Source organism: Silene latifolia, chromosome 6 (assembly GCF_048544455.1).
Source record: "Silene latifolia isolate original U9 population chromosome 6, ASM4854445v1, whole genome shotgun sequence".
NCBI lineage: Eukaryota > Viridiplantae > Streptophyta > Magnoliopsida > Caryophyllales > Caryophyllaceae > Silene > Silene latifolia.
Window position 1 is genome coordinate 140,357,184 of NC_133531.1, and position 70,315 is coordinate 140,427,498.

The 70,315-nt window shown below is 36.4% G+C and overlaps 7 protein-coding genes and 1 non-coding gene across 10 annotated transcripts; 7 read left to right on the forward strand and 1 right to left on the reverse strand.

Moving 5' to 3' along the window:
* Window positions 1-1,158: 1,158 nt before the first annotated feature.
* LOC141587421 (protein KINESIN LIGHT CHAIN-RELATED 1) lies at window positions 1,159-4,946 on the forward strand. The gene is made up of 3 exons (XM_074408906.1): window positions 1,159-2,126; window positions 2,924-3,832; window positions 4,463-4,946. The coding sequence occupies exons 1-3, from the start codon at window positions 1,489-1,491 to the stop codon at window positions 4,686-4,688; spliced, it is 1,773 nt and encodes a 590-aa protein (XP_074265007.1). The 5' UTR covers window positions 1,159-1,488; the 3' UTR covers window positions 4,689-4,946.
* Window positions 4,947-5,619: 673 nt separating this feature from the next.
* Window positions 5,620-16,091, forward strand: LOC141587420 (aminodeoxychorismate synthase, chloroplastic). The gene is made up of 14 exons (XM_074408905.1): window positions 5,620-5,927; window positions 6,172-6,554; window positions 6,698-6,829; window positions 7,276-7,343; window positions 10,531-10,595; window positions 11,052-11,118; window positions 11,775-12,056; window positions 12,160-12,277; window positions 12,512-12,774; window positions 13,268-13,347; window positions 13,630-13,717; window positions 14,066-14,148; window positions 14,242-14,859; window positions 15,110-16,091. The coding sequence occupies exons 2-14, from the start codon at window positions 6,209-6,211 to the stop codon at window positions 15,642-15,644; spliced, it is 2,745 nt and encodes a 914-aa protein (XP_074265006.1). The 5' UTR covers window positions 5,620-5,927; window positions 6,172-6,208; the 3' UTR covers window positions 15,645-16,091.
* Window positions 16,092-21,198: 5,107 nt separating this feature from the next.
* On the forward strand, window positions 21,199-21,742 carry LOC141587419 (histone H4). Its single transcript, XM_074408904.1, has one exon. It carries the CDS (start codon window positions 21,241-21,243, stop codon window positions 21,550-21,552), a length of 312 nt encoding a protein of 103 aa, XP_074265005.1. The 5' UTR covers window positions 21,199-21,240; the 3' UTR covers window positions 21,553-21,742.
* Window positions 21,743-23,335: 1,593 nt separating this feature from the next.
* On the forward strand, window positions 23,336-25,994 carry LOC141587422 (small ribosomal subunit protein bS6c alpha). Its single transcript, XM_074408907.1, has 2 exons — window positions 23,336-23,756; window positions 25,614-25,994. The coding sequence occupies exons 1-2, from the start codon at window positions 23,403-23,405 to the stop codon at window positions 25,851-25,853; spliced, it is 594 nt and encodes a 197-aa protein (XP_074265008.1). The 5' UTR covers window positions 23,336-23,402; the 3' UTR covers window positions 25,854-25,994.
* On the forward strand, window positions 23,933-24,004 carry TRNAT-UGU (transfer RNA threonine (anticodon UGU)). Its single transcript has one exon. It is a non-coding gene; the product is annotated as a tRNA-Thr (tRNA).
* A 16,938-nt stretch (window positions 25,995-42,932) lies between the features above and the next one.
* LOC141587423 (uncharacterized) lies at window positions 42,933-52,480 on the forward strand. Of its 2 annotated transcripts, XM_074408909.1 has the most exons (4): window positions 44,363-44,434; window positions 44,579-44,768; window positions 50,613-50,739; window positions 52,154-52,480. In XM_074408909.1, exons 1-4 carry the CDS (start codon window positions 44,416-44,418, stop codon window positions 52,259-52,261), a joined length of 444 nt encoding a protein of 147 aa, XP_074265010.1. In that variant the 5' UTR covers window positions 44,363-44,415; the 3' UTR covers window positions 52,262-52,480. The 2 variants fall into 2 exon arrangements, with proteins under 2 accessions (XP_074265009.1, XP_074265010.1); XM_074408908.1 differs by lacking the exons at window positions 44,363-44,434; window positions 44,579-44,768; window positions 50,613-50,739 and adding an exon at window positions 42,933-43,703 and having other exon boundaries at window positions 52,154-52,470.
* Window positions 52,481-55,144: 2,664 nt separating this feature from the next.
* On the forward strand, window positions 55,145-56,299 carry LOC141587425 (putative E3 ubiquitin-protein ligase RHA4A). Its single transcript, XM_074408912.1, has 3 exons — window positions 55,145-55,609; window positions 55,685-55,779; window positions 55,860-56,299. Exons 1-3 carry the CDS (start codon window positions 55,379-55,381, stop codon window positions 56,227-56,229), a joined length of 696 nt encoding a protein of 231 aa, XP_074265013.1. The 5' UTR covers window positions 55,145-55,378; the 3' UTR covers window positions 56,230-56,299.
* A 563-nt stretch (window positions 56,300-56,862) lies between these two features.
* LOC141587424 (auxin response factor 9-like) lies at window positions 56,863-61,118 on the reverse strand. 2 transcript variants are annotated; one of them, XM_074408910.1, is made up of 15 exons: window positions 60,666-61,118; window positions 60,459-60,574; window positions 60,266-60,361; window positions 60,096-60,152; window positions 59,754-59,906; window positions 59,570-59,654; window positions 59,312-59,402; window positions 59,056-59,220; window positions 58,809-58,922; window positions 58,642-58,714; window positions 58,372-58,522; window positions 58,226-58,284; window positions 57,783-58,133; window positions 57,439-57,626; window positions 56,863-57,349 (listed from the first exon to the last, which is right to left on the reverse strand). In XM_074408910.1, exons 1-15 carry the CDS (start codon window positions 60,688-60,690, stop codon window positions 57,211-57,213), a joined length of 1,863 nt encoding a protein of 620 aa, XP_074265011.1. In that variant the 5' UTR covers window positions 60,691-61,118; the 3' UTR covers window positions 56,863-57,210. The 2 variants fall into 2 exon arrangements, with proteins under 2 accessions (XP_074265011.1, XP_074265012.1); XM_074408911.1 differs by having other exon boundaries at window positions 58,226-58,281; window positions 60,666-61,116.
* Between the last annotated feature and the right edge of the window lie 9,197 nt (window positions 61,119-70,315).

Sequence of the window (70,315 nt, forward strand, 5' to 3'; positions counted from 1 at the left end):
TCGCACCAAAAAAAAGTAAATAATTAATCGATGCCAGTTAAACGACCGTCATATAACAATCAAAATTAATACAAATATCAAAAATAGAAAATGAATTAACGCAAGTTATTAACTTTTTCTTGTGACAGCATAATAGTATTGATTCATCTCCTGCAAAAAAACTCCATAACAAAGCAGTTAGTTAGTGAGCATATATAGAAAGATGACAATATAATAACTAATTAAGATCATAAAAAAACACAATTATATGGAAACAATAGCAAAATCGTTGAATGAGAAAGCTACAATTGAATAATTATGGTGTTAACCTATCTCTAATTCTCTATATATAGCATTAGATGTAGGCGAGATTAGATTGTTTAGAATTTATGCGTTTGACTTACAAAAGACTTCTCTATGGCAATTCTCCTAATTATCCTCAATTTTCATGTTTACGGTTAGCTAAAAACTCTATCACCTATTTTTAATTATTTTAATTTGTTTATCTATTTTTAATGATTAATTTAATTTAATTTGTGTAGGGTAGTTTGCAATAACTGGACTCTCTATAATCACTCGAAAAAAGCTTCCTTTATAGATAGATAGATAGATAGATAGATAGATATATAGATTATTATTATTATTATTATTATTATTATTATTATTATTATTATTGCTATTACTATATTTATTATTATATTACTATTTTAATTTTATATATCTTATTAGATTATATTAATATATTTCTATTATTATTGAATAATATTATTATAATATTTATTATTATTATTGGTATTAATTTTATTATTATTATTATAATCTTTTTATTTTTATTTCAGTTCAGTTCAATTCAGTTCAGCTCAGCTCTATTAAGTTTAGTTCAGTTCAGCTCTATTAGGTTCAAGTTCAGTTCAGTTCAGTTCAGACGATTTCAGTCCAAAAGAACAGGGTCGTTATAGTAGTTGTATTAATATTAATATTAATATTATTTCAGTTCAATTCAAGTGCGATTAGCTTAGTTCTGTCCAGCTCTATTCAGTTCAGTTCAGTTCAAGTCAGCTCTATTCACTTCAGTTCAGTTTAGCTCAGATTCATTTATTTTAGTTCAGCTCTAAAAATTAGAAAAAACATGGCCTTGTTGATGAAAATTGAAAAGTAGAGCAAGTCCGAAGCCAACGCAGGAAATTGAAGCAAAATCGGAATCAATTACAAATCTGAAATTTCTGCAACAAACAGCAGACACCACACCACCACAGCAGTGATTGTGTTGTATGTTTCTGCTCCATTTCTCCTACGTCCAACCACCCCTTTCCTTCCTATTCCTAACTCACTCACATTACCAACTGCCTGCTTAATCAAATCATCATCAAACCAAACCAAACCCAATCATCATCATCATTTTCTTGTCCCTTATCTAGTAGTTATCTCCCTCTTTTTATTCTCTCCCTTCCTTTCTTCTTTCCTTTGATTTTTTTTAATTAATTAAAAAGTAGAACCAACCCAAACAAAATGCCAGGTATAGTCTCAGCCAAAACACCCCCACCAACAGTGACACTCCCCGATCAGATCCGACCCGCATCCTCTTCTTCCCGACTAAACTCCCCAGCCCAACCACCTAAACGAACCCCATCCCCATCCCGAGCCAAACCCTCCCCGGATCGGACCTCCGCTTCCAAGAAGAAAGCCTCCCCCGATCCCGTCACCATCAACATCGACGAGTCCGCTCTCGACAACCCGGATCTAGGCCCATTTCTCTTGAAGGTAGCCAGGGACACCATCGCCTCGGGAGATGGGCCCAACAAGGCACTTGATTACGCCATCAGGGCCTCCAAGTCATTCGAGAGGTGTGCCGTCGAGGGTGAACCCAGTTTGGATCTTGTCATGAGCTTCCACGTCGTCGCCGCCATTTACTGCAGTTTGGGTCGCTTTGAGGAGGCTGTCCCAGTGCTAGACCGTGCTGTCACTGTCCCAGATATCTCCCGTGGACCAGACCATGCCCTCGCCGCATTTTCCGGGTATATGCAGCTCGGTGATACCCACTCTATGCTTGGTCAGCTAGAGCGCTCTATTGATTCTTATAAAGAGGGTTTGAAGATCCAGATTCAGGCTCTTGGGGACTCTGATCCTAGAGTTGCTGAAACCTGCAGGTACCTCTCTTTCTTTCTTGTTTTCTCTTCAATTATTTACTGCTTTCAATTATTTATATATTGGGCTAATTTTGTCGGCTGATTGAGTTTATATCACCAAAATTGATGCTGTTGTCATTTATTCGATTTTGTATATGTAATTGCAAGGATGTTATTTGTCGATGCTACCCAGTATTAAAAAGATGTTCATGAATTGCTGCTTTTGTCTTCGTCTGTAATTGATGCACAAATTTTTCAATATTAGATCGAAATAGAAAAGACAATATTGACATGAAAGGAGACAACTTTGGCCTTAATTCTGTTATTTATGATGTCATGTCTCTATTTTAGATTTATTCTAGGATTATAGGAAGGACATCACACATATTCGTCTTTTCTTTGGTTCCACTTCCCACGTCAACCAGCTAGTATTTGAGGTTTATGCGAGGAATTTAATGGATTCATTTTGATGCTGCTTTTATTTTTAAGAAAGCTTGAGGTTAAATTGTATTGTTACTTGTTCACGAGAAGGAAACACAGTATTAAGCACTCAGTTTTCACTGTCATGGTTCTTTGACAGGCTTTGCTAGTGTCTTTTGCCTTGAGCCTAAACTTACTCAACATGCGTTTACATTTGTGCATCTTTCGTATTTGAATTGTTTGTTGCCTCAGCGTCAGTGCATCAGAATTAAGAGCTCAGCCTTTTTCCACTTATCTTTCCTTTCACACGAACCGCCTTGTCATATTCCCATGCAGTTTCACACCTTGCTTAGTTGCTTTGACATGTCCGCGGTAGTAACTTTGATTTATGTTATTAGGTACCTAGCAGAGGCCCATGTCCAGGCAATGCAATTCGATGAAGCTGAAAAGTTGTGTAAGCAAACTCTAGAAATTCATCGTGTACATAGTGCCCCTGCATCTCTTGAGGAGGCTGCTGACCGCCGCCTGATGGCTCTTATATTGGAGGCCAAGGGTGACTATGAGTCAGCACTGGAACACCTTGTTCTTGCCAGCATGGCGATGATTGCTAATGGACAAGAAAACGAGGTTGCTTCTATTGATGTCGGCATTGGCAATGTATATCAGTCCCTTTGTCGTTTCGATGAAGCTGTCTTCTCCTATCAGAAGGCACTAACTGTCTTCAAAGCATCCAAGGGCGAAAACCACCCTTCTGTTGCATCTGTATTTATTCGTCTTGCTGACCTGTACTACAAGACGGGAAAGCTTAGAGAGTCCAAATCTTATTGTGAGAATGCCCTAAGAATATACAACAAGCCGGTACCTGGAACTGCACAGGAAGAAATTGCTGGTGGACTGAGTGAAATTGCAGCTATATATGAGTCTGTTAATGAGCCTGAGGAGTCTTTAAGGCTCTTGCAGAAGGCAATGAAGCTATTGGAGGACAAGCCGGGTCAGCAAAATACGGTTGCAGGATTAGAAGCACGAATGGGTGTGATGTACTATATATTAGAAAAATACGGTGAAGCTTTGAGCTCTTTCGAAAATGCAGTTACAAAACTCAGGTCCAGTGGGGAAAGGAAGTCGGCTTTCTTTGGTGTGTTGTTGAATCAGATGGGTTTGGCATGTGTGCAGTTGTTCAAGATTGACCAGGCCGCTGAATTGTTTGAAGAAGCGAGGGCAGTCTTGGAACAAGAATGCGGTCCCTGTCACCAAGACACTCTTGGGGTATATAGCAATCTTGCAGCGACTTACGATGCTATGGGCAGGTATGGATTTTACTTTTTTCCCCAACTGGCCAAGTCTGTAAAGTCTCGGTCATTTATGAGTGCTTGTCTGTCTCTTTATTGTTTCTATGATTCAAGCTTTGGTCCCCTGTGTCTTTATCTGTCTATTGATTAATTAAAATTCTTAGGGCAATGATATTCTTTCTATAGTAGACTTTAATGGAGATTTATCTCTACTTATTGCTGGTCATGATTCAGTTTTGCAGGCCTACCTACAGCGATCCTCTGTCTTTGTTTCTGTTTGTGTGTTATTTTCCTTTTATTAAGGAGAGTTGAATTTATCATTCAATGTCAAAGTGTACACGAACTGATTCTTTTACTTCTAGTCCAAGCAATAGTTATCAAGCGTCGCTGTTTGACAGTTATGTCTGTCTTTATCCTTTTTTTTCTTCTCTCTTTGAACTGGTCCCTGAGAGAAAATAATTGATAAACTCTCGGAAAGTTTCAATGCTTGAAGTTATCTACTGTATGACGATCAACACCATCCATTTTAAATTGAGCAAGAGGGTCTATACTGATTTAGACCAAGTATATGCTAGGCTGTATATGAACATGTATACTTTTGGGGTGTCAGAGAAGATTAATAATGATATATTGATGTTGGCCTTACAGAATAGAAGATTCCATCGAGATCCTGGAGTATGTCGTAAAATTGAGGGAAGAGAAGTTAGGTACTGCAAATCCGGAGTTTGACGACGAGAAGAAGAGGCTTGCAGAGCTGTTGAAAGAAGCAGGGAAGAGCAGAAATAAAAAGGCAAAATCTCTTGAAAACCTAATTGACCCGAATTCAAAGAGGACAAAGAAAGAGACGACTAAAAGATGGGGGTTTAGAATTTGAGAAAGCAGGTTCAACAAGGGATTGCTGCTCATTTGTATAACATAGAAGAATGTTGTGTATAGATTAAAAGATGTAACTGAGTGTGCGATTTTATTTGTCCGATGTTCCAAATTCAACACATTTGGTTTGATTTATTGTTTTGAGTGATTCATTTGTTCTCATGCTGCTGTTGATAGAAAGAGAATGCTGTTTTCATATCGGCACCTCAAGTTGATTTATTCATCGAGTGGGAAAGTGTATATGTGGTTTTATGGAGTATCTGTTTTGTTGTTGTTGTTGTTGTTGGTCTACAAATGGAGTTATATTTATTAGTTAATTGTCGAGTGTGAGTGGAAAGAACAAGGGAGGTGTTGTGGATTGTGTGAAGAGTGTTTATTATTGTCAAGCACTTAATTCGGAATGATGCTTTAATCGTGTGTTTGTAGTTGAGGCGTGAAATGCTCTAGTTTAGGAGGTGTAACTGTGAATACTGAATAGAGTAGAGTAGGAGTAAATAAGGAAGAATATGGTTTAATTGGGTGAGTTTGTAAACCTTAAAAAAAGGAGTATTATGTGGAGTAAAAGATGAGTTATATGTCGAGAGTATGAGGTACATAATCCTTGAATTAATAGTCAGCACGATTTTTCCGTCGATCGCATAACCAGTTAGTCAATTTAAAAAGAAAGTTAGAAAGAATGGTATGGGAAAATGGTAAAATTGTAATAATTGATTGATATACTCGGTTGGAGTGGAATGTAAATGCGGGTTGGGCGAAAGGAAGATGAAGATGATGGCCTGGGTGATGATTAGTAGTTGGTAGTCACAAATGAAGGTAAATTCGAAAAAGATGGGGATGGGGGTAGATGTAGTATGTAGATGGTGGAAAAGAGGGTGGTAAAAGGGGTAGTTGGTGGGCGGTAAAAGAGAGAAGCGTAAAAGGAAAGCAATAACAACTAATCCGGAGGAATGGGTACCACAGAAAGAAAGAAAGAAAAAGAGAGATTTTGCGTATGTATTGTAGAGACAGGGATGAATGAATGAATGAATGAATATGACCCGAGTGTTAACCACTAGACCACTAACTTTGCATGCTGCCTTCCCAGTTCCCACACAAAGATACAAGATTTGTTTTGTTCGTTATTACATTCCATTGTAAACGCAATTAATTGAAGCCGCCATTCCTCTGCACCTTCTTTCTCTCCTCTTCATATATTTCTGCACGCTCTCCTTCTCCTCCTCCATCTCTCTCCTCTTCCCCGGTAACCTCTCTCACTCTATCTCTATCTTTTAATATAAATATCTTTTTATCTTTTTTATTTTATTATACTATTCATTGGATCATTTGTATGCGAATGATCAAATATCTTCCCGATTCAAATCCATATCCATCATCATTGGATCAATTATTACTCATTTCTTCCTTTTTATCACTTTTATTTATATCATTTCCAGCTTAAACCAGATTCTATAGTGTTTCCTTCTTCATTCTTTCTGTCTTTGCAGGGGTTGCATACTCAAATTCAAATTCAAAGCTACAACAATGAGCTGCTTTAGTAGTTTGTTGTGTATGTCTTCCTCTTTGGAGGCAACCACTCCTTTCCCCGACGGTTCCTTTCCCAATACAAAACCACCTCCTTTACCCAAGGCTTTTGTAAGGCCTCTTAGACACGAGGATGACATTCGTAATCATGCTGCTCACAACCCACCCATCCTCCTCTCATCAAACCATTTGGTGTCTCAAGGATTCCGCGACATGCCCATAACTGATAACAACTGGACCCCCGATACAAATCATAATAAACTCAAATATGTGAGGACTTTGTTGATTGATAATTATGATAGCTACACTTACAACATCTACCAGGAGTTGTCCGTCATCAACAACGGTATTCTCCTTCTACCCTCTTCCATCCCATTCTTTTCTTTCTTCTGCCCCTCTTCCTTTTATGTCCTTCCTCGCTTTTGCTTCTCTATGTTTCAATCTACTTTACTACTCACTGCTTTCTCTGTGGGTCAATCTTATTATCAGTGCCTCCAGTTGTTGTGCGCAATGACGAATGGACGTGGGAAGAAGCGTGTTACTATATATACCAGCAGAGAGCATTCGATAACATTGTCATTTCTCCTGGACCAGGTTCCCCAATGCTTCATTCTGACATAGGTGAACCTACTTACCTACTTAACTCGTTTCTCTAAGGATTCCATTCATTTTCTCTTTTATTTCAATACCCTCATACATATGCTACATCACTTATACATAGCACCCAGATTTTGTATGAACCATCGTTTCCTCTCATTATTTAAATCTTGACTTCCTCACTTATTGTTGAAATGAAAACTACTGTATATTACTCCCTCCCCATTCACTACATTTCTTAAAAATATGTAAAGAGGACTACAAATAATGTAATGAAATCGCTTGCACAAAGCGAGTGGTAATTAGAATCTATCGATATATCTGAATGCTTCTAGTCGCATCAAATGTATCAGCAAATTTCTTTCTAGGCTTCCATATTGGGGCCATATGTTTTGAAGCACGCTATTCCATAACATGTACTTTTAGGATTGCCAGCTGAAAACTTATTTCCTGTACTCCTGATATTTCAGGATTGTGTCTCCAGCTGCTGCATAACTGCACCGACATACCAATTTTAGGTGTTTGCCTTGGCCATCAGGTATGTCTTACAACCTTTTCATATCAATGTTTAGCAGAAGTCCTCATTCTGGCCTTCATGTGGACTATGAAATAACATGTACTATGAAATAATGCACGTTTTACTACTGTCTCCAGCTGCTGCATAAGTGCACCGAGATTGTCTTTTCATACTCTATATCTTTTGAGTGTCTACTTGAGGGCTGCTTATTTGGTGTCTTAAACTTATGCCAAGTATGACACTAGAGTTTAATACTCCCTCTGTCCCGGTCATTTGTTGTCTTTTTCCATTTTTGGGTGTCTCGGTCATTTGTTGTCCTTTCTATTTTAAGAATGAACTTGATGAGTAATTTGATCATTCTCATTCACTTTGTTCCACTTGTCATTTGGTTATTGGCCCTCTCCACTTTCCTTGGTCTTTGTGCCAAAACCAAAGGACAACAATTGACCGGGACGGAGGGAGTATATCCAAGACCATAAAACATCCACTCTCAGGAATATGTAAAAAGAATGACAATCTCGTTTATAATATCAGGCAAAGGGTCATACCTGGCATTTGCTTCCCGTATCCTGATTAGCCTCGCATTTCTGCTCTCTTTGCCATGTCATATTCCTGTAGGAAATAGGACGTTCCCTGCTTTGTCTGACAGGAAGCTCTCAGCATATTGTGTCCACCTACCGTTGTTTCAACCAACCACAAGGTAACCTAATGGCAGACTAAATGGGCGACAACTGTGAAGTCAGTTAGTCAAACCTAAATACGGTTAACTTGTCTCTAGAAAATACTCTGGAGGTGTTTGGTTTGGGTTTTCAGGGAAGGAAATGGAATTGAATTTTCCCATTCCCTTGATGTCTGTTTGGTATCCTTTTTCATGCCTTTACCCATTTTTCAGATTACGTTTCACACTTTTACCCCTCATTACCCACCCCAACCCATAAAAATCGATGGGGAAGGGGGAGGCGTCGCTTAGGGGTGGTAAGGATGGCTGCTGATTGTGGTGGTTTTGGGTTATGGACTTATGGGCCGAGGCGGGATTTTGTTGGATTTGGGGTGGTTGTGGGTTTGGGTGGTTTTTTAGCATTCCCTTAGATGTTCCAAAGCAAAAAAAAACTAGGGTGTAATAAAAGGGCATCTCTTTCCTTTACCCTTATACCTTTTTCTTGATTTCTTTCCCTTACCCCTGCGCGAACCAAATGTCCCCTCAAGGCCTCAATATTGAATTTATTAATAGACTAAACCACAACACAATAGTTATTTTTTACGTTGTCATATATACATTGGGATTAAATGCCTTGGTAAAACTTGATTACCACACTAAAGATGAAACTCCGTAGTATATTGCTAAATTTGTGGAAACACTGATATCAATAGTTTCAGAACCTTATTTTACCACCAAGTGACAGAATGACGCTAAAATCTAAATCAACTAAAATTGGATCCTTGTCATGTATGTCTGAATGATGCTCTTCAATTTAGCGCTTACCTATAACGACAACATTACCCAGTGCAATGGGGCTCCCGTGACTCGCAGAGTGGGGGGCATAAGTACCTAGCTTCATCCCTGTATTAGCAACAAAAGGGCTGACTCAAAATAAAAATTGCGTCCATAATTGCATTGCTTACCTTCTTCTCAATTAAAAGAATCGCAACTACTTTAGTGAGCTGTTTTTCTTTATTCCATCACAATCTTGAACCAAGGAGTGACGAGTCTTTGGCTCAATTGGAAAGGGAAATATATTGTTTTAGTGCATGCTTAGCGCTTAAAAATATTCTCAGATATTTTCGATTTTGGTAGTGATGTCCAGCTGCAAAATGGCCATATCTGAAACGAATTAGTTACCAAGTTATCAATCTGGGTTAACTACTTCTGGCATATTTTCTTACCACCATTTTTGCTTCAATTTTGCCTTTTTGCCTTAGGGAGTAGCAATATCTTTTTTTGAGGAAAGAGAGGAGTAGCAATACTTTACTGAGAGTGGTAAGGAGAAAGCAGGTTTATCTTCCACTTCTGTCTTGAACTCCTAAAAATTTTCTGTTGTGGGAGGGAGTGGACTCCCTGGACGGTAAGACAAATAGCGCATTGTAGAACTCCACTAATATGCTGCTGATGTTCATCTCGCTCATTTTAGCATTTAATAGAGAGCATTCATCTAGAAAGACCAAGATGAATAAGTAGGGGTCTTGCACATGTATAGGACCATGAAAGCATTTGGTGGAGGAAGAATTTAGACATCAGTCAACTTTACCTGCATTTTATTATATAAGCTGCTGAGCATCCATCCCAATGATAACTGCGTTTGAAGGGCTTCATTTACTCTTACATCTCATAAGCCTGCAAGTTGGAAGGCTTTGTGTTCTCAAGTAGCAGCAATGGGATGCTTGTCCAGATTATTAATTTTAGTTGGATTGCAAGGAACACTGAGAAAAGGCAAATGTAGCAAAATGTCATCTCCATTGCCTAACATTTTTACTCTGTTTCGAACCCTATGACTGAGATAATGCCAAAAGAAGGGTACCCTACTGAACACTTGGCTGTCTGCATTGGTTAGATCTTGACGTTACAATTTACCATGTCAACTCACCCTTCCATTATTATCATTAATATATCTGAGCTGCTTAGCCTGCATATCTTTTCCCCTAGAGAATCTTTATCTCCTTCAGATGCAATCTTGTTGTATATTTGGTTGTTTTTTTTTCGCTAGCACCTTTTTGTCTTTGTTTGTGAAGATAAAATCATATATCACAATTCTGTCAATTTTGACACTGGAATTTTGGTTCTGCTTATTCTTTCATTCTTTGTAATGGGAAAGACCCATATTAGTCATACATGGCTTCTCAAATAATAGAATACCAATATGTTGATGGACCAATACAAACCCTGGAGGGTAGGACTATCCATTTACATTATGCTCCTTGTTTAAGTGTGTTTTTACTCTCAAGAAAAATTCGAGATGGTATGACTAACCCGTTCTGGTCTAAAAATGAGACCCTTGATTAAAAAGGTTCACTGTCTGGCTGTTGTTGTGGGACATTAGGTTTCACATGTCCTATATGCACAAGGGTCTGGCAGTGCTAATATGCTATTGAACCTTATTATTTAGAAGGGGATTACTTCCTGCTACCGATAATTGACTATAGGATAGTGATACCCAGTTTCTTTCACTTATCTTGTAAGCTCGTAATATAGAATTTCGTCATGCTCTGGCAGGCTCTTGGCTACGCACACGGTGCTCAAATAGTGCATGCTGTAGAACCAATACATGGACGCTTGAGGTATTTATTAGAAAACTTGGCTTGTTTATTGTTTATGATAAATTGGTTATCTTCAACCCTAGAACATGACTTCAGGAAACTTATAGTTCCCTCATTCGATCTAACTGGAAATCTGAAAGTGTTTTTGATTAACTATTTGTGTTGTTTGGCAACGTGCCAAAACTGTTACTAGATGAACGCTCAAAATGTGTCCTTGTCTGTCACTGCTGTATTTTCTTGGCCTTATATATTGTCTGTTCTATTCTATTCATCATACAAACTTATTTAGCTCTAAACTTATTTCTGGAATTTGATGATTACTCTTCAGTTATCTCATTTGCAATTTGTCACTGAGACCTTGATTATTTACATTGTAATTGGACAACAGGCAACATTGTATCTCATCAAAGGGATGTAACTTATCTCCTGTTTAATAGATACTACGTAACTCAGTATTGTTTTTGTTTGGATTTGCAGTGAAATTGAGCATGATGGAAGTAGGATATTTCTCAATATTCCTTCAGGAACAAATTCTGGTTTCAAGGTATGTTGATTGTCAACAGTGATATAAGTTTCAAGAACTGGAGCTGATGTTTTTCATGATTTCTCAAGTCAGCTTTCAACGTAATCTCGAAAAAGAAGTTGCTTTTCAAGCTTCTGGAGTTAAATTGAAGTCAAATGAACTGTTTTAGAAACCAATAATATTGTTATGTTTCTTTTGCGTAAGGTTAATCCATGACTGCAGCAAAATTCTGTATGGCTGTTCGACTGAGACCTCCCAACTTTCAACCAACAACTATAAATATTTTGTACCATGTCCATACTATGTGACTGAGACGTCTCCAGCTTTTGTCAACTAAAATAGATCTGTAGACGTAATTTTGTCTACAGTTCATCGGTTTCATATATAGCCCGAGACTTTTCATAGAAGTACTCATCACCATAAATGTTACTGGAGATTATTTTTCTTATAGACTTGCAGTAGATGAAGATCTTAGTCTTGTAAAGGTTATTTGAGAAGTTTATGTCTTAGGGGGTATTCTTTCTTTTTTTTTCTGCCTTTTGTATTAGTTATCTAACCTATTCTATAGTTCTTTTATTTATATTAATCCTGCTTTTACTCGTCAAAATTCATGTTTATAAGTTAGAGTAGTTTGAACATCTTTTTTTTCCTAATGCTCTTAGCTGTGATTGGTGCAGGTTGTTCGTTATCATTCACTTGTGATAGATGAGGACACACTGCCGGAAGAGCTTATTCCCATAGCGTGGACCTCATCACATGATACACTCTCTTTTCTCGAGACTTCTTGCCCGACCCCTGATTCCTATTCAAGTATGGGAACTCACCAAATCGGCGCGAAGTCTCTGCCAGCTTATCAGGGAAATGGAAGTTCGTTGGTCTCTCTTCTGAATAGTTCTTTGCATAGTAAAAGAGTTATTATGGGGATTAGACATGTCAGCAGACCTCATTATGGTTTACAGGTGTTCGTAGCTACATTACAATTTATGCATCTACCTTTCTTCCCTGGTAATGATTTTTGGCTGTGTTTGGGACATGCTGACAAGGGACTGTCTTTGTTTTCAGTTTCATCCAGAGAGTGTTGCAACTAGTTATGGAAGGCAGATTTTTAAGAATTTTCGGGAAATAACTGTAGATTATTGGCAGGGAATTACAGCAGCATCTTCTATCAGAAATTTTAAAGGTATAGTGGAGCTCTGCTTCTTTGTTTTAAAAAAAAAAAAAAAAACATGTTTTCAAATGTCTTACAAACAGTATACTAGGATAGCTTTTTTGGAATATGGATGGTGGTTTTATTTTTATTGCTTAAAGGAGACATTTAAAACTTGAGGGTTAGAGTCGTGAATCACTTATAGTGTCTGTAGTCTGTACGTCTTGACTATTTTTTCCTTTTGTCTGAGCAGTAAACTTTATTTAGCACGCATGCAGGTACCTCACTCAGTTCAGCCCTTCTCTAGGTCATTTGCAAGTGTCAAAGAGACTGCTAACGGGCACTGTAGTATCAGCAATCTGCTAGATGGTTCTCAGCCAAGCATAGAAACTCAGCATCTGAAATTAAGGTGGAAGAAGCTCGATTCTCTTGCTAAAAAAATTGGTGGGGCAAAGAATATATTTTGCCAATTGTTTGGAAATCGCAAAGCCGAAGAAACCTTTTGGCTAGACAGTTCATCTGTAGAGAAGGTTAGTTGCTGTAAAGATATATAAGTTTGTTTTGCCAAAAAAATTTAAGCTCTCAGTCCTCCTCCCCATTTCCTTCAACCAGCCTCCAATACAATAGCCTTCTTTCAGAAAGAAGGCAAGTAAATAGTTAGGACATGTAAAATTGGGAACTTGGAAGATTCTCTCCACAAGCTAGGTTTTCTTTTCCCAGTTTATATGCCACCTTGAGACCCCAATTTATGCACTAATCTCTACTTGCCATATCTGCTGCCTGAAGTTCAGGTAATCAGTTGCATGTCCTTACCATTCTATGTGCTTGAGTTACTCATTCTTCGTTCCCTTGATTCTAGAGAGAACTTATCTTCCCTGATAATGCTTGATTTCCGTATATCTTCAGTATTTGTGCAAAATTAAGTGTCTCTTGTATTTTTGCCGAAGCTGTTTAATTTATCTGAGTGATGAATTGATTTTTGTTGCCGTTTTTTTTTTCAACGTTTTGCCGTGTATATGTCAGGGAAGGGCTCGCTTTTCATTTATGGGGTCGAAAGGTGGATCTCTATCGAAACAACTTACTTTCAAGCTATCAAATAAAAGGTTGTTTTATGTCATTTCTTGTATTCTTGAGTTGCTATCAACATACTGAAAGTGCCCCATTGGAACCTTGAAAAACAAGATAGTAAAATCCTACTTTGTGCAATGATCTGCACATCACTCTAATTGCCTTCGCAATTTCAAAACTGAGATTCGGAGATAAGAGCTAGTTCCAGATATGTTGTGCAGTGGCAGAAATTAGTTGACACTTGCTCTGCTTTTCTTTTCTGAACGATCTGGAGCATTATAAGTTAATAACACTTCATTCTATGATTCTACTTCCAGAAATGGAGGTCATCTATCCATTTCAGATGCTCAAGGCAATTCGAGAAGCGTGTATCTGGAACATGGCTTTCTTGATTTCTTAAACAAGGTATCTTTTATAACACTTCCTCTTTGGTGGTACTAAGTTGTTTGGTATTAAGTTAAAATTGGTTTGCAAGTTGTTCTTAAACTTCGTGTGAGCAGAAACAGACGCCAGTGCTTTGCCTAGTCTCGGAAGCTTATATCTGATATGTATATGTCAACAAGGTTCTCTTTTGTTTGCATTAATTTCTTACGATGCGCATTGATGCAGCCATACTCTATAGTTCACTATAAGGTTACTAGTCGGATGCTGTGCTTGCGTTCGTTGTTTGATTTCAGATGGTCTTGCCCCAAATTGAACTTGTATCATTTTGATTGTTGGTTATGTTAAGTAATAGTTCTGTTTATGCATCAGGAACTCCTGGCAATCTCTTGCTCCAGTGAAGATTACGATGGATTGCCATTTGACTTTTGTGGTGGATATGTTGGGTACATCGGGTATGTTAAATATTTCAAAATTTTCATCAGAAATTGGCATATTATGCTTTCACTTATGGTATTTATGTGTCCGAAATGTCGCCAACTTTGCAGGTATAATCTGAAAGTTGAATGTGGTGCGGCATTTAATACCCACGAATCTTGTTTTCCAGATGCCTGCCTCTTATTCGTGGATAATTTTCTGGCCATTGATCATCTAAATGGGGATATTTACATTATGTCAATACATGATGAAACTAAAACTCAGTCCTCTTGGTTAGACGATATACAGCAGAAGCTTCTCAATCTGAAAGCTCCTGCTTCTGAAGTTTGCCAGGACCGTGGGTTGTGGCCTCTTGTATCGTCCCCTTTTGAGGCTGGTTTTGTCACTGAGAAGTCTAGAGATCAATACTTAGAAGATGTTGAAAAGTGTCTCAGATATATTAAAGATGGAGAGAGCTACGAGTTATGTTTTACAACTCAAATGAGAAAGAATATTGCAGAGCTGGATCCTCTAAGTCTGTACCTTAAACTTCGTGAACAGAATCCTGCACCATATTCTGCTTGGCTGAACTTTCCAAATGAGAATCTATCTATCTGCAGTTCTTCTCCCGAAAGGTTCCTGCGATTGGACAGAGATGGAGTTCTGGAAGCAAAACCTATCAAAGGTACCATATCTCGGAGTTCAACACCAGAAAAAGATGAACAGCTAAAGTTGCAGCTTCGTTACAGGTAAGATCAGAAGCTTCTTGCAATAATTCTAATCCCCTTTGCTAATCCAATGGGATTTGAAGTTAGTAGCATGTTCATATCTACTAAATGACTGTCAAAATTAAAAGAACATCCAAGATACATAAAACATGAGATTAAAAGGATAAGTGCTTTGTTGATAGGCTATGACTGTTTTCGGTATCGTACTGAAATGTAGATTTGCTTGTCCCCTACTTTTGTGCATCCCTAACATATTTAAACACGATGGCAGTGAGAAGGATCAAGCTGAAAACTTGATGATAGTTGATCTGCTCAGAAATGACCTTGGTCAAGTTTGTGATCCGGGTTCTGTTCATGTGCCCAATCTAATGGATGTCGAGACATACGCTACCGTCCACACCATGGTGAGCACAATAAGAGGCACAAAACGTGAAGATGTAAGCCCCATTGATTGTGTAAGAGCTGCATTTCCTGGGGGATCCATGACAGGTGCTCCAAAGTTGAGATCCATGGAGATTCTTGATTCTCTTGAAAGCTGTTCCCGGGGTATTTACTCGGGTTCCATTGGATATTTCTCTATCAACAGGACATTTGACTTGAACATTGTGATAAGAACTGTTGTTGTACACGAGGGTGAAGCATCAATTGGTGCCGGTGGTGCAATCATTGCATTATCAAAGCCTGAAGATGAGTTTGAAGAAATGATCCTTAAAACACGTGCTCCATCAACGGCCATAGCAACATGTCTAATGGAGTCTCAATCCCGCAAACCAGCCAACCAAGGAACTGCTTTGAGAGAAATTTGAGGATGAGTTTGTGACCTCCATATTTACATTATATCCCTTTGTTCTCTAGATACGGGTCAAATTTTTAGACGAAATGAAAGGAAGAAGGAAGGGAAATATTCGAGTTTCTCACACTGCCACACGGTATTAACACAGACAATAACGGCCATCTTTATGTACAGAAGATTAGTAGTCGATATTTAAGCCGAAAGATCGTGACTGAAAATCGCCTGTTTTCTATTTTCTTATTCCAAATTGGAATGTTTCTTTTCTTCCTACTCTTCCATAGAATTATCAACATAGGATCTAGGGCGGGCCTATGCTTGCATAAAATTATTAATTACTCGTATGTTATATCCATCTATTTGGTTATGTGCAATGTTTCTCAATGTATTGGATAGACGTGAGTCACAAGAATGGTGTGATTTGCGACGTTAAATTTTGTGTGAAGCGGCCAAATATTCTAAATTGGTGATGTAATGTGTGCCTGATTACCAAACTCCGTTGCTACTTGTGATGACTGGCGTGCTATTAAGCATGCTTCAAAGGGTGCATGTTCAACAAAAAGCCCTACTTAAATAATGTTGTGCTTAACGAGAAGCTCCGACTATGGTGGTCTTTGAGGGTGACGATGTACCCCCAAGCGAAGACTTATTGATTGGAAAAATGGCCTAGAATCAAGAGGAGAGTGGTGAAGGAGTGGTAGCAGAGGGAGGACTAAAGATGGATGATGGCTCCACATAGTGGTGAATGTGATGAGATTTACGTAACTAGTATGTAGAGTGATGAAGAGTAGGGACGTGTGGAAGTACGGTCTAAGGGAGGAAATTATATGGTGGAACCAAAAGTGGCCAATTGCACAGGTTGCCCAACGAAAAGAGGGCTCGATTGACCCGCTCATGACCCGATGCGACTCGTCTAACCTATGGTTCGGGATCCAAGATCCTCGGCCCGCAGCTTAACTCGTTCAAAAAATGATAATTGGACCAAACTCGCGGCCCGCCCTGCCCAAATGGCCGGTTCAGGGTTGAGGCCGAGCAGGCCGGCATGCGGTCACCTTTAGAAGGAACTATTGGTGCAACAATATATATTGGCTTAGGATTGTTATTTACATCTATTTTAGGAGTAATATGGTGGTTTTTGTAGGTAATTAGTGAATATGTTCCGATTTAGATTAATTGCGGGGAGGTGGCAAATAAGCCCCATACGTTTAGTCCTACGTGCTAATCACCCCCACAACTTTCAATACGTGCAAATTAACCTCATAACTTTATATTTTGGTGCAATTCAATTCTATTATTAAACTTTATAAATTAAAAACATAAAAATTGAATTAACTTGATTATCTATAAAATACTATTAAAAGCCTAAACTAAAATGGCTCTTAAAGTCCACGTCAACAAAGCCACGTGTGATTGTAAAAAGCCACGTCAGATTAACGTTATGCCACATTTGCTTTGCAAATGACACGTATGCAATAAAATTGCCAGCACATAAACTTTTATCAATTGGACATGCTCTATCCTCAACTCTATAAAATACTATTAAAAGCCTAAACTAAAATGGCTCATAAAGTCCACGTCAACAAAGCCACGTGTGATTGTAAAAAGCCACGTCAGATTAACGCTATGCCACATTTGCTTTGCAAATGACACGTATGCAATAAAATTGCCAGCACATAAACTTTTATCAATTGGACATGCTCTATCCTCAACTTTCAATTCATATGCCATTTCTTATCGAGTGTCCTTCCAACTCCATCCATATTTATTGATTTTACGGTTAATCCACCCTTCCATTTGCTTTTTAGTTAATGCAATTTAAAATTAAGATCAATTTTGTAACGTATGAGTTATATGTATTGGTACTATACTACTATGGGAGTGTAAATTCTATATAAATACGAATGGAGTTAAGTTTCATCCCACATTAAACCTACAGTGATTTTAAGTATTTAAAGGTATCATCTCTATGATTGTAATAATTTCATTTCGTCAATGTGATTTTCTATTTTCTTCAATTTAGACTTGAATAAAGTCCATGTAATCATATTTTAGCAATAGATTTAGTTTCCTATTTTTTTTTTTTTGAAGTCATGGTTCTTCCTTGGTTGCTTAATGTAAGTAAAAATCTCATACGTTTTGAGGAAAATATCTTGATGTTCATTTAGTCTATAATTTGTCAAAATGTTGGAGCAATCATCCGATTTCTATTATTTTTCATGGAGGTCGATATAGTACGAGACTCCATATACATGTTTCTCATTCTTCGTTGGAATTACTACTATGCAATTGATCGAAGGTTACATATACGGCTTCCATGTTCCAAAGGTATTAATGAATGGCCAGAATCATTAAGTCATTTCTAAAAATTGAGGGCAGGATGATTCCGTTTGACTTATCACTTTGTATTTGCTTAAGTTTCTGTTGATTTCAAGATAAACGATGTGTAATAATATGTTTCGTGGTTATAAAAGCAGCAAAAAGATTACACGAAATCATGCACAAGAAAAATACTTCCTATAGGAGTAAAATGAAATATTATAAAGGCTTAGATGTAAGGAGGACGGTCCTCCGGAAGGACATAGGAATAATAAGGGTATAAAGTCTTGCAAGAGACAGTCTATTAGTTAAGTTATCAAGAGACGAATTTCTCCATACTTCTTTATGTTTTTTCAAAATCAAAAGAAATCATTTTTAAAGCCTAGAGATACATAGAGTCTTTCTAAAATGTGCCCAATAGGCACATGATAAGAGTTATCTAAATTTAAATTAATGGTCCTAATTAATCTATTCTCTCTGCTAGAATACCTATGTTGATTCCATTTAAATCATACAAAACCTTATTTTCGATAGGAGTAAAATTTTTACCGTGGCAAATTTGTTGGCTCTACTTTTAACCCTCCAAATTTTTAACATTAGAAAACGGTAACTTAATTAATTTCGGATCCCCCATTATTGCTACCTTTAGCCGTGAGCTTAAATATAGGTTTAAGATGCAAGGGAACGAAGACATGTGACAAGTAAGCATTTGTGTGATCTTAAATAGGTGAAATAACCATACACGAATTATATTTTTCTAATAAAAAGGTACGCTATATTTTGGATTTGTTAGTAACGACTATGTAAAACTCCATTTATTTTCCTAAACTTGACCATTTATGAAGGTTGCTGTCATAGTGCCACTACTTATTGTTAAACTATGTTGACATTTTACATTTTACATTTTTACCCATTAAAAATGACAATGAAGGTTCACATAATGTCTTTAGTTAGATATTCTTAAGATATATTTAGCTTGATTTAGTAGTGGTGGTAACAACAACAAAGCTTATTTAATTTGTTCATTCAAAGTGATGAGAAACATTAAGTCAAACACTTGGATTATACTCCAATTTCCATAATAGTATTTGTCACAAAGTAAAGTGATAAAAACTTAAGACGGATAGTGTCATGCCTTAAGAGATCTTTTCTTGTTTAAATGCAAATCGTGACGGCCTCAAAACTAACTAGTTTAATATTAAACTTTCACTTATAATATTACTAATATGTGAAAACCCAAATCTACCCTTTGTTTATCACCGTACCATACCACCACCTTTTACACCTCCTAAGTTTATCATCTCCTTTAATTTATCTTCTTCATTGATAGAGTAGTTCTCCTATTGCTGATCAACTCCTTCATCTTAAGGCAATATCACTATAGCTATCAACTGATGATGATTTTCTTGTTCCAATTTTTCCATTTTGGCTCTAATCCAATAATTGAACATCCATAATAAGTTAATCACAGCAATGGAGATGATGGTTTCGCGTTTCGGGTGTTCCGCCAAGGTTGTTGTGCGAGTGATGCAACCTGTTTCTGGGCTTGTTTGGGCTTTGTTGCAGCGGAAAACCTCTGGTGGCGGTTGTATGAATAGGATCAACGGGTTTCGAATTGGTTGTAGCGGCTGCTATTCTTCGCCGGTTTTAAGTGCGGAGGTATGAGTCGAGTTCGAGCCATGGTGTTGATGGGCGTTGCTGTTGTTGTTTGAGATTGAACGGAGAAGCAGTAAAGCATATCACGGAAGAAGGTGAATTTGGGTTGAAGAATAAATGGAGTGTGTAGGGGTAGATTGGTCAATTAACTAAATTTCTAACAAATATGAAGGAAACTAGATAAGAAATAAATATATTTTCAAAAAGAAAAATGAAAAATAAACAAGAGTGTAGAAAAATCAGGTAAATTAATTAAATGGAGTTAAATTGCACCAAAACATAAAGTTATGGGGTTAATTTGCACGTATTGAAAGTTGTGGGGGTGATTTGCACATATGACTAAACGTATGTGGTGTATTTGCCACTTCCCCCGATTAATTTGTATAATTTCGGGGATATAACGATAATGGGATGAGACTATGAGAGCGGAGGTTATAGAAAGTTGGGAGACCATTTAATTGAATTCGGTGATCTTGTTCGATATAAATTAATGGACAACCAAAGTCAAAACGAAGCACAACCAATGGTTGACGTGGACCAAGGCCAAGACTCGAGATCCACCATCTGAACATTAACAGGTTCGTGTACGGGTAAGTGAAACTTGAATCCTTAAAATAATACAAAACTCAGATAGAGTTTGCTTAAAGAAAGGCTATAAGAATTTTTACCCAAGTCCAAGTGTCTAACATTAATAGTTTGGGAAGTATCTAAATCCCCGTTGGTTTAATTTTTACTCAAAATTGTTATTTTTCTTATGACTTTTATAAATATATTACTGGTCTACAAAGTAATTACTTGAATGGGTTTTAAAGGCTAACATGTGAAGCCTATTGAATTGTGAAAGAGAATATGGGACTCATGAAGATCATCCAACTAGATCTTGAGGTATTTTTCCCTAGGAGATGGCTAGGTGGAGTTAGGCGAGTATGTCACTTATAAATTTTGTACATAAAACACGATCATCGGTGTCATGATTTTAGCAGAAAAAGTAGTGTACATCAACTGTAAATAAATAATTTTTTTATTTATAATAATATTTTACTTGGTGTAATCACTTTTTTAAAACGGAGCAATTTACACAATGGCGAGAAGATTAACAAAAACAATTAAAGGAGTAGCAAGTGGAGTATATTGTTAATGATTCAATAGGTCTTGGTATAGACGGGTGAAGCGAACAGACGGGTAAAGACCTCTAATAAAATGGGTAGGGGGACAAGGTGGGGCACCCCCATGTGCTTTCCCACTTTATAGCAAATGAATATTTTGTGAGGAAAAATGATATCCGTCTATACGTATAGACGGATAGTGTCCGTCTATAATGAGAATTTGTGTTAATGAAGAAGGGGAAAAAGCACAAGTGATGCATAGAAGTATAGGACATATGCAAAGGCAAAGAGAGAGTATGAGGGACGGTGAGATGAGAGTAATCTACGGCTTACAAAGTTATGAAATGCATCACACGGATCGATCTTACACACCGTACGATTATAACGCATCTGACGGTTTAGAAAAAAGCGCACGAAAACTCCCTCCATCCCAAATTTCGAACTTTCATTGACCCCTCTTCCTATATAAACCCCAACTTGTCCCCTTCATTTTCACCACAACAAACTCATACAAATATACTAATCTAAAAGAAAATGTCAGGAAGAGGAAAGGGAGGAAAGGGTTTGGGAAAGGGAGGAGCAAAGAGGCACAGGAAGGTTCTAAGGGATAACATCCAGGGTATCACCAAGCCTGCCATCCGCCGTCTTGCTCGTCGTGGCGGTGTCAAGAGGATCAGCGGTCTAATCTATGAAGAAACCCGTGGTGTACTGAAGATATTTTTGGAGAATGTAATCCGTGATGCTGTTACCTACACTGAGCATGCTCGCCGTAAGACTGTTACTGCTATGGATGTTGTTTATGCTTTGAAGAGGCAAGGAAGGACTCTTTACGGTTTCGGTGGTTGAACATCTATTTATGGACTACTATTTCGTATTATTAGCTACTTTATTAGGTTTTGCTATGTTTAATCGATGATGTGTTTAATTGTATCAAGCTGCGGTTTCCTTGTTGGTTTATGGAATATAATATCACTAGTTTTCATGAATTCATGTCTTGATTAATTTTACAGTTTCCTTTGTTTTTTGCTGCTTTTAATATCTTTCTCAGATCCAGAATTTGCTGTGGTTCTATTTGATTTACGGTCATTTCACTGATAAAATAATTACAAAGTAGTGAATTAGCTGAATTAATCAGAGTTCCTGTTGATGAAAAATTGGACAATACTGATTTGTGATAGGACTAATTAATTAAGAGTCACGAATATTTTGGATCCAAATTTTGTAATTGTGCTGAGTTGTTTACCTCCAGTTTTTGAGCGTCCAACATCTGACATTGTTCTTCAGTGGGAAACTTGCTGTAATTATGTTGGCTCTACCATAGTTGCTTAAACAAGTGTTAAATACTGAGAACGGACTTGACATCCTTGTATGATGGTATGCTGATAATGCAATACTTGTAGCTACGGAGTAGTTTTTACAACTGAATGCAACAGAATGTTATTGTTGATGATGCTCTATCTTGACACTCAAAACAGTAGTAAGTGATATGACTTGCAAAACTGAGAATAATCAAAACCAAGACGACGGATGTCATCAAAGTAATGGTGCAAGGTTTCTGGATTCTGTGGGCTAAGACCTGCGTATAACACAGAATGGGAACCAGTAAAGCATTCTTCCACAGCTCTCTCAGCCATTAGTTGTTGCTTTATGGGCCATGAAAACTTATAGACACCCTAGAAACTCAGATAAATGAACTTCATTACATAAACTGCAATACGTTCAACATTTGAGTATATGTTAAATTGAGAGTGTATGTGTTTTGGTAAAATGTGATTGTGTTCCTTTCATTCATTCTCCATCATTTAAATGGAGTACAAATTACACAAATGATAAGGGAAATTAACCCTAACACAAATGGGCCTTAATAAAATCACTGAATTCGTGTGTTGCGCTTTCGCAATCGACTTGGTTAAAGTTTTGCTCTAGCTTACGCAAACTGATCTCCAGTTGAAAGCTCAAATTCGGTCATTAATTTAAGCACCTTTTAGTTTGTTTTTAGCATTATTGATTTAACTCTATGTCATGTGAATAGTTGCAATTATAGATTCTAGAGTTCTATTTTAGAAAGTTGTATATTTATTTTTAGTTACTCGTATATTATACCGGGAAAGAAAACAATGATTGAACATAGATTAAGTCGGTTTGAAGTGAACTTGTATATTTTTTCAAGTGTTGGTGTATATTACAACTTTTTAAATTCTAGTTCAACCTGAAGTCAAGCTTAAATTTTTAAGCTAAGCTCGAATTTATCCGAAAGTAAAACGTGAAGAGATTTAATTACATCCTAGTGCTAAACACAAAAACTTCCGAGAGACTGTCTCTCAATAGCGTTATTGAGAGACATCTCTCATGATGGGTGAGGGGCCCACATAATTTATTTTTTCCTTATTTTCTCACTAAATTAGTGAGAGACGGTCTCTCAGGAGACCTACTGAGTACTAAATGATGACTAAATCATCTTCAAAGAGGTGCATAATAAGTACCCTTAAAAATAATTTTTAAATAAAAAATAATGACGCAATCCATCATGGATCCTAAAACGGGTATTTTTATTCCTAACCCGGGTCTTAGTATTTGACCATTCCAGCATCATTTAGTTTTTTTTTAAAAAAAAAAGAAAATCCATTGTAAAAGCGGGGGGAGGTACCTTATCAAGAAGAAAAGAGTATCTATCATCAGAGAGAGAGGCAGAAAGAATGGCGACCATCTCTCTAACATGCTCACTCCCTTCATCAATTGCTGCATCTTCAAGCAAGAGCATCCTGTCTCTTCCCAAGTCATCCCTGACATTCAGCAAGTCAATTTCATCTTCATCATCTTCAGTCAAGGCACTTGCTTTGGGCTTCTCAAGTTCCTTCTTCGAAGGCGGATTCAGTGGTCTTGACGATGACCCTCCTTCTTCTTCCTCTTCTTCTGGGTCGGGATTAGCCGTCGAGGATAAGCCCGAACCACAATGCCCACCTGGTCTCCGTCAGTATGAGACTATGGCCGTTCTCAGACCTGATATGACTGAAGATGAACGCCTTTCTCTTACACAGAAATACGAGGAGGTACCTTCCAATTCTTTCTCATTTACCTTTATTCATTATCGTTTGGTTGTTGCTCTGTGTTAATGCTGTGCCAATTTCAAAATGAATTGTTAGGTTTTCTCACTTTCTTGCTCTTGCAATTGATGCTGTTTTGATTGAGGATTAGAGTCTAAACGAGGGGTTAATTAACATCATTAGCCCCTATAGCTCAGTGGTAGAGCGTCAGTCTTGTAAACTGAAGGTCTGTAGTTCGATCCTGCATGGGGGCATTTTTCTCGACCTTTTGTTTTTATAAGGGAACAACAAAACCTGTAGCTGACCCTTTACAGGATGAAACAGGCTCATAACAAATAATCCTGTAATTTGAGTGTACATAAACGAGTCTTATTGAATTCCCTTGCATCATGGAAGTGCTGCCTATATGCAATAAGTAGGAACATCGTCTTTTGATTTCTTGTGTCTGCTACTCCTACTCCTAGTGACTAATTTATTTAATTTTGAGGTTAAGACCGCTCTCAATTGTATGCGCCTCTTTCTTCTTTATACTTCAGCCTGGGTCATCAGGTGACATTTGTAACTGCTGCAAATGCTGTTTGCTGTTCAACTGTTCATATAAAATCCCTTTTTAATACTGGCAGAACTGAACATATGTTACGAAGAATTTTCATTTTCTCAATTTATATCTTTATGTAAGGTGGAAACATGTTTGACCAGTTATTCTTCATTTGATCTACACATGAGCTGAGGAAATTAGGGAGTTGGGGCCTTGGGGGTGGGGATCAACCGTCCATGCAGTTATATAATACCTAGAGTGCATTACAGAGGTTTGACATTTGAATAGGTTCCTACAACATGGGAACTTATACAATGTATGAAATCATTGGGGTTTAGCCTCGAGCCTCCGACTATATGCTCAGGTTAGGTGGTGGATTGGAATGTATCTTTGACATGTTATTAATCCAACTAGTATCTAGACCTCATGAGTTCAGATTCTGGAAGCCCTTGTTCTTGATAATGGCATTTCAGTACAAGGTCTGGCCATGTGAGAAGGAGACCTATGGACGCACCAGTTAGGAGGCTGGAGACTTGGAGAACAGAAAAGGTCCCTAGAGGCAGAGGAAGACCGAGACAGACATGGTTGAGAGTGCTAGAGCACGATATGAGAGTTCTGGGGCTTGAGGAGAGTATGGTGACGGAGAGGGCACAATGGAGGGAAAGGATACATGTGGATTTTTAGTATTTGATGTTTTTTTGACAGATTTAGTGTTTTTATTTATTTATTTAATTTAAAGAAATTAATTTATTTATTTTTCTCTCCTTTATTACACACTTTTTCAACAACCACTTTCTTATAGATTTTACCTGGTTCATTCCGGATCCTTAACTCTATTTCGGTTTTTAAAAATCGTTTTAATCTTTTCTCTCGATTTAAATTTTAAATTTTTATAAAAGAAAGACGGAATTCGATTTTAAAACCCCTAAGTTCACCTTGACTTTCCATTACATTTTCGTTCTCCCTTTTGTTTTTTATCTTCCCTTTTTTATTCGCATTTTGAGGCGTGCGTTCACCCATGGACGGTTCGAAAGGATGATTCATGTCAGCCGACCCCAAATCATTGGGATTAAGGCTCTGATGTTGTTGTTGTTGTTGTTGTGTCTGAAAATGCAAGCTGATCCACAGTTCCGACTTCGAACCCAATATGCATGTGTGTAAGGCAGCATACGCAAGTATATAAACCTGACCCTTACAAGAGATATTCATTCCAAGCCTTTTCTTATTTCGGTGTTGAGAATGATGATTGGCCACTCCTTAAGATGTCTTTTTACTGATACTGATATAACTGGCATTTCCTAAACCATTGATGTTTGAAATTGCAGTTGCTGATCGCTGGGGGAGCAATGTATGTGGAAGTGTTTAACAGAGGGGTGATTCCATTGGCCTACAGCATTAATAAGAAAAACAAAGCAGGTGAGAAGAATACCTACTTGGACGGTATCTATCTCCTCTTCACTTATTTCACTAAGCCAGAATCAATGACTGCTCTTGAGGAAACTCTCCAAGCTGATGACGATGTCATCAGATCTTCAAGCTTCAAAATTCGTAAGAGAAAATACTGAATTCCTGGGTTCTTTATTGATGTATGTTGACAAGGAAATTTTAGAACGCAATTGCCAGTTACATTTTCTGTAGTTGTTCTATGTAATAACACTTTTAATTGAAAGTACATCATTTTGAAGTTATGAGAGATTGATTTCAGTAAACCGCTATGATAGTATATCTTTATCCACTTTTCTAAATCTATGTTACAGTCCTTGCTGAGTATCAAAAGACCAGTCTGTATCGTTTTATATAGGATCATATTGGTAAATATGTTATGCATCTCTGATAGCAGGATTGAATCGGAAATGTCTGCAATTGCCAATTACATTTTCTGTAGTTCTAGATGACTCGCTGCTACTGTTGGGTGCTGAAACGCATAAGATGAATTATATGAGTCGACAATCGACATTGAAGATGGGCAACTTAGTAAGTTAACCAATTCCATTAACAGGAGGAACATCCTGAATCATTCCCTATAATAAAATGTAGCACTTGATGCCTAGGAACTACTGATGACCGCTGCTTTATTTTATTTTGGCACTCAAAAGGTTCCAAAGTTTCGTTTGCCACTTTTTTCTTACAAAAGTCTGAGATTATGAAGATGCGCTCCTTTCATACTACCCTTTAAAACTTTATTCCATGCTAATCATCTTTCTTCTTCCACACTTTAATCCAACATTAATTCATTAATTATAATAATAATACATTGCGACAAGGTAGCATGAATTTAGCGGATTCACTGTGATTAGGCTTTTGATTCTAATTAATTCAATATATATAATAAAGAAAAAACTTAAAAAATAATTTACTTATCTTTGTATATTTTGCATACCAATTTTTTTGACTAAAATGGAAATATAATTGTTATATAATGATGAGGGAAAAGTAGATAAATAGATAAATTGATAACCAAAGTTATGAGATGGAGATAAAAGGTTTGCATCAATTTTTTTTTATTTTTTTAATGTGTGTTGCGACTTATATATTTTTTTTTAATTTTTTTTACTTATAAGCAGGTGGCATATGACAATCGAAAATGATTTTTTTTATGGCACATGGCGTAGTGAGATGTTTAGTCTTACATTTTTATAATATTGTGTAAAGGTGGCATAGAACTATTTATTTGAAAATTAAAATAGTGGTACAAAATTAACTCTATCAGTTGTATAGCCAATGTGTTAGAACACACTTGGTTGATGATGCCAAGTTTCATTGTTATTTAATTGTTTGCTTCTTAGTTATAATGTTTAGCATTTGAAGCACTCAATGAATTTCCAAAGATGATTCAAGAATGATCAAGATAAAGTTATGATAAGAAATCCCTTAGCCTTAGTCAAATGTTGTAAACGATTACAAATGCTTAGTGATTGAAGCAATCAAATTGACTCTCAAAGACGGCTTAACATGATCAAGATGAAGTCAACAAGAAGTCAAGACAATGATATGATCCTAGCATTAAGTCGAAAAATGTAAGAGTAAGTGTAACATTCTCATTTACGTCAAGTGGTTGCAAAACCATGCAAAAAGGTAATCGCATTGTGGTTTCGATACTACCGTATGGAGGGACTTTTATTCGAAATGTTTAAGTGTCAAAATCTTTACAAATTTCATATTCTCAAAGATTTTACATTTGAATTATCCCAAACTTGAAAACAAATCGAAAAAATCAATTTGCAAAACTCACATGTGACTCCTCTAAAGTTGTGCATCTACTTTTACATAAATGGAAAGTTGATTTAGTCAAGTACTAAAGCACTCTTCCATTTGTGGTAAGTTGTCACTTGTCAAATGTGTTGAAGTTTTAAATCTGAAATTTTAAGTCATAAATCCACATTGATTAATCCTCTAGATGTGTGCATTTACCTTTTACTAAAATGGTAAGTTGAACTTGTCAAAGTTTTAAAGCTATAAATGCTTTTTGCCATTTTGGTAAAATGTCACATGTTGAGTGTTTTGGGAAGAGTTTTCTATTTTGATCAATGACTTGTGCTCCAAGCCTATAGCCTAACACTTACCATCACTCAAAGGCTATCTATTTAATATTGGATTTAATTAACCTAAGGTGTACTACTTAGATGATCAAATCCACTATAAATAGAGTGCCTTTGCATCATTTATTACCTAAGACTTTTATGAGCATTAATTGTTAAAACACTTTGCAAAACATCAGCTCTTGTTCTTCAACTTATTTGCAAAATTGTTTTCTATTTTAAAAGTCTTCAAACGTTTTTCAAAAAGGGCTGTAAATCTCCATGTATCAGTTCGCTGCACTGTGGCATATGAGCTTGTTCCATGATTCTCGTGTTTAGGTCTTAATTGTGATCTCCATGTTCATTAAGTGAACGATTGAGATTCAAAGACTCAGTAAACCAAAGTGAGATAGAACTTAAGTCTTGAAGCGGAGTAGCTTTGAGCAAGTGAAAGTCTTGAAGCGGAGTAGCTTCAAGCAAATGCAACCGGAGTAGGTTGACGAGTTATTTTCATTGTAAGGGGTTTAGTTGTTTGAGTAAATTTCTAAACAAGCAATAAAATAACGGTTGGACGTAGGCCTCGGAGTAGAGGTTGAACCAATTTTTAAACATCGTCTTGTTTGTTCATTTACTTTTACGTTTGTTCTCCTTATTTATATATTGTTTATCTCGCAACTGCCCGTGTCACGGTGTTCAATATCGTGTCTCGGACTTTTCGATTGATTCAATCTTGTGAACTTAAAACGATTAAGTATCTCAAGTTTTCAACTTAAAAGGGATTCACTTAAGATTTTCATTGCTAAGAGTATTCAACTTAAAAAGTATTCACTTAATATCTTCATTGTTAAGTTGAAGAAAAAATACTCTTTCATTCATACTTTTCGGTGTCCGTGCAAATGAGTTTCTTGTGACATACACTGAAATTTGAATTCGTGTGTATATACTTCTAACTCAAATAGTTCTAAGTATAAACACCTCTATCATTTAAAGTATTATCCATATCAGTTTCGTCTATTGTCCTAGATTTCAAAGAAGCTTAATTCAAGCTTAAAAATTTTAATTGGACACCTAATTCACCCCCTCCCCCTCTTAGGTGTTCTCGTCCTTGACTCTTCAATTGGTATCAGAGCCTTGTGCTCTTGATATTGGTTAATTACCAAAGAGTTGATCCTACAGTCATGGACGGGAAACATACTAAGCATCCTATCTTCATTGGGGATAACTATTCATGGTGGAAAAATCGCATGGAACACTATGTTAAGAGTACGGATTATGAGTGTTGGTTGATAATCCAAAAAGGGCCCCTTGCTATCACGGTTACTAGTGCTAATGGTACTAGTGCCCCAAAAAGTGAGGATAAGTATGTCGAGGCTGATTATAGAAAGGTCGAGAAAAACTCAAAAGCCATGTCCATTCTTCAATATGGCATTGGTGAGCAAGAAGTAAACCGGATTTCCGGATGTACCTCGGCCAAAGAAATTTGGGACACCTTAAGCCTTGCTTATGAGGGGACGTCTCAAGTGAAAAAGCATCGTATTGACCTTCTCATGCAACAATATGAGATGTTCAATATGATGAAAGATGAGTCAATTAATAGTCTTTCCTCTCGCTTTTCTAGTATTGTTAATGACCTTAAGAGTTTTGGTAGAAATTTTGAATCCGAGGATATGGTCCGTAAAATCCTTCGAAGTTTAACAGAAACATGGCAACCGAAGGTTACGGCTATGGAGGAGGCCAAAGACTTATCCACTTTAACCCTCAATGAACTAATGGGCTCACTTATGGCTCATGAGTTAACTCTCATGAAGCGTTTTGGTGAAAGCTCTAAAGTAAGAGGGCTTGCTTTCAAATCAACCTCAATTAATGAGGAAGATGATGGAAACGATGAGTTTGCAATGTTCACTAGAAATATTGTGGATATTGTTAATGGTCATAACCCTAAGAGGTTTAACAACAATTCTAGTAAGAAACATTTTTCAAAGAAGAGATCTACTTCCATTGTTGGTTGCATTAAATGTGACGAAAAAGGTCACCAAATGAATGAATGTCCAAAGTGGGGTAACATCAAATCTAAAGAAAAATGTGACTTGGCTAAGAAGGAATACAAGAATAAAGTAATGTGTGCTGTTTGGGGAATGTCCGATTCCGATGAGGACGAGATCCTTGAGGAAGAATTGGATGCCAAGTTGTGTCTTACTACTCGTCTTAATAATGATGCCCTTAGGTCTCCAAAAAGAGAAATATTCAAATGTCTTATGGCTCATCCGATGATTTCGATTCTAACTTCGAAGATGAGGTAAATAATCTCAAGACAAAGGTTCGATCCTTCTCCAAAAGCAAAGTATGTTTACTCTTAGATAAATTCATTGATAAATATCGTGTCCAAAACAATAAACTTGAAGCTATGCAAATTGAAATTGAAAACATAGCCGAGGAAAATGTTGGTCTAAGAGAGTGTCTAAATGAGCTTGATAACATTTCACCTTGTCTTGAGAAAGAAGTAAAGAAACTGAAAAGGCAAAATCTGATTCTTGTAAATAAGGTCAAAGCATTTGAATGTCACAGAGACACCCTTTGTGACATATGATCTTGAAAAGGAAAATGAGTCTTTAACCAAACATGTTTCTATGTTAACACAAGAACGAGACTCACTTTTAATTGACCTAACCTCTTGTAAAAGTAATCTTAAAGAACTTGAAAAATTAGCAGAAATGCTACACAATGAAACAAGTCATGCTAAGAGCGCCTTTGAAAATGTGCAAACATTAAATCTTGACTATCTTGCCAAAATTGAGATTTTAAACAAAAAGTTAAATGATGCAAAAGAGTTTTACAAGAAAAAGGAAGGAAGTCAAACTGTTTTAAAGTTTTCTACGAGTCAGTCACAACAAAGTGAAAAGAATCTTTGGACTCGTTTTCAAATGCAACAAGATAACATGCACCGTTGCATTCGAAACCAAGAACAAGCAAAACATATTTCCGAAGAAGAAAACATGTTGGATTTCCTGAATATGTTATTTGCAATTATTGTGGCAAGACTGGTCATGTATTTAATGGTTGTACAAAGAGAATGAATGGCATTAAAAGAAACATTAAGGTTGTCAAGCAAGTGTGGATCCGAAAAGACTTGGTAAAGGACATGATTCAGAAGAAGGGACCCAAATTAATTTGGGTTCCTAAACTAAATGTTTGATTTGTTAAAGGCATTAGTGAGAGGCAGCAGCAATTGGTACTTTGATTGTGGACAGAAGTGAAAGCCAATCTCTCTCACTAGAAGCCTACAAAGGTGGCACCATGACGTTTGACCATAAAAAAAAAAGAGGTGAAATTGTTGGTATTGAAAAGTTGGTAAGTCATCGTCACAACGTGTCGACAAAGTGTTGCTTGTCAAAGGTTTGAAGCACAATCTTCTTAGTGTCTCTTTTTGTGTGATCATGATAATGTTGTTGAATTTCTTGTTAGTGAATGTAGAATTCTTGATGCAAAAACAAGGGAACTTGTTCTTGAAGGAAAACATGCTAATGATGTTTACTTGACTAATTTTTGTTCATTGTCCGGTCCAATCATGTTTTGTATGTGTGTATTAAAGAATGACTCGTGGCTTTGGCATAAACAATTAGATCATGTAAATGTTACAACATTGAACACCCTTAGAAAACTTGACCTTATTGATGACATTCCTAACATTAAAATTCAATTTTAAAGAGATGTATGATGATTGTGATAGAGTAAAACAAGTAAGATGCTCCTTAAATCCAAAAATTATTTTTTTGTACTTCTAAAACCTCTAAAACTCTTTTGTATAGACTTGTGTGGAGCAATGTATATTAAAAGTAGAGGTAGAAGTCGGTTCTTGTGCATGTGTGTTGATGAAATTTTATGATATGTTTGGCTACTTACTTGATCTTTAAAGATGGAACATTTGATGAATTTCTTATTTGGTTGAAAAGTGTGTAAAATAAATTTGATTTTTTTTACCCGACCATGGAACGAAATTTAAGAATTCATCATTTGAAACCCATTGTGATGAACATGGTGTTAGTCATAACTTTTCCAACGTAAAACACCTCAACAAAATGAGTTTGTTAAACGTATGAACCGTATCTTGAGAATATGGTTAGGACCATGCTTCTAAGTAGTAAGTTGCCAAAGAAGTTATTTTTTAGACATCAACACTTTTATGCTTAATTTATAACCATGTTATGATACGTAAAATTCTTAATAAAACTCCCTACGATTTGTTGAAAAGAAGAAATCTCAATATTCCCTCTTAAGATGTTTTGGCTGCAAATACTTTGTTCAAAAATTGGGAAAGACAACTTGGATAAGTTCGATGTTCATAGTGACGAGGTCGTCTTTATTGGATATTCGGATCATAACATGGCCTATAAAGTGCACAATAAAAGAACCATTAAAATGGAAGAAAGCATTCATTTCATATTTGATGAAGCTAGTCCTTTTTGTGTATAATGAACAGGTTGAAGAAGATTAGGATGTTGATTTCGAGATTGGGATGATTTGTTAAGATATGGATCAAGTGGTGGAAGAGGTTGAGCAACAGTTGGAGCCTCGTTGTTCGAGGATGATATCCAAAATTCAGGGGGAACTAATCGTCCTCCAACACAAGAAGATGTTAGCTCATCCAGGGGGAATGTGGATGGTGAAGAACAGCCCAACCAAATAATGAACGAATCACAATCATCCCCTTCAAATAATCCCCATGCAACAGTCCCCTCGACTGTTACACAAGAACAAACCGATTCCTCAAACCCACTTATTCCAAAAAGGGAAAATGGAAACACCAAAGCTCACCTTCTCTCAAATCTAACCAGTAATCTAAATTTTGGAATGAAAACCAAATCCTCACTCCAAAACTTTTGTGCCTTCAATGCATTCCTCTCTCAAAATGAACTTGTCAATGTCACAGTAGCACTCACTGTTACATACTGGGTGACAACCATGAAAGAGGAATTAAATCAATTCGAAAGGAATGAGGTATGACATCTTACCCTAGGCCAATGTACTGTAATTGGTACAACATTGGTCTTTCGCAATAAGCTTGATGATTTTAGCGAAATCGTAAGGAATAAAGCTAAACTAGTGGTGCAAAGTTTTAACCAATAAGAGGGATTCGATTATGATAAGACCTTTGCACCGGTAGCTTGGCTTGAAGCCATACGTATGCTTATAGCTTTTGCATCTCATGTTGACAAAAACTTTTTCAAATGAATGTAAAAACTGCTTTCCTAAATGGATATCTTGAAGAAGAGGTTTTTGTCGAACAATCATTGGGCTTTATAAATAATGAGTTCCCTAACCACGTTTTAAAACTTAATAAAACACTTGATGGTTTAAAACAGGCTCATGAGCCTGATATGATAAGCTTTCAAAGTTTCTATTGGGAAAATGTTGTTTACGTGGTTTGGTTGATAAGACATTATTTATCAAGTCACAGTGCGAGGAACTGTTGCTTGTGCAAGGATATGTCAATGACATTATTTTTAGTGCAACAAATGGCGTCCTTTTTAAATACTTTTTTGGATCTAATAACTTCTGATTTTGATGACCATGATGAGAGAACTTGGATTTTTCCTTGGTCTTCAAATCAAACAAAGTGAGAAAGGTACAATGATTCATCAACAAAAGTGTTTGAAGGAAATGCTAAGTATGTTTGGGTTGACTAATGTTAAACCTCTTGCTACACCAATGATTTCTAACATCAATCCTGACAAAGACGAAAATGGTAAGAGTGTTAGTGAAATCATGTATAGAGGTATGATTGGTTCATTACTTTATTTAACCGCTAGTCGACCCGACATACAATTTAGTGTATGCTTGTGTGCCCGCTTCCAATCAAGTTCTACGGAATCACATTTCAAAGCCGTCAAAAGGATTTTTGAGTACTTGATTGGAACATAAACCTATATATTTGATATCCATCTCATTACGATCTTGATCTTGTAGGTTTTTGCGGGTAGCACGGTGAATACAAAGAACACATTGAGTATTGACACTTTCTTGGGTCATTGCCTCATTTCATGGGCCTTCAAGAAGTAAGAAGTTGTTGCACTATACATGGCTGAAAATGAATACAACAAAGTGCAAGATCTTGTGTGGCTTATGATTCTTTGGGTATGACAACAACTGCATAACTATGGTATTATCTTCGACACAACTTCTATCTTTTGTGATAATACTAGTGCAATTAACACCTCAAAGAATCCAATACAACATTCTAACACTTAACATATCGACATAAGACATGATGTTTACGAGATCAAGTTGTAAAAAGGAATATTTGTCTTAGTTTTTGTAGAACGGAAAATCAATTAGCGGACATTTTTACAAAACCGTTTGAAAGAGAACAATTCGTAAAACTTCGGTTGGAAATTGGTTTATTGGGTGATATGTGATTCATATTATTTTATTTTCCTTAATGATTGACTAAAGATGAGGACATACATGTGATTACCCTAATTGTTAATTAGTTTACTTCATGCAAAAATATGGTTCGAAAAATATGAATAATTATGCTTGCATTTGAATTGTTATTGCATTGAGCCACTCAACCCACATTCAAAAATCAAATCTCTCCACCTCTCGCATGTCACTAAAACCGTCCGAATCAACACTTCAAAAAACCTCCAAAACCCTCATACAACCGAGACTTCAAAATCTTCAAGATTCTTATGACCCAAAGAAAAGAGAAAATTCAAAGAAACAAATGCCTTCTCCCATTAAATCCGCTGCCACAAATGAAATGTTGGGAAGCTCATATGTCGAATCACCCATTTCCTCTAAGAAATCCAAGGTTATTTCTCCTCCCAAAGCTGATGCCACAGCATGTGTCACTGTGACATGAAAGAAAACCACAACTCTAATTGAGGAAGATGACCAGAATATTGGGGTTGAAAATGAAAATGAAATTTATGAAGATGTTGGTAATTTGAATGAAGATAATATGTTTAATAATAGTCTTGACCCATTGCCCTTACCACATGCTACAAATGAGAAAATCTTTGAAATCCTTGATGATGACTTGGAAGAAAACTAACATGATAAGCTCATTGTCACCAAGCGTTTTCCAAAAAAAAAAAAAAAAAAAAAAAAAAAAAAAATGGAAGAAGAAGATTTATGCCACTGTCAAGGTGAATGTTGCATCTGGTACCTAATATGCAATCATTAATCACCAACTCTTTTCCTAATCCTTGAAACTTGGGTAAGACTCTTGTAGCCATTACTCAATTGGTTATAGTGAGAAAATTCGAACTTAAAATGAAGAATTTTTGGAACTTATGCAAACTTTGAGGGGGAAAGCTCCAAGAAAATTGATGATGCCTTGCTTAACCCCATTTCTAGCCCTGTTATCCATTAACATAACCCATATTGGCTTAATGTTTTCCATATTCTTTTTGCAAACCGTACTTATTTTATTTGTTGAACCTTGCCTTGTTTGTTGTTAAACTATGTCAAACTGTGTTCGTCACTATGTTTTGTCCTCCCTTGATGATGTCAAGAGGGGGAAGTAGTTTAATTATGTCTTATGTGTGACCCCTTAACTCTTAGGCTTGCGTTCACCGTAATATGTCTTGCGACCTTGGTTAGATGTTCTACTTAGACTAAGTATATTGACTCTTTCATGCCTTGATCATGTCTTGTATGTTTTATGTTGAATGCTTAAAGACCGGCTAACCATAGGTTAAGGGGGAACTTCACACATTATTAAAACTTGCCATCATCAAAGGGGGAATTTGTTAGAACACACTTGGTTGATGATGCCAAGTTTCATTGTTATTTAATTGTTTGCTTCTTAATTATAATGTTTAGCATTTGAAGCACTCAATGAATTTCCAAAGATGATTCAAGAATGATCAAGATAAAGTTATGATAAGAAATCCCTTAGCCTTAGTCAAATGTTGTAAACGATTACAAATGCTTAGTGATTGAAGCAATCAAATTGACTCTCAAAGACGGCTTAACATGATCAAGATGAAGTCAACAAGAAGTCAAGACAATGATATGATCCTAGCATTAAGTCGAAAAATGTAAGAGTAAGTGTAACATTCTCATTTACGTCAAGTGGCTGCAAAACCATGCAACAGTGCACTGCACTGTGGTTTCTGATACTACCGTATGGAGGGACTTTTATTCGAAATGTTTAAGTGTCAAAATCTTTACAAATTTCATATTCTCAAAGATTTTACATTTGAATTATCCCAGCTTGAAAACAAATCTGAAAAAATCAATTTGCAAAACTCACATGTGACTCCTCTAAAGTTGTGCATCTACTTTTACATAAATGGAAAGTTGATTTAGTCAAGTACTAAAGCACTCTTCCATTTGTGGTAAGTTGTCACTTGTCAAATGTGTTGAAGTTTTAAATCTGAAATTTTAAGTCATAAATCCACATTGATTAATCCTCTAGATGTGTGCATTTACCTTTTACTAAAATGGTAAGTTGAACTTGTCAAAGTTTTAAAGCTATAAATGCTTTTTGCCATTTTGGTAAAATGTCACATGTTGAGTGTTTTGGGAAGAGTTTTCTGATTTTGATCAATGACTTGTGCTCCAAGCCTATAGCCTAACACTTACCATCACTCAAAGGCTATCTATTTAATATTGGATTTAATTAACCTAAGGTGTACTACTTAGATGATCAAATCCACTATAAATAGAGTGCCTTTGCATCATTTATTACCTAAGACTTTTATGAGCATTAATTGTTAAAACACTTTGCAAAACATCAGCTCTTGTTCTTCAACTTATTTGCAAAATTGTTTTCTATTTTAAAAGTCTTCAAACGTTTTTCAAAAAGGGCTGTAAATCTCCATGTATCGATTTTTTGACCTTTGTGGCATATGAGCTTGTTCCATGATTCTCGTGTTTAGGTCTTAATTGTGATCTCCATGTTCATTAAGTGAACGATTGAGATTCAAAGACTCTGTAAACCAGTGAGATAGAACTTAAGTCTTGAAGCGGAGTAGCTTTGAGCAAGTGAAAGTCTTGAAGCGGAGTAGCTTCAAGCAAATGCAACCGGAGTAGGTTGACGAGTTATTTTCATTGTAAGGGGTTTAGTTGTTTGAGTAAATTTCTAAACAAGCAATAAAATAACGGTTGGACGTAGGCCTCGGAGTAGAGGCTGAACCAATTTTTTAAACATCGTCTTGTTTGTTCATTTACTTTTACGTTTGTTCTCCTTATTTATATATTGTTTATCTCGCAATCTGTCGTGTCACGGTGTTCAATCGTGTCTCGGTTTTTGATTGATTCAATCTTGTGAACTTAAAACGATTAAGTATCTCAAGTTTTCAACTTAAAAGGGATTCACTTAAGATTTTCATTGCTAAGAGTATTCAACTTAAAAAGTATTCACTTAATATCTTCATTGTTAAGTTGAAGAAAAAATACTCTTTCATTCATACTTTTTAAGTCCGTGCAATGATCAGAGTTTCTTGTGACATACACCGAATTTGAATTCGTGTGTATATACTTCTAACTCAAATAGTTCTAAGTATAAACACCTCTATCATTTAAAGTATTATCCATATCAGTTTCGTCTATTGTCCTAGATTTCAAAGAAGCTTAATTCAAGCTTAAAAATTTTAATTGGACACCTAATTCACCCCCTCCCCCTCTTAGGTGTTCTCGTCCTTGACTCTTCACAATGTCAATACTTTTGTAGCCCTTTTTTTTACAAACAAAGTATAGTACGAAAGTACGTGATTGTATTGACAATTACAGTCTCACAACTTTAACACTATCGTTATATAAACTTGAGAATATAAGGATCAATATTCACATTAGCTAAACATAATTGTACTTTTGTATTGTATTTTTAATTTACATACCCTAAACTTAAAAACTAATAAAATATTTTAAAACTCAATTCTTTAATAAAAAATAAAACCTCAACATTAAAATTTCATCATTTACTTTTATGTTTTATTGTTGTTAATTAATTTACTCTTAAAATGAAAAGACAAAGTTTAATGTTTGTTATGCTCACACATTTATGTTTAATGTTTCAAATTCTTTTTATATTTTTTTTAAAAAGATGGTGATGATGTGGCTTGCTAAATCTCTATTAAAAAGGAAAATGGTGAGTTTTGGTGCTTTGGATTGTCTTTTTATATTATTTATTTATAGATTAGACACACATATAGTTGGTAGAAGTTGGGTCTGTTATTAACCTTTGTTTTTAATTTTTAATTGAAATATACACTTTAAGACGATCAAAGAACAAGTGACTACTGACTACTCATTGAAAGACAACTTTTCGGTATCTTTTACCATGTCTTCCATATCACTTTTTTTATTGGACACAATTAAAAAGTCCATAGCAATTAGAGGGGAAACAATTTTGGTAACTCGTGCAGCGCACGGGCATGAAATCTAGTAAGGTATATAATCGGTTAATCGAGTCTCACTCGGGTCAGATTTTTCCTTTTGAGGCTAAATTTGCATTGATCAGAACTAGTCTACCTGCTTGTGATAAAGAATTCGTTTTCCATTTTGATAATTGATTATGAGAAGAATGAATAATACTGTCGAAAGTATTTTTAGTCTCTACTATCAATGATAGGACATCCTAAGTACTTACCTAGGTGAGCTTCCTCGTTCATACGGAGAATACCTCTAAGGGTGTGTTTGGATAGGAAAAAAGGAGGGAAAGGGAGGGGAGGGGGAAGGAGGGAAGGGGAAGGAAGGGAAAGGAAGGGGAGGGGGAATGAAGTGTGGGTGTTTGGATACAATTTCCCTCCAAATCTTGCCTATTGGGGAGAGATTTTGATTAGGCTTGGAGGAGGGAAATTGAATCCCTCCAAATCCCTCCAAATCTCTCCCCCTCTATTTCCCTCCACTCTCATTTGCTATCCAAACAAGGGATTTTCAATCCACTACTCTCCCTCCCTTCCTTTTCTCTCCAAATCACTCAATCCAAACACACCCTAAAGGATTCTCGAAGAGGCTGGGCAATATTTCTAGTGCATTGAAAGGTGGATTTGTCAAAATTGATAAATTGTCCTGATATCGTGCAGAATTTATCTAAAATAGACTTAATGGTTCTACAACTCTGATTAGAGGCTTTAGCGAAAATGATAGTATTATCCGCAAAAGTGAGAAAAGGGATTTTCTCCACCCCTGATCCAATTCTTATACCAATATCACTAGAACTAAGATCCCTATTTTTTGTAGAGATCTTGCTAGAATCTCGGCGCACATAATGAATATATACGGCGAGAGTGGGTCTCCCTGTCTAATGCCTCGAGTGGGTGTAAAAACGTCACCCAGTGTTCCATTTACTAACATCGAGAACGAGATACGGCGAGAGTGGGTCTCCCTGTCTAATGCCTCGAGTGGGTGTAAAAACGTCACCCAGTGTTCCATTTACTAACATCGAGAACGAGACAGTTTTTACACATTCCATAATCCATGAAATCCAAATATCACTGTGTGGGCGCGGGCCCACGGGGTCGCTTGGGAATCAAGCGTTTGCATTTGTGGAGTCGCCACCAATTTATTGTGGAAAATTGGAACCGTTCGAATACCTAATGTCATGTCAAGACACAAAGTAGTGACATGAACACTAAGAACTCGTTACCCTTAGCATTCTATGTCTAGAATGACTCTCGTGGATGTCAATGAACACGGATGGTCACAGAGATCTGGAGTAAGGGGTGAGGGTACGTATTAGGAAGCTCTTTTGATCGAACACCTAATCCCGTCCGCCTCGATAGCGGCCTCTACTAATGATTAGGGAAAATCATCTATACTTGATATGTTGTCGATTATATGCATGCAATGCAACATCCAATAAATTAATCCTAACATGTGAGAATTAACTAAGTCGGTGAACACGTAATTTAACATACATTGGGTCGAAGTAGGGATTTAATGTTGATTACATGTGAAAACATACAAACAAACGATAATAAAGAATAAAACAAGGTACAATAATAAAAATTACAATAATTACAATGGTTTGATTGATTTACGTCGAAAATACATTTAAAACGGATGTTTTAGAAAAGAAAAGGAAAATAAATTAAGGGGTTAGAAAACGGATAGATTAGTAGTGATAATACGATTAATAGTAAATTAATACGTAAACTAATAAATTAAGTCAAAGCAATAACGGAAGGTCATAGACAGAACTCAACCCGGAACAGGCGCAACAGAGCTGCGTCCCTTGGAAGAGGCGCAGTGGTCACTGCGTCTGTTCCTGAGGTGAGTTCTGGCTGTGAAGCCGGAACTGCAAATTGTTAATATTCGTTGGTGATTTTAATGATTGATTATGGACATTCGACTCAGATGAAAGTGTTTTAACATATTATTTACATATGAATGGGTCATAAAAACAATAAAGAATGGACTCGAATTAATTAGAACAACTTAAAGACTAATTATAAATTAATTACAAATTAAGTTTATTAAAACAAATTAATTAGGTTTATTAATGTCAAACTATTGATGACGATGACGATAAACAGATGAAAACATGTACCAAAGTCGAATTCCAGAAACTTGATATGAATAAATCGAGCCTCTAAAATCCGGGTTTGATTTAATGACGAAAACCCGCAAATATTAATTACTTGGGATTTAAGTCGGGAATTAAAAGTGATGAATTATTAATGAATTATGTATTAAAATTATCATGCTAACGAAATAAGAAGAATATAAGAAAAGACGAAATAAAATAGGCGAATTAACAGAGGACGAAGGAAGAAGAAGGAAAGCAGGAACTGCGGCAGCCTCAGGAAGAGGCGCAGCAGATGCTGCGGCCCTTCGAAGAGGCGCAGCAGTTGCTGCGTTCCTTCTCGACATCAGTTCTCCCGTTAATCCGTAAAAAGGTCTGAATAAAAGGTTTTATAAATCGGTTTTAAATATGCTTTCGACGTAAATCTTACAATGATTAATACAATAATAAAATACAATAATAAAAGATGAGATTTACACCCTCAGACTTACATGTTTGACGAAACGAGATTAACTAAGTTAACGATTAGTGATTGCTCGACTCGAATGTACGACGAAAGTGCCCTCGTAAGAGGATTTAAACTAAATTGATTAAGTTGATTGAGTGGAGTTGGTCAAATTGGTCGGTCATGCAAAACGAGGCTGGTACTCAGAAGGATCCGAGCTTACGTGGTCGAAATTTCAAGCACGTAGACGCCAATAAGCAAAGAGCACGGTCTTAGAATGCAAAGGGAGAAGAGAAGGGCGGACACTCGCGTGAGAAATATGAGGAACGAAGGTCCCTATTTATACTAATCACGGAAGAACTAGGGTTTCGGTAAAACTTTGGAAGAAAATCTCGAAAAGATCTTAAAAATACGCAGAAAGGAGCTGGGAAAGAGGCGCAGCAACCACTGCGGCTCTTGGAAGAGGCGCAGAAGGTGCTGCGTCCTTTCCCAAGGAGTTTCCTCCTGCGGAAGAAAGATTTTCCGCGTTTCTATTATGTAATTGCGGTTGATCTCAATTTTCTTATTATTTAAAATATAATTTCGGGAAATAATTTGCCAAAAGATTAAAAGATCGAAATATGGAATAGAAATATCCGGAACATTCCAGAATATTCCGACTCGGCATTTTAAACGGTTAATAGAAAATGAAGACGGTTTTTGACCCGGACTTCGAATGTACCGGACTTCGAATGTACTCTAATTACTGTCAAAACGACCGTAATGACGCGTAGATGACGACCAAGGGGTAGACACAAGTATTTGAGCTATCACTTGACGATAAACTTACGAATTGTCATAAATCGTTCCGTGTACCAAACATGCTGCCCAATCATCACCGGGTGGTTTGCGGGAGGTGCAGAAATGAGGTATCTACACACTGAAACCCATTTGTCTAAAAGTTTCCTCAATAAAGTTTCATTCTAGTCGGTCGTATGTTTTCTCCATATCAAGCCCCCCTACTTCTAAGAGAATAAAAATTCTCTTAGTTTTCCCTCCAAAAAGCATCTAGCTAAATAAGGTAATAAATAAAATTTTCTTTCATTACATTATTATCTTTTCAATGAATATAATCTTATAAATAAACTCTAATTTTTTAAATAAATTTATAATTATGATTTTTTCATTAAAATAAAATAAAATTTATATTAAATTATAAAGTATAAGTTGCTAAATTTTTCAGTAATGCAATAATTATTACTGTAGAGAATAACTTGACACATGCTTACTATTAGCTTCGTGTAAAAAAACATTCATTAAAAAAAATCACAACTTAAATATTTTTTTTTATTAGTTTTCCATTTCAATTTTTTTGTTTCATATCAAAATACAATGGAGTGAACTGATAAATATTAATGAGGTGCAAATTTTAAAATAGAAATCATCCTATATACTAAGAGAATACAACTTCTCTAAAGTTTTCCCTCCAAAGTGCTCAAACTTATATATGGAAACAAATTAGATTTTCATTTATTAAACTAATTTTCCATTTAAAATAATCTATACATAAACACTGTATCTCTTATTATTAACTTCGTGACGAAAAAAGATTTTTTTAAAAAAAATTTGATGTAGTTAAAATATTTTCATAAAAAACACAATTCATGGAATTATTCAATTTTTTTGATTAATTTTAATATTAGCTATTTTTTATAAAAATTCGCGAGATATAAATCTAAAATCTATAACTAATACACTAAAAATTAAACGGAAATTTCCCATGGTATCCTCGAACTTTGACAGATTACACATGGTATCCCTCATTTTAAGTTTCTACACATGGTACCCCTGTATTTATCTTTTTCTTTCCCAGAATACCCTTAACAGACTTTCCGTCATAACACCGTGGGATTATCAATTTTAGGAATTAATGCTATAAAAGTATGATTTTTTTTTTTAATAATTTACCCGAATGGAAAAAAACTAGAACTGCTTTAGTCACGAAATTTCCTACCATATCCCCAATATTTTGAAAGAACTCTATAGGGAAACCATTAGGACCTAGACATTTATTTGCGGCTAAATTAAAAACAATTTATTTAACCTCTTCCATACTAACATTACTTGTAAGAAATATTCGTTATCATCTTCGTCGTCTGTAATTAATCCACTGATCACTTCAAGTCCTCATTTCTTAGCCTTTTGCTTCAGTACTCATGTTCCCTTGTTCAGTCCCTTCTCCAGTACTCTTCTTTTTCACTACCCTTCGTTCCCTTCTTCAGTACTCTTCATTTTGCTTCAGTACGCAGTACGCTAGAGCCCAGAAACACACTTTAAAAACACTTATTCAGTACTCTTTCCTTAACACACTCTAAAAACACTTCTTTCTCTTCAGTACTCTTCTACTTCTTCAATACTCTAAAAACAAAAAACCCTAATCAATGGCACAACATGGAGGAGACCCTACTACTGCTACCGATGATTCATTGGAAAAGATGTGGAGTTTTTCTGACCAGATTTCGGTTTTAGAAGCTGCTATAGAGTTTAAGGGAAAGTTCAATAAAGACCCTACTACTGCTACCGATGATTTCTTGAAATTCCTCAAAGGTAAACTTGAGTATACCGAATTTACCAAGGATCATGTTATGGATAAACTTAGGAGGTTGAAGAATAGGTACACTGAGGAGCTCGTATTTCTGTTGAGCAAGAAGATTTGGGGGGAAGACGATATGATGAATGGTACGGACGATGAAAATGGTGTGAAAGACGATATGATGAAGGAGGTTAGTGAGGAAAACAAAAGGATGTTGGAAAAGGATGTGTTAAAGCCACAGGAGGAAGAGAAAGATTTCCAACAACTTTATCCCCATTTAATCAAGGGTCTCGAGGGTGATTGGGAGACTTATTTGAGTGAGGTCGATACTGTGGTGTTGGAGGAGTGGGATAGAAAGTGGAAGAAAATTCACCTTGCCGAGACTCGTGCTTACCTTAAGAGGTTGGCTTTGGTACAGGAGCACATTACTTGGTTTCATGACCAAATGAAATCGTCTTAAGTATTAGGTCATGTTTATTTAGTCGGTACGCTTTAGGTTATGTTTATTTAGTCACTACGCTTAGGTCCTTTTTAATCCTTATCTTTTGTCGATATGGTGGATGTATTTTGGCATCATAATGTTGTTGCTTTTTGCCAATGTGGACGGTTAGTTCTGGCTTTCTAATGCCTAATTCCACTAGTTTCTTTGGTTTTAATATTTGCCATTTTGACTATGCTTCTACTTTCAATAATGATTTTTTTTTTTTACTATCGTGGCTGAAAAGTGTGTTAAGTATGTGAGAGGATTTCTTGTGAAGTATGCATTTGAAAAGATAGAAAGCTATAGAAGAAGCAGAAATTCACAACTATTCAGCCTTGCATAGTTATGCAGAGAATGATGTCCATAAGTGAGATAATCTATTCTCATAAAAAAATTTATAATTATGCAAGATTACAGCCTAACAACTACACTGTTTAGGTACTCGGATCAGGCTGACAGGCAGTTCCATTCTTGAAAGTTTTGGCATGCTTACAAGTTACAAGGAATTTTTATGTTGCATTGGATGTTGTGATTTGTGAGTGCTAACGTTTCTCGTATGTGCAGTTTGTTGAAACTGATCTAGGGTCAAAGGTGGATCCTAAAGTTGTAACATTGCTCGGGGGCTTCATACCCATGAAAATGGTGGTGAATGGTATTAATATATTATACACTATGTAGTATATGTCCAGATATTTATGTTTCTTGTTCTTATTATTGATTCTGAAATTCATCTTAGCATCAGTCTAAAAATATGGTTATGCTGAATTGCTGACAATCATCCACCTAAACTATATAGGTGCCTTAGAGCTCATCACAGACAACACTAAAGCCGGTCGCTGTTTATGGATAACAAATCGTAGAGGGCTGGAGTATTGGCCAACTCCTGCCCAAGAAGTAAAATACAGAGTATCTTCATCAAAATCGAGTCGCAGATTCTTACAAATTGACCCATTGGATATTAAATTGCCTCGGAGCTTCAAAAAAATGTGAGAACGATCTTACTTTCAATCCTGCACGGAAGTTTGCTATCCTTAGTAATTAGTTTTTTTTGGCTGAATATTCATGCTGCTGCCGCGCTGGTAAATTATTACTTGTACAAAAACGAAATATGGTGAACACTTGATTTTCTCTGTTTTTTTTTGTTTTTCAATATTTGAAATATTGTGTACATCAGACCCCTAAGTTGTTGGTGGATACTGGATAGTAGGCGTAGCACAAACTTCCTTGAGGATTGTTCAAGTTGAGTTGACTTTTGAAGTATGGTTCCTTTACTTCAGTTGACTTATTTATTTATTTTTTTCTTTTTAAGTATGGTTACTAATTCCTTTGTCAATCTAGTGTCACGTACTCACGTGGGAAAAACTAGGATTACCAATTTTGCTGGGCAAAGCTTTGTGATTTTCATACTATCTCAGGCTTTATTGGCCAAACTCAATAACTAGGATTTTCCTCTTTCTAATCCTTTACTTTAGACTGTGAGGCTAAGTGTGATGGTCCACACACTTCTGCTCCCACAGCATTTATATTTCCATATTTTATTTTCACACTCTTAGGATTTGTAAATGTCATACTCCAAGGTTCCTTCCTATACGTAGGATCTTGGGTTGTGATTCTTAGTTTAGCTTAGTTTAATTGAGCTGGAGGAAACGTATGGCTATTATGCACATTCAATATTTTCCTTCTACAAGTCATGTACTATCAATGAAAATCGCTTCCTACCTTTAAGCTTGTTAATGCTTGTTGCTTGCTTTCTGTAAGAATAGTTAGAGAAAGGTGTTTACAGTAAATGTAAAATTGTATTATGTTATGAGATGAATACATATATTTATAGTAGAAGGGCTAAGCTAAATATGGTTAGAAAAGGGAGCCTATAGACAAGATCAATTCTATTCTATAATTACAATGTGAAAGATATAAGTAAATGGGGTAAACTATTATTTGGAGGATATTGAGGATATTTGGTTAATACTCCCCCTCAAGATGGACGTACGATTAGTAAGACCAATCTTGTTTCGAAGCTCAATAAATTGCGACTTGTGTAGGGGCTTGGTGAGGACATCTGCCAGTTGATCTTTGCTTGCAATGTGCTGGATACGAATTTGACCAAGATGCAATTGTTGCTTGACGAAATGAAAGGAAAGAGCCATATGCTTCATTCGAGAGTGGAAAACAGGATTCTTGGCATAGAGAGTCGCTGAGATATTGTCACAAAAAACGGCGGGAGGTTTGGTGACAGTGATGTGAAGCTCAGTGAGAAGATTGCGAAGCCAAATTGTCTCAGTGGTAACGGATGCTATAGCACGAAATTCAGCTTCGGTGGTAGAGAGAGCTAGACCGTGTTGCTTCTTGGAAGACCAGGAGATTGGATTGCGGCCTAAATAAATGAGGAAGCCAGTTGTGGAGACATAGGAGTCCTTGTCACCGGCATGATCGGCATCACAGAAGGCATGGAGACAGAGCGGAGAGTCTCGATACAGTTGGAGTCCAAGAGTTTGTGTGCCTTGAAGATAGCGGAGGAGACGTTTGAGAGCGGTCCAATGAGTGATAGTAGGATGGTGTAAGAATTGAGCCAGACGGTTTATTGCAAAGGCAATATCAGGCCTTGTGAGCGAGAGGTATTGTAGGCTACCAACAATAGCACGATAGTCGTGATGATCATGAACGGGACAGTGATCCTCACGTGTGAGTGGTGGTGAAGTAGCCATGGGTGTAGTATTTGGTTTTGCGTCAATCATTTTGTATTTTGTAAGTAGATCATGTATATATTTGGATTGGTTTAAATGTAAGCCTACTGCATTCGGGGTGACTTCTATACCTAGAAAATAGGATAGCGGTCCAAGGTCTTTGAGTGAGAAACGGTTGGATAAAGTGTCTATAAAACGTTGAATTTGCAATGGGTGTGAGCCTGTGACGATAATGTCGTCAACATAAATTAACATATAAATACATGTTGTATTGGTGTGAAATAAAAATAAGGAAGAATCAGAAATAGATTGTTTGAAGCCATAGGTAAGAAGAAAGGAGGTTAATTCATTATACCAAGCGCGAGGTGCTTGCTTTAAACCATAAATTGCTTTATTTAGTTTACAGACGAACTCGGGTTTTTGTTGATCAACAAAGCCAGGTGGTTGGATCATAAAAACATCATCGGTTAATTTGCCTTGAAGAAAGGCATTATTAACATCAAGTTGTCTCAAGGGCCAGGATTTGGTGACGGCTAGTGAGAGGATGAGACGCACAGTGGTCGGTTTGACGACAGGACTAAAGGTTTCATTATAATCAATACCGGGTCGTTGATGGAAACCCTTTGCAACAAGGCGAGCTTTGTGTTGTTTAAGGGTACCATCAGGATTATATTTATTTCTATACACCCATTTGCATCCAATAATATTTTGAGAGGAAGAGCGAGGAACTAGAGTCCATGTTTGGTTTCGTTCAAGAGCCTGAAATTCTTCTTGCATTGCATTTCGCCAATGAGGAAGAATGAGAGCTTGCTTGACGGTGTTAGGAAGAGTGTCGGTTGAAGAAGAGGTGTGAGCTAGATTGTTAGCATATTTGCGGTTGGGTATACGAATGTTGTTGTCGAGACGCGTGGTGACAGTCCTAGAAGGTGGGGGAACTGACCTTGTGCGTCGGGAGCGAGGTCGAGTGGCAGGGACGGATTGTTCAGATGGTGTGGCAGCGGAGGATGAGGGGTCAGAGGCAGCGGAATTAGTGGTGGAGGAAGGTTGTATATCAACTGGTTGAGCAGGTGTGGACTGGCGTCGAGAGTACACAAAGGGAAATGGTGGCTTTGGTGTAGGATTAGAGGGAGGTGACGGTGTGGGTGAAGAAGCAGGAGGAGATGGTGATGTTTGAGGGAGAATGGGAATGTGAAGCGTGCACCATTCATCCGTGTTCGGAGAAGAGGAGACGGGAATGGTTTTACGAGCAGGGTATTCGTCTTCTATAAATTTGACATGTCTTGAGGTAAAGATGCGACGGGTTTTGGGATCTAGGCAATGGTAGGCACTCTGAGTGTTTGAGTAGCCAACAAAGATACAAGCGACGGAGCGGTTTTCTAATTTGTGTTTGGTATATGGCCTGAGCCACGGATAACAAAGGCAACCAAAATTATGTAATTTAGTGTAATCCGGTTGGATGTTGTGGAGCATAAAATAAGGGGAATTACCATTTAAGGTTTTGGTGGGTAATCGATTTATAAGGTAGGTTGCCGTGCTTAAGGCGTAAGGCCAATAAGTGGTAGGAAGACCGGCGTGGTTTAGTAAGGCAAGACCGGTTTCAACGATATGACGATGTCGGCGTTCAGCATATCCGTTGTGTTCGGGGGTATGTGGTGGGCTTGTATAGTGCGAGATGCCATTGTCAAGTAGAGAGTGATTTAATTTGGTATATTCGCCACCATTGTCGGAAAAAAATCGACGAATAGGTTTATTAAAAAAATTTTCAACTAATGCTTTAAATTGCATAAATACTGTTGTGGTTTCGGACTTTCGTTTAAGCGGATATAGCCAAACATATTTACTAAAATGGTCCACGAAAATTACATAGTACTTGTAATTATCGTGTGAATGGACCGGACTTGTCCATAGGTCAGAAAACAAGAGGTCGAGTGGTGCGTTGGATTGAAAAGAAGAAGTAGAGAAAGGAAGCTTTTTGCTTTTTGATACACAACAGGCGTGACATGAATCAAAGTCAGACATTGCAAAATTGAAATTTTTATTGATAATTTTTAGTACATCGTATGTAGGATGTCCTAATTTGTGGTGCCACGAGAGAGGCGTGGTTCCTTTCCACGAAAGAGGCGTGGTTCCTTTTGTAATGGCGGTGAGTGATAGCGGTTGTGGAGGCGTCCATTCATAAATTCCCTGGTTGTTAGTTCCTTAACAAAAAAAGAATTATGTGAGAAAATTACATATGCATTGTTATCGCTACACAATTGCGAAATTGAAATAATATTTCGAGATATGCGTGGAACATGAAGAACATTGTGAAATTGAAGATTGTGTTTAGTAAAAGAACCTGTGTTTGCAATTTCAAGAGCGGAGCCGTCCCCGATAATTAAATCATCGAGGCCATCGTAGGGAGAGTGGAACGCAAGGGTGTCAAGGTCATGTGTGAGGTGATGGGAAGCACCACTGTCGAGGAGGAAGGCAGTGGATGGCTGCGGGTTTCTGTAGTTGGCGGCATGGGCCTGTGGTGACGGTCCCTGCGGCTGACGATAGGTAGGGGCAGGAAACACGAGATTGGGAAACAACTTGCGAAACAGGGGGCAATCGGAGATCACATGCCCTGTTTCCCTACACCATTGACACCGTCCTTTGAAGGGACGAGGGCCAGCGGTGTTGGAGGGATGGTGTTGTGGTTGTTGCTGGTTGTATGCAGGGGGGTTGTAGGATTGGTTGTGGCCACGATTCTGCTGATTGTGGCGATAAGCCGGGTTAGCAGACGGGGCAAACAGATTGGTGTTATTGGTGGTGTTGGTTTCATGTTGCATAAGTAATTCTTGTTGAAGTAACTTCTCATGAAGTGCTTCAAAAGTGATGGGGTTGTCTCGAGCTCTTACGGGGTTGATGACGGCTTTATAGGTTTCATAATCAAGGCCGCGAAGAACCTTGGCTATGACGTCTTCCGGATCTAGTATTTTGCCCATGAGGGCTAATTGATCTACACAAACTTGAATGGAGTTCATGTAGTCTGAGATAGATTGATCCGCTGATTTTTTTATCGAATCAAATTTTTCCTTAAGTTGCATGATATGGGCACGGGACGGGTTGGCGTAGGTATGAGCGAGGATATCCCACGCTTCCTTAGAGGTTTTGGCCCGTACTATTAAGGGTTGTAGGGCCGCAGTAAGGGTGCCCATAAGGGCGCTTAATATGAGTCCGTCTTGCTTGAGCCATGTCAAGTAAGCCGGGTTGGTTTTGTCGGTTTTGGGATCGGTTTTTGTCTCATCAGAGATGGTTGCATCTGGTTGTGGTGTGGATCCATCAAGGAAACCAAGGAGACTAAGACCAAAGAAAATGTTCGTAAGTTGAAAACGCCATGCCGTGTAATTCATGGTGTTCAATTTTACGCAGTGGTTAAGGTTCAAAAATTGCAGCGGTTTCGAGTTATCATGTGGATTTGGGACAGAAATTTCGGAAATAATGGTGTTGTTGGTCATGGTGGCGTGGGAAGAGGCGGAGCGTTTGAAGGTTATGCGTTTGGGTTTGAGGAGGTTGGATCGAAGACCCTCTGATACCATGTAAGAATAGTTAGAGAAAGGTGTTTACAGTAAATGTAAAATTGTATTATGTTATGAGATGAATACATATATTTATAGTAGAAGGGCTAAGCTAAATATGGTTAGAAAAGGGAGCCTATAGACAAGATCAATTCTATTCTATAATTACAATGTGAAAGATATAAGTAAATGGGGTAAACTATTATTTGGAGGATATTGAGGATATTTGGTTAATACTTTCAATAATCGTTGCTTACTTTTATTATATTCGTGTGTCGGCCGTTCACGATCATGACTAAGATTACCCACACACCCCGATACCCGAGAAGTGTGCTAGTGGGCGATTCGTCACAGCACGAGACCTTTTGTTTCTTGCATTCTCCCTTGGGTGTGGGGAAGGCCGCAACGATGTGCATCACAATCCGGCAAAAGTACCGGACCGTGACACTATACATGAACATTTTCATCTTGGATCCTACATATTTTGACTAGAGATGTTTCATGATTCTGTGTGCCTTGTGATTTTGCAATAAGTTCATTGTTGTTTAGAGCATTAATATCATAGCTAGAACCTTAATACCTGCTGCATGTTCTTGTTTGTCAGAGTCGTTGACTCATTGAATCACAATTTCCGTGCTGATACAAGGATACGGTGTGCTCCATTGACACAGCCAATTAATTCAAATCACATTCTAGTAAAAATTTTATATGCTGGGGTTAATGCTAGTGATGTAAGTTTTCTTTTTGGTGCTTTTGGCTTTCCATTTTCAGTCTTGTAAATGTCTCTTTGGTCATTTGGTACCATTTTTAGGTTTTTAGCTCCCCTGAAACTGAAATCACCACATAAACTAACAGAGTGATTCTTAAAATTTTATTTGTATGGTTTTGAGTGTGTAGTTTTTCTCGTTTGGTGATACTTAACATTGCTTACGGTATATATATTCTTTTCTAATTTGCACATCAAATTTTCCTTGTTTGGTGCAAGGCTCTATATGAATGTTTTTACTTTTATGTGATGATGGTGCTCGATAAGATAGGTGATAGTAATCATCTGAAGAAGGCCTGGTTTGGATTCTCACCAGCCTTGTCATTTCTGTGTCGATACAATTTGGACGTTTTCTCTTATCTTGGCATTGCTAATTGACAGACTCGTCTTTTGTATGTGAGCATAGCGTCGGGGCTAACTAGAAAGTGGATAGGCAAACTTGTGGGTAGCTTACATAGGCCTCTGTATAAAAGGAAAGAACATTCTAGGCTGTATGCTTCTGTAATTAGCTCTGTGGCTAGTTTGTGCTCTTTGGATTTAAGTAAAAACTGATAGCGTCCTCCATGCTCTTACAGTCCGCAATCTTTACAAAAGAAAGTGTCCAGAGATCAAAATGAAAATGATATGTCGTCTTTGAGTGTCAGTGTTGGCTCGGCAGAATCTAGAACCATTCGAGCACACACACCTAGCAGCCGTTCATCTGCACTAGAGATGAGAACATGCTCAAGCTAGAGCCAGTGGTTGCAACAAGATGTGCTGAATAGAAATCTTGGTGGGAAGTTACCAAGTAAGAAAGGATAAGCCCTATCCCACGCCCCCCATCCACTAAGATACACAGCGAAGTCTTGCTCCTTCAGAGGTTACATTGAAATATAGAATCCAGCGACCCATTTGACTTCGACCTATTTGTTTCTAGCCTAGCTAGCTGTGGACTGTGGAGTGGGCTATACTCCAAAAGGGCTTTCAAAATTGACATGGCTTTGCCAAAAGGCCATATCTTCGGTTATTTGTAAACCAACTTCCATGCTGTTTTTGGCATGTCTTATCTGCTAAGATACCGCCACGGGAGTGGCTACCTTCATTCCAGCCCTGAAAATTCCTACTTATTCCACTCAGTTGAGGATATCACGTGATCGCTTTTGAAATTATTGATTAAATCTTCCTTTGATGAGGGCTGAATTATTGTTCAGTTGATAGCATTCAGATTTTGTTTTGTCTTAATTGTGACTGGCAATTTACTTCGTCAGATTCTAGTATCCTTTAGAAATTTGTGGTTCCTGCCTTGCCTGTATAGTCAAACTTGGTGCATTCGTGATGTTAATGGGCCTTTATGATTAAAGATGTTCATGTGTTTCACTATATAACTTTGTGATGTACAGGTCAATTTTAGTTCAGGCCGCTATTTTAGTGGCAAAGGTGGAGACATTGCTAGAAACCTCCCCTTTGATGCTGGATTTGAGGCGAGCAAGAAATTTAGTTTTCTATGATACTGCTATTCATGTGAAAGAGGGGAAAAAATGATCGTTGTTCATTTTCATGGTTCCATTTTTTGTATGATTATTTGGAACAAACTGCTCACCATTCTTTCGCTTTTCGGGTTTCATAATGTCCGCCCTTTTAACATTTTGTTTTCAGAAGCCATTTAATTTTTTCAAAATTTCACCCCAAAATTGGTTAAGAATTATCTTTGCATTATTCTTTGGTTAAGGATTCTGATAGAACAAAGCATAATGATTCACTGAACTGTCTTTGATGCAACTCTCAATGCAGTTTTGCTTCTTGCTCCTTGAAAGCATCATTCCGCTAAATAAGTTGAATTTGAGAAATTTATAGGTTCATTCACAACTTGGTCATCTATCTATTCAGCAATTTTGTAACAAGCGTCAATCTCTTGAACTTTTTTTGCATGCTGAAAAAATGTTGGTGGGATAAGAGCCTTTGCTAGGCTAAGCATTGACCCTGCTGCCTTGATAATGGTCACCAGCATTTGGTAATGGTGTGTGCTGTACTGCTGACTGCTGTGCTCTTACAGAAAGGGCACGACAAAGGAACAGAGAAAGGATGTGAATTTTTCACATGTGTGATGTGTTAGAATTTGAGTCCTGTATTGTATATGAAACTTGGGGATTGTTGGAATAATCGCTGCCGTTGGTGACGCTGTGAATGATGTAAAAATTGGTTCTGCTGCTGCAGTAATGACATATGGAAGCTATGCTGAGTTCTTTTAACCCTTAAAAATCTTCATTCAATTTCTTTTTCTTGGAATAGCTCTACAGACAGAGTAACAAAAGATCACTCTGTGTACAAAAGATCACTCTGTGTACAGACAGAGTAACAAAAAATCTTCATTCAATTTCTTATATGTACATTTCTTTTTTTTTTTTTTTTTTTTTTTTTCCCTTAAGCCATATGTTTAATTATTTGGCTCTAAGCTTGGTACAAACTACAGAGAGAGTAACAAAAGATCACACTGTGTATCATTTTATATAGGATGATACTGGTAAATATGTTATGCATCTCTGATAGCAGGATTGAATCGGAAATGTCTGCTGTATCATCGTGTGTGATTTCTACACCTCAATCGTCATTTAGTAGATACTAATAGCAGCTAACCCTCAAAGCTAGATGACGCGCTGCTACTGTTGGGTGCTGAAAGTCATAAGATGAATTATATCAGTCGGCAATCGACATTGCAGATGGGCAACTTAGTAAGTTAACCAATTCCATTAACAGGAGGAACATCCTGAATCATTCCTATAATAATGTTAGCACTTGTTGCCTAGGAACTACTGATGACCGCTGCTTTATTTTATTTTGGCACTCAAAAGGTTCCAAAGTTTCGTTTGCCACTTTCTCACAAAAGTCTGAGATTATGAAGATTCTTTCATACTACCCTTAAAACTTTATTCCATGCTAATCATGTTTCTTCTTCCATACTTTAATCCAACATTAATTCATTAATTATAATAATAACTAGGTTTGGTGCCCGGTTACGCCCGGGCTACTTTTCTTTACCATTTAAATTTTATTATTTATGAAATATGATTCGTTATATTTGGTTAACACATATATTTACAATTTATATCTTGAAATTATGATGAGAGGTAAAATTAATCAACAAATTATGAGACACGTTCACCTCTCCCACTGTTAATATTATTACTTTCACTACATCCCATGTTAATACTATTACGTTCACTACTTTTCGGTTACTGTTGTTAGTATAACTACACATACTATTTTTACGGTTAACCCGTTAGTTTTATCAAACTCATATATTTAAATAAATTAATATTTTCTTAAAATCGAATTGTTAGTTAATTTTTCATACTCTCCCCGTTGATCTTACTGTTACTTTCATTACATGTGTTGTCACTACTATTACTTCCACTTCTCCCGCCGTCATTATTTTTTCTTGCACTACTCCCGCATTTATTATTGTTAATTTTACTACTCTTGTTGCTGCTAGTATGATTTTCACTACTCTCGTTGCTATTATTGTTGCTTTTACTACTCACATGGGTGGTTACTATCATAGTAGTTAATTATCTAGTTGTATTGGAGTTATATATTTAAATAAATCTGAAATATTATATTAGAATGTTATTTAAGAGTAATAATTATTATTTACTAATTAAATTACAAATTTAATGAATTATGGAATGCTATATTTGTTGGAAATCTGAATTGATTTAGTTACCTTTTAATAGTTTACTTATTATATTATATTTGTGTATGTTAAATAATTAACATCTTTATATTAATTAATATCATAAGTGAGACCCGTTATTTTAAGGAAACTCGCCATATTCTAGTATTCTCTAAATTTATACTTTTAACCAAAATTATATAATATTTACATTGAAATCCCTTGTTCAGGTCCATCACACGCCGCTAGTGATTAAAAACTATATAGTATAATTAATTTGTATAAATTTATTTAATTACATAGAAGTCCCTTGGTTTCTGGAATTAATATATAGTATTGATTGATTGATACATTGCGACAAGGTATCATGAATTTAGCGGATTCACTGTGATTAGGCTTAACTAAACCGCAACCAACATATCCTATGTCTAGTAGCCATATGTTTAATTATTTGGTTCTAAGCTTGGTACAAACTACAGACAGAGTAACTACATTAGTTGAGTATAACTTTGATCAAATTATGTTTGCTAGTTTTATAGTAGCACAATACTTGTGTCATCCTGATCAACTAGTTAAATACTCCGCTAACTATGTAAATATTGAAATCCGCTAGTTTACAACAGAAAAGTCACGATAAATACATGGAAGTTGAGAAGACATATTCTTCTCCAATTCCCTCTCATAGGCTTTGTTCCATCAAAGATATATACAACCAAAAAAGGCAGAATATAAGCATCCATTATTTTCATATGATTATGTGGTTTTGTTAAACAGCTCCTTTCTTCTATTCTCTCAACTAAACCTTACATATATTTTATTTGTCCTTTTCCCACCTGATCCTCTCTACATAAACAATATAATAATTAATTTCTTATAAATACAAATGATGAGAAAGCCAAAAAGTATCCAAAACACCAAAGTGTAGTAGTATATATCATTATCATCAGTGAGGAGAATGGGAAAGCATGAAGGTGAAGCAAGAATTACAAATCCGAGTTTATACCCGGAACAGCTTCAAATAAAGCTATATCAGGCTTTTATTTTCTCCATACCAATTCTATTTTCCATCATTTTATTTCTTCTCTTCTACCTTTTCTATCTCAAGAGAAGAGCTGCTAATAATAATGTCGCCTCGCAAAATCCGAGGATACAACTTTCTGCTATCAGCAGCACTAGACATCACTCAGTAAGCAAACGACCTCTTGTTCAACTTAATTTATACTAGAAAAGTAGATTTCTCATTTAATGAGTAAAAATGTAGGCATGGAATAATAATAATGTGGGTATCAAAGGAGAGCTCAAGGAGAAGCTGCAAGTAATCCGGTTTGATGATAAAGTTAAAGCGAGGGATTCCTTGTAAGTCGTCAATCATTTGGGTATTTTGATGCCTACGCTAAACTGGCTTAATATAATGATACCCATGTCCACCCTTGCAGATGCTGCGTTTGTTTAGGAGAATTTGAAATGGAAGAAGAGCTACGACAAGTACGATTGTGCAGGCACGTATTTCATGGCGATTGCATCTACCAATGGCTTAGAGCCAATGCCACATGCCCACTTTGTAGGTGTCCTCTACTATCTCCTCCTCCTCCTCCACTCAATACTTTGCATCTGATTCGAGCAAATACTACAATCCATCAAGTACTACAAAACCACCAGGCGGCCCAACAACAGGACCAAGGGGAGCGGACACAGAGTAGCTCGGTTGGATCAGTAGAGCATGTAATTCAGATTTCTGAGGAGCCATCTTCAAGTAACACTAGTAGTTGTTTATCAAGTGTGTACGTCTCGAATGTAGATATGTAGTCAAGGTGGATCCCAAAATTTTGTAGCTGACAACAAAGATAATGTAGAACAAGGAACATCGATTGGCATGGCATTGTTTGTCGTGTATATATAGCAGGGTCAAGAGCAAGCCGGCAGGGTCAGGAAGGTCTGGACGTGACTTAGGGCAGGGTGTCAAATTTAGAGAGGAACAAGTAATCTCCTTCCATAGGGGCCTGCATTCTGATTGAACGCTGCCGACTCTTTTATAGCACCCAACATGTAATATTAAGAATGTCGATGGTCAATTGGTAACAAAACGCTAGTAATTCTTGTATAAGACGAGCTCACGTTTTCTACCCAATTAAGGGCATTTACAATAAAAATAAAATCAACTACATTTAAATTGCAAGTACATACCACTAAGAAACTATTATGTTCATCTCATACAAGAATTTAAATTGCAACCTAAGGGAGTTGTTTGCTTAGAAAGAGGACTGAAGCAAACATGCCACAAAATCACGCACTCGCTCCGTTTCAATGAATAAGCCCCATTTAACTTATTTATCGAGGAGAAAAAAACATAAAACAGGGCTTATTTACTGAAATGGATAAAAATGAAATTCGATATTCACAGGCGTAGGAAGGAGGTAGATGAGGGGTTGATGGATGATGTAGGGCAGAGGTGGCCAACATTTTTATATATTCACATGACTTGTACAAATTCTTCTAGCTTTAATCTCCACTAACACACGTACGTACACCCAAACCGCATAAACTAAACCAGTAACCCCTTCAAAAGCCAACTTTAGTTGTTGGTTTCTGGAATTCTACCTTCCAATTTGCTTAACAAATTGCTCTAAAAAGTGAGCTACCAACAAATTTAGAACTAGCATCTTTTTCCTCTAATCTTCACATTACCACTAATTAACCACTAACAAATCTTTTAGACAATTACTCATTAACATAACATGAATAACTAACACCACCACCTACTAGGGAATTTGGGTTGGATTAACAGGTTCAGTTCCCAGACGTTCCAAAGCTTAGAACAGTACCGTCACCTTCCAATGATGATGCTGCCACTTTGCTTCCTGGACTCATTTTCTTCAGTTCTTGACTTGAGCAGATGTACATCTTTCTAGCCATGTTGCAAAATTCCCTGAAACAATAATAAAAACAAACAATCAATGACAACACACACATAGCTTTGTGTCACACATACATGCGCAAAAAAGTGAACAAACTTACGGCCATGGGTCATCACCGACAAGCATCATGTCACCTTCGTCATCTGTAAAGACAACTTCCCACTTATCTCTAGGGCGGAGTTCTCCCTTTATACCAAACAGATCCTCCAATTCGTCAATCAGCTCATCATATCCTTCTAATGTGCCCAAATCAACTGCCCGACCGACAGCAACGCCTTGCATTTGCACCTTAATCCACCAAGATTTTTAAAAAACACACAGCCTAATCAGCTGACAAGAACATGACAATCGGCGGGACAATGGTATCTTTAACTAACCAGGATTAGAGTCCATACGCTAAAGCAGATAAACAAGACTAGGGACACATTAGTTTATTAGATTTACCTTGGTCCTACTCCTAGTAGATGAAAACGATTTACTCTGACAATTTAGCTGTGGTAATTGCCTCTTTTCACGACACGTCTTTGATAGATCTGAATCCACAGCTGAATCTGAGCTCGGGCCCTGTTCTGCAGTGGAAATTCTAGTCACATTTAAGTCTTGCACAAATTCCTCTTCTCGAGCGATGGGTGTTGAAGGTTTCATCAGGTCAATTCCAAACAAACGGTAACTTGCAACTGTCTCAGTTTTCCTCCCATTATCAATTGGTTCATTACTTTGCTTTGTGGACTTTGGAGTGGCATATCCAGAGAAAACAGACCATGCTGTTGCACTCTTACAGTCCTCAACTTCACTCTAATGTGAAACAAAAGAGCCATTAAACTCCAAAAAAAATAAAAATCAAAGACAGTTTTCAATACAAACGCTGCCCCCAGCCAAAAGGTTACCTGGCCAACACCTCCAGAAGGATTCCAAGGCGTTGAATCGTTTATCGACATAGATTCTGCTATAAAACATGGAGTTAGGAACAAATTCAACCGAACCATACTACAAGAAGGCAAACGTTACAAACTTAAGCACATGATCCACTAACCATGATTAGGGATTTCAATGGAAGGTCGATGTTTTTTGTTCTTAGTGATGAGATCAGCAGCGTCTGAAGGAGGAGAAGCCCCAAAAGATTCAATATCCCACGGGGATACCCTATCTGGCCTTAGTATTGATGTAGGTTCATCCCATTGAACCTGCAGAGCAAAGTCAATAAAGCGAAGGAAGACAATATATGACAGAAAATACACTTGTGAACTCTGTATTTTTTTAAAGTAAAACATTTCAAACAAAGAAGTGGGGATGGGATATGAACCTTCAACGAACGCCATCTAGAATCTTTCCAATGAGGTGAAAAATCATCGACACCGACAACTGTTCCTGTGAACCTTTTTATAAAAAAAAAATTGATAATGAAAGATTCATCAGTATGATACAGAGTCAGCTTCAGAAGAAAATAGAATAATATAATATTCCAACTACCTTCTCTCAGGAGTGTCCTCTCCTTCAAATCTCATCTTAAACCTCATGCCGACTGCAACACCATTGTTGACCGACTCCAAATATTTGTTCAAACCTATGATGAATTGGCTCATCCTGCTTGGTTAAACATACAGAAAAAACCCAATTGTATCAGGAGAGAAACGGAAACTCAAAAGAATAAAAATAAGTAGTACTTGTAATAAAATACATGCCATTCATAAATGCTCAACAGCTTCAAATAACTAACCTCGGCTTATAGTACACCACAAAGAATGTTTGAGTGCTGATCGCGTGGGATGCAGTGGCAAGAACTCCAAGATGCATGCTCTGACTGGAGATCACAGATGATGGCATGTTGCTCTGCTGACGCGCCACACGCCTAACTCCAACCCGCAATTCCCCATTTTCTCCTCTAAACAACAATCAATTCATGACCCACTGAGATTCAGAAATATTTTACAGTCTAGCAACAAAGTAACACCCAGCGCTCGCTAATATCATACCTGAGAAATACAAAGGAATCACCGGCGACTAATCTCTTTGAAGTCACAAAATGACTCCAACCGGTTGTAAGCAAATGCCTCCTAGGTTGCCCTACACAAAATTCAGTGATTTGCAGATATATTAATATCAACCAATGCTTTGTGTGAATGACATCTATGATCTGATGATCATAGCAAGCTTTCTCCTCTTAACAAAAACTATTGCTTCCACATATGACTCGCATATCTTTAAACATTGAAAACAAGAGAGAGTACCACCTCTGAAGATGTGCTTAAAACGCCAAACATAGCCATGTAAATCTTCAGCAGCCAGCTCTTGAGTTGGAGTTTGCTGCGTCATATCCTAAAAAGAATCACAAAACAAACATCCCATGGTCAATATAAGACAACTACAGATAATGAACGAAAAAAGAAGAAAAAGGCATGGAAAAACCATGTATACCAGGGGCGGAAGGCATTCATTGGCATGCTTTCGAAGAACCGAGAACCCACCGTGAGTACTAGTGTCGGAAGCTGTCAAGGCCTTGGAGAAGGATAAGACCGCAGGCTTTGGTGGTTCGGGTGGGCATGGATCGGGCTTAGTAGGTTCCGCTTGCTATACACAAAATCCAAAACCCCAATTCGAGTATCTCAGTATGTGACATAATTAATCAAACAAGCACAAAAAAAAAAACAGCAACCCAAAAAAGGTAGGGGAGTAGTAGAAAAGATTGAGATGACCCAAATGTCAAAATCAGAAAGCAAAAAAGAAAAAAAACATCACTTTCAAAGTTTCAATACTTACATCTGCTTCAGGCATTAAAGTAATCTGGGCATAAACTTCATCTGTTTCTTTTTCAGCCTACAAAATCACAAAAGCAATTTTGGGAATAAACCCTCTTTTTTTACCAAATCAAACTCTCAATCATATTAAATTAAACTAAAAATAATAAGTAAGAATTGAATTAAAATTACCAGTAAAGCAATGTCCATGACACGGCATAGGATCTTGGAGGGCAGATTAAACATGTGAATTCTGTCATTTAATTCCTCATTTGTTGATGCTTCCAACTAAACCAAAATTACCCAATTAAAGGTACCAACTTTAACACAATTCCACCTAACATAAACTCGAGAAATCTACCAAAATTAAATAGAAATGACATACTTGTTCCATATGACCTTGGGGGAAATAGTAGACTCGTTCGTCTAATCGCGGAATTTCTACTAATGGACCAGCACATGCTCTCCATAGTTCTGGATACAACACATCTACTCCACCTCCTACAAATATATCCGTCTTAATCATTTGTTTAACTTTGTAATTATAATCAAAGGTAAACAAATGAGTTGAAATTGATTGATAGAAGCAAACCTGAATCTGTGGAAGGAAACGCCATAGTAATTGAGTAGAAACGGTTGAAGAGAAAACCTTAGTGGCAATAAATATGGATGGATGTGTTGGTAATTAAAGGTGGAGTCTTTTGTAGTTCCCAATAACGCCAGTAACTGAAAAATTAAATTAATTAATTCAGGTCCCCAGAAAACAGCTCGGAAAACAACTCCCCTAGGAATATCCCCTCATTAATTATCGTAAATTATAGAATAAGACCGTCTCACAGCGTTGTATAACTCTAAAGAGAAGGAGTATTGAATATATTGGTGATGATGATGAAGAAGATGGGTTTGTGTTTTGAGAACGGCGTTAGAATTACCCAAAACCGCTTTACGCGCGTCATATAAGTAGTACGCCTACTTCACTTGTATTGCTTTTATTTATGTTTCCCCTTTTTTTTTAACTTAATTAATAATAATAACCATGGCTCATCGTATCCACACGGGGGCACTAATAATTTTATAATATTAAACCATGTTAATAATAATGATTTTTCTGATGTGTGTGTCTTAAGAGTATATATTAATAAGCGATATATGAAAAGATTTACAATATATTCTCATGCGAAGTGAAGTATAAACTTACTTTTAGCCTAATTGGTGAGAATTTTTTCATATATAGCTTATTAATGTGTGATTTAAATGGTACATATTAGAAAAATAGTACTCTCTCCTATTCACCATTTTCTTCCCCTTTTCTTTTTGCACAAGAAATAAGAATTGAATTTGTACCACATAAAATACACTACCCCACATGCTATTGAATTTGGACCGCACAATTCGACCCAAAAAAGGAAATAGGAAAGAAAATGTGAATAATCCGTAAAAGGAAATAGGGAAGAAAATGGCGAATAGGAAGGAGTAATATAATGGTGTTAAAAAATTAACATTTATCAAGTTTCTGCATTGGGACTGTTTTTTAAGAAAACTTTGACATTCTGTTTTTCTATATTTGTGTTTCGACCGGGTAAAACGGCAATACAATAGGGTGGTACGGGATATCTTCTGAGATTACGTTTTATGACAATATTATTCAAAGTGGACCTTATTCATATTCTCACTAATTAATAATCTTATTACCCTTTCCTTTTGAAATTGACGGGGAATATTGTTAGGATATTTTTGTATATTATAAAGTTGAAGTATCTTTTAGATTTTCATGGATTTTTGTTTCTCATTCTACCTATAATCATTTCTAATTTTTGCATCTTCTTCATTAAGGTTCCGTTTGACAAGACATTTTAAGTACCTAATTTGGTCAAGGTAGCTTATTCGACCAAAATTTCAGGTACTGTATTTTTTTGTAAATGTTTGGCAAAGAGCTTATTTAACTAAATAAGCTACCTGAAATGAAATGCTACATAGAGTAGCATTTGAGATTTCAGGTACCTGATTCTTAATTTAACAATGATACTTCTATAAGAATTGCACTTAATAATTACTATCATCTTTGTACATTAGATTTCTTACTTTTGATGGTTATGCACGTATAACTTGAGACTTTATGTGAATACAGCTTGTGGCCTAATATATGAACTTCTCAATTTTAAAGTTTGTGAGCACACAACACTTCATTTTAGTGTCTTGTTTTGTATGAATACTGTTACATAGTTACCTTAATTCTTAAAATTAGAATTTATGACCAATAGAAATAGTTAATTCATAAATAACTCGTGGTTTTGAGTAACAACATATCAAATGACTTAATTTTTCACTTAATTTTCTTCTCCATCTAATTTTGAAAACATACGCTTGCACAAATCATACTATATTGTCTTCTATGAATATTATATTTGTGTTACGATTTAAAGATTTATAAAACGAGATCACAGCTATATAAAATTTGTGTTTACTTTAATTGGAATGCCAATGTGAACACGAAACAAGATTTCGTCAAAACTTGGTCATGTGGGTGATATTACAATGAGGCAATAGTTAGCATAATTGCTTATTTTAAAGGTAATATTAGATTCATTAACACAAAAATTGTACCTAATTCATTCATCCATACATACTAGTGTATTACATCTGATTCTTTGAAAATACTTCGTTTACTTTTTTTACAAGGATTAAGGTTGTGACGACTGATGAGTGGGTGGGTGATTCTCACCAACAAAAATAGAATGATACTTCCTCCATTCAACTCCACTCTACCATCTTTCCTTTTTCATCCATTCAACTCCACTCTACCTATTTCCTAAAAAGAAATGCCAAATGACTATTTTGTCCTCATACCCCATTACTTATTTACAATATTTGCCACTCATACCCCACTACTTCTACATCAAACTCCACCCTTTTTCCACTCATACCCCACTTAATTACATTATACCCCATTATTTATTTACAATATTTTCCACCCAACCCCACCCTTCTTAATATTTGTGCAAAATACAAATAGGTAGAGTGGAGTTGAATGGAGGAAGTATGTAACATAAATTTTCATTTGTAATGGACATATCCGTCACAAGTTTGTGACGGGTCGGGTCAAGTACCCATGTGGGTAGATAAAACAAAAGAAAAATGTGTAGGGAGTAATAATCTGTTTTGTCCTATCTATCACGTGGCTCGTACTTGACCCATCGTAAGCTTATAACGGATATGCTGGTAATAAAAGAGACTTGTTGGATCTTTAATAACAAAAACATGCCTAAAATGAACATGGAATAATTTTAGTGAATAAGTGAAAAAAAATAAGATGGGATAGTGACACGGTGCAATAGAATTGGAGGGAGTACTGTAATCAACTAATCTAAGAGGTTGGACAAAGTCACATCTAAAGAAACTGGACGTTGAATCGGAAGACATAGCTTAAGAATTGAAGCCGGCGAATACTTGTAATTATAATTGGGAAAAATGAGAAAGTAGCTAGATAGATTATGTTGGTAATTCAAAGTCAGGAATTTGAATAGCTACTCTAAGTAACCATGGTTAGATTGTAACTAGATGGAGTGGAGCCGTGAATTAACGGTGTCAGTTTGACACACACATAATACATTTGACTCAAGAGTAGAAAAAGCAGCAATTGTCAGAATGAAGAAGTTGTCTAGAGGCGCGTGAAGGGGACAGAGTTAACGCCGTTTAGACCAGTTACCGTTAAGTATTATGTAACGTCACTCTCACACTGTCACTCTCTGTTTCGCGGCAGGCAACAGGGCTTTCTTACCCTCTACCCGCCTTTTTTCTTCTTCTTTTATTTTATTTAGTCTACCTTCCTACACTTACTTTCATTTATTATTTTATTTATACCAGAGTATTATTATATTATCCCTACGATTTTCTTATTCCCATTTCATATGAAAACTAGGGTTTAGCTCTACCATTGACTTTATTTAGGGATGTTAGCACATTTATGGATGTAAATTTCTTAATTTGGAAAATCATTGTAAATTGTTGGTTAGTACTTAGTAGTAAACATTAACTATGTTAATTATTATTAAAATTCAATTGGTCTCCCTTGTGACGGGTTACCATTTGTGGCGGATATTTTGTGAGATAAAATGGTAACAAAATGGGTTAGTGGAGAAAGGGGACCACATGAACAGTGTTGCAGAGAGAGAAAAAGTGGGTACTTTGTGAGGTAAAATGGTATCCGTCACTCCAAAGTGACGGATATTGTTGGTCACAAATGAGATTTTGTGATTAAAATTATGTTTTTTGCTTTTTTTTTTAATGAGGTAATAAAAAATTAGATTGACCCTTTAAGGTAGGACCAACCTATCTCATCATTTCGAATGAGTGAGATAAGTTGAAACCACCGGCTCTCAACCCACCTCGAAAGAGTTGAACATGAATGTTCAATAAAAGTCATAAAGTCAACAACCTTGTTGGTTTAACGGAAGTAATGTTTAATTATCACTTCATCGGAAAAATAAAGATCTAATTTCACATCCTTTATAATACCAGAGATTTCCCAAGGAATTTGTTAAGTACTACGAATTAAGTTAATAACACATAAGTTATCACCCTCCACAATTAACTTTGATATTCCTAAATATTTAGTTGCTAAAATGTTTTCTTTTAAAGCGGGACTTACTATAATAATTATGGCATTTTCATATTAACTATTGTTGGGATTGTCGCCTCCAGCACACCATCACATTAGTATGATATTCTCCCTTTGTGCCAAGCCCGCACGGATTTGTTTTTGAGCTCCTTCCCAAAACCCTAATATCAATGGAGTGGTGAGTCTTTTATAAACAAAGCAATACTCCTTTTCTTCCTCCAATGTGGGACTTTGGTTGACCACCCCAATAACTATTTTTATAACTCTAAAAATATGTGTGGGTCATGAAAGATTTTAAAAAATATTTTTAATTAACATAAACAGATAAAATGTGTTGTAAAATATAATTTTCATACTAATATAAAGTGAAACTGATATGATAACTACTCTCTATCCCAGTCATTTGTTTAACTATTTCATCCCATATCTACTAAAAGAATAGATAAACTCATAAATTTTTCCTTCAAAAAATATCTTTTTAAATAAAGAAGCTATTCATATTTTATTTTTATTAACGTTAATCTTTTTATCAAATTATATAATTTTCACTAAACACTAAATTATAATATTTTAATTAAAGTATAAATAATATAAAAATATAAACTATTAAATCTTTTATTGGTGCTGTTATTTGAGAATGACTTGACTTATACTATTCATATTATGTATAACCAAAATTATAAATTATTTTGATTACTTTCATAACAAACAAATTTGAGAGAATTTATTAATTGGAATCATTAACTTTGTGGTATAAAAAAAACTTTTTAAAAATAATACATTTCAACACATTATTCAATTCTCTTGGATTAATTTTCATTTTTAAATTTTTTTTGTTGATCGAAACAAAATACAATAACGAGAAAAATGAATACTTAATGAGATACCACTATTATTTACTTAGTTTTCCTGAATAAATTTACTGTTCAATTTTTGTTTCTCATATCAAAATATACTGACGTGAAATATTAAAAATTAATAAGGTGTTACTTTAGCATGATTTAAATAATTACAAAAAAAAACTCTATAAATACCGCGCAGTCATTGCGCGGGATCTAAATTAGTTTTATACTGTCTTTTTATTTGTTTAACTTTCTATACTAAAAATGTTTTTAATGTGTAATTTGATCATCTAATTGAATTATTATCTACTTCTCATCCTTTAACAATATAATCACAAATGGTCTTTCCCCCCTTCATTGTTCTTTGTGCCAAAACCAAAAGTAAACAAATAACCGGGATAGAATGAGTATAAACATGCCCATATAAGTTATACGTAGTAACTATTAAGGGGGCGTTTGGTTGGAGGTTTATAAGAAAGGGAAAGGGAAACAAATTTATTGATTTCCTTTGTTGGTGTTTGTTTGACACAAACAAAGAGAATGAAACGCCCTTTCATATCCCTCAATCCATCTAATTCTTTATCCCCCACCCCCCAAGGTATGGGATTTCATTACCCCTGTTACCCTTCAACCACCTTATTTACCTAACACACTTGCAACTCCCACCACACCAGTCACCATCAAGACGCCACCACCACCACCACCACCATGACGCCACCACCACTGTCGCCGCCACAACCACCATGACGCTACCACCGCCATCACCACCACCACAACCACCCCAACCACCACCACCACGCCATCACCACCATCACAACACCACCGCCACAACCATCATAACGCCAGCACCACCATATCCAACCTACTACCACCACCACCACCACCACCACAACGCTACCATCATCACCACCACCACCACAATCACCCAACCTAAACCACCACCCGCACACCAAAACAACCCACAAACCACAACCCACCACACTTCATTTTCTTGATGTAACTAAACAACTAGTTAAGTTTTAGGTAATCCCTTACCTTTCCCCCTCTTACTCTTTCTAATTTCATTTCTCTTTCTCTTTCTCTAACCAAACGCCCCCTAAGTTTATAATTGAAAACTATAGATAATCGTAGATAATATAATTTTTTTTCAAATCGTAATTCTCGGAAAGATGTTCGATTTGAAAAAACATCGTCATTTTATGAGTTTGTAAATACGAGTTATGGTCATTTAAAATTTTCCAGTCAAAAAATTGGGTATTTCGTGTAAATGTCAAACTTCAGAGATATCGCGTGAAATTCTGATAACAAAAAAAAAAGCAAGTAGTCTTGCTTAAGACGGTACTATTGGCTTTACGTTTAAAACGGGTTAAATATCACCCCCACATGGGTATATAAGACAAACTTTTATCTTTATGAATGCATTATACTTTTGTCTTATTCATTCATTAAATATATTTGACTCATTTTAAACTTAAGACGGATAGTATCCATCTTAAACAAGAATTAAGTAAATTTTCCGGTAATAACAAAAAAAAAAAAAAAAAAAGAGAAATGAAGCATATGAAAGTGTGAAACGAAGCATAGACAAGAAATGTGAGATGATGTAAGTGTATGTAAAAAGGTAAAACAGAGTTGGTTCAGAACAACATATGATTGAGCTACGGCAGAGAGTGAGTGAGTGAATGTGTTAATGCTAAAATGGTCCCCCTGATTGGTACATGTCAGCCCAGTTGCTATTCAGTCTCACCACGTGCTTTCTTATGCCTCGTACATCCTCTTTCCACGCGTATGCCTTCCCTTTTACCTTTACTCTGTTTTGTAAATTATTGGACCTTGTCACTTTGCTATTCAAATTTTTAATACAGTAAATCGTTTCAATACAGTAAATCTTGTAGAACGGTTATTAGGGTGCAAATTCATGATCTAACATCGGCATTGTAAAGTTGAAAGGCCACCTGTATAAGTGTCTATAATATGGAGTATATAATAGTATGATGCCTCTTAGGAATGAGCTCAAAATAAATCCGCGAGAACTTTGCCCAAAAGTGGACAATATCGTACTATTACGGACATTAGACACCACGCATCAAAGACCCAACACGAGGTATTCACGTTTGTGTACAACGGTAGTATCCGTTTTAGATGAAAATGAGTCAGATATACGGTTACTTCCCACTTTTATATATAAGACACAGTTTTTGTTATTTATTAGTCATCATTCTTTTGTCTCATCCACCATACTTGATTAATTTTAAGTTTAAGACAAATATTATCATCTTAAACAATTTGTGTGTTTCGAAGTTGGTTAAGTTGAACTTTAACTCGAGTGCAATAAAACTAAATCGTGTAAGATACGAATAACGTAGGGTGAGTAAACTGAAAGAGGGAATAAGTAAAGCCCAAACTATCATTTTCTTTGTTCCGTTGGAGTTGACATTTGTTATTAAGATTGAAGAAAATTAGGTTGTTAAGCACCCGTACCCGTGTAAAGTTGCACGGGGATATATGAGTTTTTATAATTTTATAGTTATGATCGTTGTAGTAATTTGTGTGTATGACATTTTACGCAAACAGTCTATGATGTAGGAGTACTAGGAGATAATGAAGTATTGATAAGTCAAGACACTTCCAAGTTAGTCGAAAGATTTAAGAGTTGCTCAAGTCAGGTGAATATGGTAACTTGGAAAGGAATCAGTCAGAATGAGGGTCAGTGAACACTCTCCAAGGCTGTTCAAAATACTTTAGTATTGTTCAGATGTGTTCAAGTGTTTACTTGGCATCCAAGACAGAGATGTCGAGACTTCTACCATAAGGAGTTAATCGTAATTTAATTATATTTAGGTAATAAGTACTTTGAGTACCAATAGGATTATCTTATTTTCCTAAGTCGAGTTGGTGTAATACTTTCTTAATTTATCTAGGAAAGCTTAGTTTCCTAATTCTAGATAGAATAGTTGTTATTTCTTAATTAGTTTAGGAAAGTTTATTAGTTGTGTTTAGGAGTCTATATGTCGGTCTAAGCTATTTCAAATATGGAGCTATGTATATAGTTTTAGGGAATCAATTGGAGACTTAATTCAAGTTTATTACTTGTGTGTTCCTTATAGCTTGCGAGTTATAAGTTCTATTATTCCGTTCTTGTGAGAGGGAGATAATACATATTCAACTTTGCGAGGTTGAGTGTTATTTGCGATCATTTTCGAGTTCCTTGCGAGGGAGGATAGTTGTTCACGTCATATCTTTTATTTTCGTGCATCTTAAACATAAAAATCAAAACAAAAACACGCAAATTTCCGCTACAATACAAATAATCAAAGAGGTTCCGAACAATAAAATGAACAGTCCAACGAACTGTACAATCTTAAATAGAGTAGTTTTACATCAGTCTACATTATTAGATAATTATATATTTATTCTAAACTTAAGACAACAATTACAATGGACAAATGTTAAAAAAAACGTTTTTGAGATATTACTATAACATTAATCGTTTAGCAAAGGGCATAATAATCGATATCTGAATGACTACGTTAAATAACATTAAATCTTTTAAAGTCATCACATAGCACCCGTACTCGTAATTACTTGCTTATACCCCTGTCTCATATTACGTTTAAGCAAGTAATCATGCGGCCGATCCTCATATCTCATATAATGTTGATGATTTTAAAATGAGAATTTACCCGCTGAGTTATAATTGAGAAGAGTAATAATATGAAAAATGGGGCAAAAATAAGTAGGAATTCGCCAGAGAAACTAATATTATGCCCTGATATAATAAGTGGGACAACTTATATTGAAAAATATATAAAATCGTGGCTATTTAGTAATTTTAAAAGAAGCGTCATATACAACAATTAACTTACAAATATTACATAAGTAAGTCGTGGGAAACTAAAAATACCATAGAACTCTAATGAAACCAACTAACTCTCTATTTTACGCACAATAACATCTTCCAGACATTTCAAAGGTGATACGGTCATGGATAGCATTGATGAGCTTGTTGTGGATTTCGATATGGACATTTCTATGGGCGGTTCGAAAGCTGGTTCAAGTGATGTTCCAAGAGCTCAATTAATTGCGACTCAAGCTAATTGGATTGGTGAGTCGATGGTTAATTACATTTGCCTAATCAATTTCGAAGATGAGCTTAATTAATCGGTCAAGGCTACCAACTCAATTAATCGGTCAAGGCTAGACAACACAATTAATCAAGGGATAAATGGGGATTTATTTCAGCCATTAAGAAAAATTATTTGAGCATTTAAGTTAGGTTTATTTCATCATTGTATTTTTTTATAGCTGTTATAGGGCTGTTTTAATGGGTAAGTTTTAGCCCAGTCAAAGTCTAATTAAGGGACTTAATTAGGTAGTTTATTACCTCATTATGGCAACCGTTTTAGGCGTGTGATCCTGGCTATTTAAGGCCTTGTTTTCCTTTGCATTGGATCGAAGAAATAATATACAAACACTTATTTTCTATTGAAAATTGCTGCTGCAAATCAATTATTTTTATTCAACGCGTTTTGAGTAATTACTCGATCATTCGCAATAGGTCTTGAGCTTTGATCACCATTGTCGATTTGTAGGTCTAACTCGCCAAATATCAGTCCTTAGTTTGATAATTGATTGCTTCAAATATCACAGTTCACATTTGGTTCCACTTAGTGCATTCGAATCTCGTCGTGTGTTTGTTGTTCTAAGACTTCCGCTAGCAACTCAAATCACTTTCAAACACTCCACTAAACCGTTCATTTCTCATAAAACTCGACAATCAGA

Excerpts from the sequence above, each read along its gene's own strand:
- LOC141587423 (XM_074408908.1), top strand. The coding sequence starts at position 43,150 with ATGGCACAACATGGAGGAGACCCTACTACTGCTACCGATGATTCATTG. Across the intron at positions 43,704-52,153 it reads ACTCGTGCTTACCTTAAGAG|GTCAATTTTAGTTCAGGCCG; the intron begins GTTGGCTTTGGT and ends TGTGATGTACAG.
- LOC141587419 (XM_074408904.1), top strand. The coding sequence starts at position 21,241 with ATGTCAGGAAGAGGAAAGGGAGGAAAGGGTTTGGGAAAGGGAGGAGCA.
- LOC141587420 (XM_074408905.1), top strand. The coding sequence starts at position 6,209 with ATGAGCTGCTTTAGTAGTTTGTTGTGTATGTCTTCCTCTTTGGAGGCA. Across the intron at positions 11,119-11,774 it reads GAACAAATTCTGGTTTCAAG|GTTGTTCGTTATCATTCACT; the intron begins GTATGTTGATTG and ends TGATTGGTGCAG. Across the intron at positions 12,057-12,159 it reads GACCTCATTATGGTTTACAG|TTTCATCCAGAGAGTGTTGC; the intron begins GTGTTCGTAGCT and ends CTTTGTTTTCAG.
- LOC141587424 (XM_074408910.1), bottom strand. The coding sequence starts at position 60,690 with ATGGCGTTTCCTTCCACAGATTCAG. Across the intron at positions 60,362-60,458 it reads CCCAAGGTCATATGGAACAA|TTGGAAGCATCAACAAATGA; the intron begins GTATGTCATTTC and ends ATTTTGGTTTAG. Across the intron at positions 59,221-59,311 it reads GATTCCTTTGTATTTCTCAG|AGGAGAAAATGGGGAATTGC; the intron begins GTATGATATTAG and ends ATTGTTGTTTAG.
- LOC141587425 (XM_074408912.1), top strand. The coding sequence starts at position 55,379 with ATGGGAAAGCATGAAGGTGAAGCAAGAATTACAAATCCGAGTTTATAC. Across the intron at positions 55,610-55,684 it reads GCAGCACTAGACATCACTCA|GCATGGAATAATAATAATGT; the intron begins GTAAGCAAACGA and ends GTAAAAATGTAG. Across the intron at positions 55,780-55,859 it reads GTTAAAGCGAGGGATTCCTT|ATGCTGCGTTTGTTTAGGAG; the intron begins GTAAGTCGTCAA and ends CCACCCTTGCAG.
- LOC141587422 (XM_074408907.1), top strand. The coding sequence starts at position 23,403 with ATGGCGACCATCTCTCTAACATGCTCACTCCCTTCATCAATTGCTGCA. Across the intron at positions 23,757-25,613 it reads TTACACAGAAATACGAGGAG|TTGCTGATCGCTGGGGGAGC; the intron begins GTACCTTCCAAT and ends TTGAAATTGCAG.
- LOC141587421 (XM_074408906.1), top strand. The coding sequence starts at position 1,489 with ATGCCAGGTATAGTCTCAGCCAAAACACCCCCACCAACAGTGACACTC. Across the intron at positions 2,127-2,923 it reads AGAGTTGCTGAAACCTGCAG|GTACCTAGCAGAGGCCCATG; the intron begins GTACCTCTCTTT and ends TTATGTTATTAG. Across the intron at positions 3,833-4,462 it reads ACTTACGATGCTATGGGCAG|AATAGAAGATTCCATCGAGA; the intron begins GTATGGATTTTA and ends TTGGCCTTACAG.